This window comes from Miscanthus floridulus, chromosome 13 (genome assembly GCF_019320115.1).
Source record: "Miscanthus floridulus cultivar M001 chromosome 13, ASM1932011v1, whole genome shotgun sequence".
NCBI lineage: Eukaryota > Viridiplantae > Streptophyta > Magnoliopsida > Poales > Poaceae > Miscanthus > Miscanthus floridulus.
This window is the reverse complement of record NC_089592.1, coordinates 82582647-82654182: the sequence shown is the minus strand read 5'-3', so window position 1 is coordinate 82654182 and position 71536 is coordinate 82582647. Positions and strand designations below refer to the sequence as shown.

General features: G+C 46.6%; 5 protein-coding genes across 6 annotated transcripts in view; 2 read left to right on the top strand and 3 right to left on the bottom strand.

The window, feature by feature from the left end:
- LOC136501738 (probable mitochondrial adenine nucleotide transporter BTL1) overlaps positions 1 to 1455 on the bottom strand; it is a 5723-nt gene extending 4268 nt beyond the window's left edge. Inside the window, exon 1 of the mRNA XM_066497265.1 lies at positions 948 to 1455. Coding sequence (XP_066353362.1) covers positions 948 to 1166 — 219 coding nt within the window. The 5' untranslated portion in view covers positions 1167 to 1455. The remainder of the gene's footprint in view (positions 1 to 947) is intronic.
- A 27606-nt stretch (positions 1456 to 29061) lies between these two features.
- On the top strand, positions 29062 to 32244 carry LOC136501166 (RNA pseudouridine synthase 3, mitochondrial). Of its 2 annotated transcripts, XM_066496657.1 has the most exons (8): positions 29062 to 29514; positions 29851 to 29922; positions 30013 to 30171; positions 30496 to 30624; positions 30720 to 30836; positions 30966 to 31067; positions 31371 to 31529; positions 31720 to 32244. In XM_066496657.1, the coding sequence occupies exons 1-8, from the start codon at positions 29200 to 29202 to the stop codon at positions 32092 to 32094; spliced, it is 1428 nt and encodes a 475-aa protein (XP_066352754.1). In that variant the 5' UTR covers positions 29062 to 29199; the 3' UTR covers positions 32095 to 32244. The 2 variants fall into 2 exon arrangements, with proteins under 2 accessions (XP_066352754.1, XP_066352756.1); XM_066496659.1 differs by lacking the exons at positions 29851 to 29922; positions 30013 to 30171.
- Positions 32245 to 32406: 162 nt separating this feature from the next.
- LOC136501167 (pentatricopeptide repeat-containing protein At3g42630-like) lies at positions 32407 to 33734 on the bottom strand. Its single transcript, XM_066496660.1, has one exon. The coding sequence runs from the start codon at positions 33586 to 33588 to the stop codon at positions 32407 to 32409; it is 1182 nt and encodes a 393-aa protein (XP_066352757.1). The 5' UTR covers positions 33589 to 33734.
- Positions 33735 to 36602: 2868 nt separating this feature from the next.
- On the bottom strand, positions 36603 to 42283 carry LOC136500394 (RNA-binding protein 208). The gene is made up of 12 exons (XM_066495735.1): positions 41935 to 42283; positions 40733 to 40794; positions 39798 to 39900; positions 39338 to 39414; positions 39189 to 39250; positions 39007 to 39094; positions 38693 to 38768; positions 38138 to 38168; positions 37907 to 38029; positions 37622 to 37713; positions 37275 to 37448; positions 36603 to 37187 (listed from the first exon to the last, which is right to left on the bottom strand). Exons 1-12 carry the CDS (start codon positions 42085 to 42087, stop codon positions 36888 to 36890), a joined length of 1341 nt encoding a protein of 446 aa, XP_066351832.1. The 5' UTR covers positions 42088 to 42283; the 3' UTR covers positions 36603 to 36887.
- A 27276-nt stretch (positions 42284 to 69559) lies between these two features.
- Positions 69560 to 69940, top strand: LOC136500167 (uncharacterized). The gene has a single exon (XM_066495551.1). The coding sequence runs from the start codon at positions 69560 to 69562 to the stop codon at positions 69938 to 69940; it is 381 nt and encodes a 126-aa protein (XP_066351648.1).
- Positions 69941 to 71536: the final 1596 nt, after the last annotated feature.

Below are 71536 nucleotides of genomic sequence, written 5' to 3'. Positions count from 1 at the left end.
AATAAAAAGGAATTCCACATAGAAGGCAAAATTATGCTCAATGAGTATAGCTACAGTGCATCTATAGCTTTCAACTGGTCAGCAGTCAGCACCAGGTCTGCTTGTGAAGAAATATCTACCCAAGATAAGTACAAAAAAACATCCAGCAGGCATGGGACACCGGGCACATGGCAATGGGACCCATGCACACATCAACATTATCCTACCTTTAGAACTCCTTAACTTCATCTGTTCTATGGACAAAAAGAAAATACTGATCTGAGTTAATTATACTTTTCATCTCAATGAGTTACCAGGAACAATTTGGGATGCCCGCCTAGATCGCAGCACAGTACGAAACTTCCAAACGACCCCCAATTGTTAAACAGTCAGCTAATCAACTACTATTGGAATAGATAAGGAGGCGACTCTAACATCTATATGCATAGGAAGATCCCTGGATAAAGAATCGAAGTAAGCTAGCAACATCATGCTCGCAATATTTTAACAAATCAAATAAGTAGTTTGAAACTTCTACATCAAACATTTACAAGATCGCAGCATGAACCTTCAAGCATGAGCGACTGTTTGCCGGTTGAATCATCCGCAGAATATACATCAGGTCATATAACAATGAATAATAGAAAAAGATATCGCCTTTACAGCAAAGCCGTTTTTTTTTCAAAAAAAAAATTCAAATCGCTCACAAATCCTATCCCCATGCGAGCAATTCAGCAAACAGGCACCACACTTTGAACAAGAAAGCAAAACTCCCGCCTCTGTGCCGTCTGCCCGTGTGCCCAACCAATCCGAAAGGTGAAAGCGTTCCAATCCACATCCACATGCTCAGTGAAAACTAACTAAGCCACCATCACACTCACAACACATCCATCCATCCAGATTCCAGAGCACAACAACAAGCACGAAACCGAGACAACCGAGATCTGCAGACGAGACCAGTGACTCACCCTAGCGGCGGCTCCAACGTCGGGCAGCCTGGCGGCGAGGTCCCCGACGACCCGGGCGGCGGCGTCAAGGCCGTCGTCCTTGGGCACGGGGAGCCCCACGACGAGCAGGCCGTCCTTGTACCCGGCGGCCGCCCCGGGCACGGCGGCGCCCACGCGGACGTCCGCGAAGCCGATGCTCGCCAGCGCCAGCTTCTTGCGCCCCGCCTCCTCCACGCCCATGGCTGCTCCGGGCTCCGGCCCGGCCTCCTCGCGGGTGCGGAACGCGAATGCGCCGAACGGGAGGGGGCCCAAGCGGCAAGCGCAATAGGGGGTCGGGCACTCGGGCGGTCTCCTCCTCGTCCCCGCCGCTTCTCGCGGCTTTTGTAGGGAAGGCCGGAAGGGGAGGGAGGAGGCGGAAAGGGTGGTGGTGGTGGTGGTGGCGGCGGGCGCCGAAGAAGGGATTCTCCGATTCTGCGTAAAAGCGCTCAGATGCGACGGGCGACGGCAACGGCTTCACGCGGGGTAGCGTACTATTCGGAATGACAGTGTACGTGTCCAGGGGGAGGGTGTTGGTGTATCGATTCGGTCTCTTTTTCATTTTCTTGTGTGAATTTGAAAATGATTTTGAATTTTGCTTTCAAGGACGCGTGGAGGATTTTTTGCGCGTTCATGATCCATTGTTGTTTTGTTCGTTTTTTTTCTCGCGTGCTTTTGGTGTGCATAAATAAACGGTGGATATTTGTTTTCCTGGAATTTGGGAGTTTCCGTGCGTGTTTGGCACGCTTGTGAAAAAGAGAACGTATTGTCCTTTTTGTTTTTGGTAACTCGGATTCTCGCTCTCGGTGGCGGGTGGCGGACTGGTGCGTTTATCTCGTTGGCCAGTAGAGACGTTAGAAATAGGCGAGAAGGTGAGGGCTAGGGCACAAAACACAGGGTCACTTCACTTTCCCGAGGCGATGACCTTTTGGGCCCACCAATAATACGCTACAGGTAGGATAGGATCTAGCGCTAAATGCGCGCATGACCCAGATCATTTGTTCTTCGCTTCTTTTTTTTAACAACAACCACTTTTAATTATAATATTAAAGCACAGTATACCAGCGTGGAAAATAAATTCCCACAAACAGGTGAAAGATACTGTAGACGCGGCGGAGTCGCGCCGCCCGGGACTCGGAGTCGCACAGCTCCGCCGTCATTTCCGCCTGCTGCGACGCAGCAACAGGACCTCACCGCAGTGGGGAGCCGCCGATGTCGAGGACGCACACGGCCGCAGGTAAAGACTCAGCGGCAAGCAGCTCGGGGAAGGCCGCCGTCTCCTGGCCCACGCCGTCGCGGTGGCACTCATGGCCACCAGTAACGGGCTAGGCCCAAAGAAGGCAGTGATGGCCGCCGCCGAGCCGTTTTCGCCGAATACCGAAGTGGAGGAAGCCCGTGCGAGCCGTCGTCGTGACGAGCAACAGCGCCAACTCGGGTGGCGCTCCGAGCTCGTCGATGTCATCCTCCTTCCTTGAAGACACGCCCCGGCCTTCCCGCCGCCGTACGCCACTGCGGCGCCTATGGATTCACCACCAGAGCTCCGGAAGGAGAACCAGCGGATTTGGGAGCTCAGCAGGTACCGGCTCGGGGACGAGGCCAAGTCGGGGATGGATGAGGCCAACAGCTCTGTCGCGCTGGCGCACAGCGGTTCGGGGTCGCCATTGACGCACAGCGGGTCGAGGTCGCCGGAGTTAGTGTAGCTGCTGTGATCTGTACTACCTCCTTGGCTCGATTGGGATGTGAGCGGCACCATGCAGCCCACTGAACCGTAGAGCCGGCAAGGAAGAAGCACAGGAGATAGGGAGGGCCTTATTGTAGTGCTTACCCCGTCGTTTTGAGGGAAGCTTATTCCGGTCGCCATGGCCGCAAGAAGCTTGCCCACCCCCAAGAAGACGAAGGTGAGGAGGACAGGAGTCCTCAAAACACCCATCCGGGCGCCTTATTCCACTAAGGGAACTAGTGAAGGGCAGGGGGACCGGCCTGCCTACCCTCGTCGCCGGCGAGCTCGTCGGAGAAGAAGGGTAGGGGGCCGGAGGAAGGCTACTAAGGGCACTCGCTCACTAGGGAGACTCTCTGGGTCCGAAGCAGACGACTCGTTGGTATGCTTCAATGCTTGGGCCAACCAAGATCTGGTGTCATTTGTTCTTCACTTGTTCGGCCCCTGGCTAGTACAGATAGGATGAATTGATAGAACAAATCGGGAGGCCCATTCAAAAAGACGGGGCAAACCAGCCCAAGATTAAGTGGCCCATGACATCATTGCAACTTTCCATATGGGCTTCACTCGGCCCAGCGTCGTCTTCGTGAAACTTGCTGGCCCAGGGAGAAGCTAGCGCCCGGACGTTCGCACCGGGGCTAGCATTCAGACACCCACGCCGCACGCTTGCTTCACGTGGGGGCCCGCGCTGCTCCATGTCCACGCCCGCTCCGTCTCGATCTGTGCCCACACGGTTTTTCGCGCATGCGCCCTCCATACCCACGCGCATGCAGTCCAGCCCAACAGCTGCAACAGGCGGTTGCTGCAGATTGGGTCCACTACAACATGTGCAACACTAAATCTACTTTTGCAACATCTAGAGAAAACATCTATAACATATGTCCGAAACAGCTGTAACATTTACAACATACGTCTGAAACACGAGGGAAACACATGTTGAAAACATATGCAACATCCGGATACAACACTTGCAACATAAGTGTGAAACATATGCAACACCCAGATAAAACTTGCAACATAAGTGTGAAACATATGCAACACCAAGATAAAACACGTGCAACATCCGTCTAAAATAGCTGAAACATTTGGAATAGACGCTTGCAACAGGGATGGTGCCACATCATGGTCTTGTCCATCAGTGGCACCATGCGCAGGCGTCGTTTGCTGGTCACGGCGCTCCACTCCGTCCTATCGGACGTCGTGGTGAACTGATGTGCCTGTCAGTGTTCGTACGAGGGTTAGGCGGAACAACACCGGTATGCTCGACGTTGTTCCTGATATGAATCCCTAGGCATGGCCCATCATTGTCACATGTTACATCGGGACGTGTCGGTCTCTTTCTTGGCATCAAAGTTTTGACCCAGGCTTATACACTTAGACCTAGAGTGGTTGGCGGCAGTATGGGTCTCCGTCGGACGAGACGGAGCCCACGACCTTGGGGTCGGGAGAGGCGAAGCTCGTGGCCTTGGGGTCGGGTGAGGCGAAGCATGAACCCAAGGGTCGGGCGGGGCAGAGCGTGAACCCAAGGGTCAGGTAAAGCGGAGCTTGTGGCCTTGGGGTCGGGCGAGGTGGAGCGCGAAACCAAGGGTCGGGCGAGGCGGAGCCTGCGGCCTGGTGTAAGGTCGAGATGGCGACTAGAGGGGGGTGAATAGTCATTTCTAAAACTTAATCGCGTCTGCTAACCGAAATACGTGCGAAATTAAAACTATCGGTCTAGCCAAGACTACACCCCTCTATCTATGTTCTCTAGCACATTGCAAAGATCATAATTAACCAACAAAGGTGCCAGGCTAACTAGAGCTCACCTAACTAATTCTAGGAGCAAGGTCACATAAACCTATGCCACTAGTATTTCAAGCAATAAGGGAGCCGTTGTATATGCTAGTAAGCAAAAGCACAAAGCCAACTAAACTCACTAGCAATGCTCAATAACAAGGCAACCAATGCTAAATTAGAGAGCGCAAATACTTAGCTATACAAACTAAGTGTCAACAGAATATCGTCGGCAGTCCTCCGAGGGGTATCCCACGAAGGTAGATTGATCGGCAGAGGAGCGTGAGATCAAGAACAAGAAGGCAACAGAGACACACGAGTTAGACAGGTTCAGGCCATCAGTATGATGTAATACCCTACTCCTTTGGTCTGTTGGTTTATATTAGCTATCGTATGATATGCTGTGATTTTAGAGGGGGTCCCTGCCCACCTTATATAGTTCGGGAGGTAGGGTTACAAGTCGGTTAGATCTGAGAGATAACCGAAAAGTAATAACTGATTATAGGAATCTTAGGATCATACATATCCTAACAGATCTCGTAGTATCTTTAGGATATCTTCCCGGTGTCTTGCGAGAGGCACCGAGCAGAGTCGTGCCCCACAAGGCTTCGTCTTGTGGGCTAGGCCATCCCTAAGGGCGCAGCCCATGTGGCCTACCGTGGGTATCCGGGGTCATACACCCCATAGCTAGTCCCCAAGCATCTTGTACCCGTTGCGCAACGCCATCTTGAGCTCGTTGAGCAGGTGCGGATAACGCCGAGCAGTCAAACTCATGGTCCAACCACCGTGTTGAATTGCTGAGCAGCGTGAACCGTCGCCGAGCAGCGTAACCTGTCGCCGAGCAGCATCGACCTGGAACATGCCACTCAGCACGACGGCAGGCGGCAACGTCCCGACACCGTCATCCAGAGGTGTAAGGCAGCATGGGAGAACTTCAAGACCTTCAACAGCGATGCCATTACGACCGTCGCTACCCATGTCCTCATGGTTGTTTGGTCCCATTACCCAACCATCGACCTTCAGTCAATAGGGGGTGGGTTCGCCGAAGGACTGAGCGACGCGAGGACCCAGCAGCTAGAGGATGAGGCGGAGGATGCAGCGAAGATGCTGGCCGGCGATATAGATCTGTTTGGTGAGACGGATGGTAATGGTGGAGCTCAGTAATCTGCTCATAAATTATCATCTGTAAAATCTTGACAGTGTAATTAGAACGCGCGAAAGCGCAAGAAACAATTATTTATCGAATAAATGTTATAAGGTGCATGTATATGCAATATATGCAGTTTGCTTGTATTTCGGCGAAAAAATCTTCGCAGTTTCAATCCTGACGTGATTATGCATAGTTCAAATAACGTCCGACTAGTTGGTCTGCTACTGATCCCTATGGCCTTGGCCAGCCCATAGTCCATAATGTCGAGCACGGAGCCCGTGCACGTGTAGGAGTAACAGGCGTGACCTAGGAACCACAGCCGACCACCCATGACGCAGAGCATGAAGCCCGTGGCACGTGGAGGGAAAGATCGGTGACTGGGTCTTCTCCATAAAAAACAGCGCGGAACGTGTACTGCTCGGCAGTTGTTGTATGAACTTGGAGATAGGGTAGCATAAGCAGCGTCCGAGCAATGCATTCTATGTTGAACTCTCGGCCTTGGCTGACCCATAGTCCATAACGTCGAGCGCGAAGCCTGTAGACATGTAGGATAAACAGGTGTGACCAAGGAACCACAACCGACCACCCATAACGCAGAGCGCGGAGCCCGTAGCACGTGTAGGGAGAGATCGAAGACTGGGTCTTCTCCGAAGAGAACAGGAAAGAAAGGATGTTGCTCTCCGATCAGGAAAAGTGTTCGGCAATTTGGAGAAAACATGTTCGGTGACAACGTTTGGAGAAATCGTGTTTGGTGATTTTGGAGAAAACATGTTCGGCGATAACGTTTGGAGAAATCATGTTCGGCGATTTTGGAGAAAACATGTTCGGCGATAACGTATTGGAGTTCGTTATGAAGTAGCATGGAGCTTGGCGACCACAAGTGGATGTTAAACCACAATAGAGACAAAATGGAGACAAGTTATGGAGACCAAAACTTTACTGAATATAAAATTGGAGAGTACATATCTAGAGTGTTTCAAGGATAGAAACGTATAAGGTGTTCGATGTGCCACGAGTTGGGAACATTGACTCCTTCTAGGTCACTTAGGTGATAAGAACCTAGTCGAGTAACCTCTTTGATGACATAAGGCCCTTCCTAAGGAGAAGAGAGCTTGTGCATCCCTTTAGTTTTTTGTTTTCTACGGAGAACGAGATCACCGACAGCAAATGAACAACCTTTGATGTTTCGGTTGTAGTACCTCCACAAGCCTTCTAAATATTTAGCTGTATGGACGTAGGTGATTAGGCGTTCTTCCTCGGCCCTATCGACGTCCTTAGACCGAACAGCCTTGGCCTGCTCTTCATCATAGTTTTCACTCTAGGTGCTCGGAAAGTAACATCCGCTGGTAGTATGGCTTCTGAGCCGTAGACCAAAAAGTATGGAGTCATGCCGGTGCTATGACTAGCTTGAGTACGTAGTCCCCAGACTATAGCTAGAAGCTCCTTGAGCTATCTACCCGGGTGCTTTTCTTCTTTCTGATATAGTAGCTTCTTGAGGGCATCAAGGATCATGACGTTCGCCCATTTGACCTGGCCGTTGGCTCTTGGATGGGCAACGGAGACATATTTGATGGAGATGCAATGGTCTTCATAGAAGTCCCAGAAGTGATGGCCAGTAAACGTAGTTCCGAGATCGGTGATGATGCTGATCGATAGACAAAATCTGTGGTTGATATCTTCAAAGAGCTCAACTGCTTTCTTTGCAGTGGCCAAGACGAGCGGTTTATATTCAATCCACTTGGAGAACTTGTCGATGGCGACATATACGTACCAGAAACCACTTGGTGCTGGTTTGAAAGGCCCGATCATGTCCAGTCCCCAGCATGCGAAGGGCTAGGAAGCTGGGATGGTTTGCAGCTCTTGCGCCGGCATGTGTATTTGTTTAGCGAAGAATTGGCATCCTTCACAACATCGGACGAGGTCTTCTGCATCATTGACGGATGTGGGCCAATAAAAACTAGCTCGAAAAGCCTTGCCGACCAGTGTTCTCGAGGCCACGTGGTTGCCATAGGAACCAGAGTAAATTTCAAGAAGTAGCTTTGCTCCCTCTTCTTGGGTGATGCATTTGTGCAGTATCCCTTCCTTGGCACTTTTCCTCATCAAGTTGCCCTCCACCAGCACATAAAGCTTGCTTCGACGAACTAGGCGTTCAGTTTTAGTCTTGTCGGTGGGTAACTCGGTGCTGGTGAGGTACTTGATGAATTGCTCCCTCCAATCAGCGACCGGCGAAGGTACCGCAAGTACCAACTGCTCGGCAGGGGGAACCTCTTTGACTTCCTTATCTTCTTTGATGGATGGCGCTAGGAGATCTTGAACAAAGACCCTCGGTGGGATCGCGGTGCGAGAAGAGCCCAGCTTGGATAATTGATCGGCGAGTTGATTTTGGTCACGTACCACATGGTGATACTCGATGTCGTAGAATTTTCCATCAAGCTTCCTGATTTCGGCGTAGTATGCATCCATCTTCTCACTAGAACAGGACCAGTCCTTGTTGAGCTGGTTGATAACCAACGTAGAGTCCCCATACACCATGAGACGTTTGACGATGAGCTCGACGGCTATACGGAGACCATGGAGACACGCTTCGTATTCCGCGGCATTGTTGGAGGCCAGAAAGTGTATCCGGAGAACATAGCATAGCTTGTCTTTGGTCAGCGTAATGAACAGAATGCCCGCACTAGCACCATTGATGTTAAGGGCACCGTCGAAGTACATCACCCAGTGTTAGGGGCAAGTAGCAGCGATGGGCTCTTGGATCTCGGTCCATTCAGCGATGAAATCAGCAAACGCCTGTTACTTAATGGTAGGTCTGCTTCTGAATTTGATGGAGTAAGTACAGAGCTCAATGGCCCACTTGATGATGTGACCGTTGGCCTCCTTGTTGCGTAGAATGTCCCCCAGAGGGAACTCAGTGACCACGATGATCTTGTAATAGTCGAAATAATGTCGGAGCTTACACGACGTAATTAGGATTGCATATAACAGCTTCTGTACCTGAGGATAACGAGTTTTGGGCTCATTAAGTACCTCGCTTATGAAGTACACCGGACGTTTGAAAGCTCTAGTTTGGTTTTGGTTAATTGATGAAACCCTAAGTGCTAACCAAGTTTATCAAGATGATTATGAGATAGGTAGCACTACTCCAAGTGATGAAGCAATGATGAAGATCATGACAATGGTGATGGCATGGTGATGGTCAAATGCTTAAACTTGGAAAAGAAGAAAGAAAAAAACAAAAGGCTCAAGGCAAAGGTATAAAATGTAGGAGCCATTTTGTTTTAGTGATCAAGACACTTAGTGAGTGTGATCACATTTAGGATAAATAGCCGTACTATTAAGAGGAGTGAAACTCGTATCGAAATGCGGTTATCAAAGTGCCACTAGATGCTCTAATTCATTACATATGCATTTAGGATCTAGTGGAATACTATCACCCTTGAAAATGTTTGTGAAAATATGCTAACACATGTGCAAAAGGTGATACACTTGGTGGTTGGCATATTTGTTTAAGGGTGGTGAAGTTTGGGTGCAAGGGTAAGAAACTCCACCGGCGGAGTGTCCGCCCGTAGAGTGCGGACAGTCCGATGGTGCCACCGGCACCCTAGACAGAAAAATTGGAGGTCACTATGAGTGACCAGACGCTGATCTTGGGTGGACCGGCGCGTCCGGTCAGGTGTGGCAGAGAGGTCGCCAGTTTTGGTGTTGCACCGGACGCTGGACCTGAGATGCACCGGACGCTAGTTTCTACGTCCGGTCAAACTAACATGGCAACATAGTGACTAGGGTTTAGCACTGGACGCTGGTCTGTGTCCGGTCAAGGTGGACCGGACACGTCCGATCGAAGAAAACCAGATTTGGACCCTTACTGTAAACGACGGGACGCTGGTGGTTCAGGGTCCGGTCAGTTTTGCCAGAGCATCTAGTCAGTTAATAGCCTTTGTGATCTGGCGGCTCAAGTTTAACTCAGAATGACACGTGGCTTACATCTATGGACCAGACGTTGTGTCCTGAGTCCGATCAGTATGACCGGAGCGTCCGATCAGAGCGCGTTTTACCCAGTGAAGGGATACAATGGCTCTATTTCATGGGGGCTTCTATTTAAGCCCCATGGCCGGCTCAAGCTTACTCTCTTGCATATTTTTCATTGACATAGCAACCTTGTGAGCTTAGCCAAAGTCCTCCCACTCATCTCCATCATTGATTCATCATCTTTGTGAGATTGGGAGAGAATCCAAGTGCATTGCTTGAGTGATTGCATCTAGAGGCACTTGATATTCGTGTTGCGCTGCGGATTTCGCTTGTTACTCTTGGTGGTTGCCACCACCTAGACGGCTCGATGCAGCGGTGGAGGATCGGCATGAGTTGGTGATTGTTTGTGGCCATCTCGGGTGATTGTGAGGGGAGTTGTACCTTCCCCGGCAGAGCGCTGAAAGGTAACTCTAGTAAATTGCTCGTGTCATTGAGTTACCTCACTTGTGGGTCGATTCTTGCGGTGTCCATCATGTGGACGAGGTTTGTGAAACACCTCTTAGCCGTCGAACCACCAAGTGTTGGTCGACACAACGGGGACGTAGCGTGTTGGCAAGCATGTGAACCTCGGGAGAAAATCGATTGTCTCTTGTCTTTTGCATTCTCCCGATAATTGGCTTAATCTTCATCTTGTGATTGGTTCATCCCCTACACGTCGTTGATACAAGCTCTTTAGTGTAATTAGAATTGAGAGCTTGCTTTATTATTGTCATTCATCTAGTTGAGCTCTTTAGAGTAGCAAGGTTGAGAGCTCTTAGTGAGTAGTTATATAGCAAGTTTGTGTGCCTAAGTAATCATTGCAACTAGAATTGTTGGATAGGTGGCTTGCAACCCTTGTAGAGCTAGAGCAAGTTTGCATTACGCTATTTGTCACACTAATCAAATTGCTCTAGTTGATTTGTAGATTTTTAAATAGGCTATTCACCCCCTCTAGCCATATTAGGACCTTTCAACGTTGCACCTTGTAGGCGTGCCTGGCTTCCTCACGTTCGACGACAATAGCTGTGCTGACGACACAGGAAGTGGCGGCGATGTAGATCAATAGGGTTTCGTCTGGTCTTGGTGCTATCATGATCGGCGGCTTTGTTAAGAACACCTTGAGCTGCTCAAAAGCTGAGTCTACCTCCTTCGACCAGGAAAAGCGCTCGGAGGCCTTGAGGAGCTTAATGAAAGGTAGCCCTTTTTCACTGAGGCGTGATATGAAGCGACTTAAAGCAGCCATGCAACCTGTAAGCTTCTGTATATCCTTGACGCATGTTGGCCATTTCATATTGGTGATAGCGAAGACCTTGTCAGGGTTAGGTTCGATGCCTCAAGCACTAATGATGTAGCCCAGCAGTATACCGGATGGAACTCCAAAGATGCACTTTGAAGGGTTCAACTTCCATCGGTATTTGTTCAAGTTGGCGAAGGTTTCCTCAAGGTCGACGATAAGATTATCTACGGCCTTGGTTTTGGCGACCACATCATCAATGTAGGCTTCGATGTTGCGGCCGATTTGTTGGTCGAGGCACATCTGGATGGCCCTTTGATAAGTTGCTCCGGTGTTCTTGAGTCCGAAGGACATAGTTTTGTAGCAGTAAGCACCGAAAGGCGTAATGAACGACGTCTTGATCTGGTCTTCTTCCTTGAGGGAGATCTGATGATAGCCGGAGTAATAGTCAAGGAAGGAGAGTAGTTCATAGTCGGCGGTAGAGTCTACAACCTCGTCTATCTGAGGCAAGCCGAAGGGGTCTTTAGGGCAGTGTTTGTTAAGATTAGTATAATCAACGCACATTCTCCATTCTTTATTCTTTTTTCGAACGAGAATAGGATTTGCTAACCAATCTAGATGATACACTTCTTTTATAAACCTGACAGCTAAGAGCTATTTTATTCTACCCTAATAGCCTCCTTCTTGTCTGGCGTGAATCGATGAAGTTTCTGCTTGATCGGTTTGGCGGTCGGAGAGACATTCAAGGAGTGCTCGATCTTCTCCCGTGGTACCCCCGGCATGTCTGCAGGTTTCCAAGCAAACACATCGGCGCTGGCACATAGGAAGAAGATGAGCGCGCTTTTCTATTTGGGATCAAGGTGAGCCCTAATCTTCACGGTCTTGGAGACGTCGTCGAGGCCGAGGCTGACCTCCTTGATTTCCTTGGACTTGGCAGAGGCACGAGGAAGCTCCAACTCTAGGATCTCCATGTCATTGGCGGGCGCTGTCTTGGCTTCGGTGACCACGCTAGCCATCTGGATGGAGAGGTCGGTGGCTTCGGCGAGAGCGAGACTCTCTGTCTCGCAGGCGTAGGCAATGGAGAGGTTGGCCCGCAGAGCCAGGACTCCTACAGGCGAAGGCATCTTCATCACCAGATATGCGTAGTGTGGTACGGCCATGAACTTGGCCAGAGCTGGCCAACCAAGTATGGCGTGGTAGGCGGTGTCGAAGTCGGCGACGTAGAAGTTGATATGCTCGACGCGGTAGTTGCTTGCTGTGCCGAACTGTACTGATAGGGTAATCTCTCTAAGTGGTCTGGATTCCCTTCCAGGTACCACACCCCAGAAGGAGGAGTCCGAGGGTGTGAGATCTGTTATTGCGAGGCCCAACTCCCTTAGGGCCCCAGCGAAGAGTAGGTTCAAAGCACTGCCACCGACAACGAGGACTTTTCTAAAGAGCACCTTCTGGACGGTTGTGTCGAGGATGAGGGGGAAATGCCCTGTGTAGGGTATGTCTGCCCACTGGTTGGCCTTACTGAAGGTGATGGGGACCTCGGACCATGGGCGATAGCTTGGGTGGGCGGTGGTTTCCTCTGAAGTGACGGCGAGCACTCGTCGGGCGGTGAGCTTCCATTCTCTTCTACTCTTAGTGGAGGCAAGACCCCCAAAGATGGTGGCGACCACCTTATCATGGTCCTAGAAGGCATTGTTGTCGCCCCCAGGTGGTCGGCGACCTCCGGCTCCATCGTTGGCGTCGTCATCGAGCCTCTTGTCCTGGAACTCCTTAGCCAGGCCAATGTAGTCCTTCATCTTGTTTTTGGCGTTCTTGTGAAGAGGACACGGGCTATCGAGGATCTTTTGGTACTGTTCATCATAGTTGCGCTTGGCGCAAGGTTGACTGACGGCGGCGATGATGTGTTCTGGCCAGCGGCGGTGATTTTGGCTAGGCCTATGTCCTCCTATCCGATCACAGCCGCTGTCGCGATGGTAGCTACGGTCGTCGGGGCAGCGGTCGCTATGGCGCCGGTCGTCAGGGTGATCGTCGTAGCGGTGAGATGGGCGATGAGTGCCTACATCCTCGTTGAAGCGCACCTCAGCTTCCTCGGCATCGACATACTAGTTGGCGGTAGTTATCATTTTGCCGATACCGGTGGGTGGCTTGCGGTTGAATTTGGAGCGAAGCTCGCGATGGTGGAGTCCTCGGATAAAGGCGGTGATGACTTCAGCTTCTGTGATGTTGGGAATAGAGTTCCTCATCTCAGAGAAACATTGGATGTAGCTACGGAGGAGCTCGGATGGCTTCTGGTTGATGTGGCTGAGATCGTGCTTCATGTCGGGTCGAGTACACGTGGCCATATAGTTGCCGGTGAAGACTTTCTTCAGCTCTTCCCATGATCTGATGGAGTCCGGCGCAAGGCTGGTAAACCAGCTCATGGTAGGTGGCGTGAGCATGAAAGGGAGATAATTTGCCATGACGCTGGTGTCTCCTCCGGCGGCACGGACAGTAGTGACGTAAGCATGCAGCCACTGAGTTGGGTTCATTCTTCCTTCATAGGGCTCGACCCCGGTGATCTTAAAACAACGGGGCCACCAAAGCGTTTAGAGTGCCCTTGTGAAAGCTGGAGGCCCCTCAGGGTTGTCGACACCGTCGTCTACGGCATTGCGGTCGGGGATAGGCTCGAGGGCTAAGTCCGGGTTGCCGTACTCCTTTTTGTATTCCTAGCGGTGACGCACTTCGTCTTCATGGTGACCGAAGCGACGTTGCTCAATATGCCGTCGCGTATCCTGGAGGTTGTTGAGATGCACTCGAGCGTCCTGTTCGACCTCCTAGTCGTGTTGGTGATGGTGTTCGACGCGATGCCCCCCGACTCCCCCCTGGAGAGGTAGCGACTGGTCAGCGAAATGGCTTTGACTAGGGCAGCAATTGGATCTCAGCACAACTGATCAGTGAATCATGCTCATGGAGCATGAAGGTCTCTGATCCTCGCGAATCTCATTGACCTGACAGTGAGCCGCTTTGAGCATGGCGGCGATCTTGGCGAGCTCGGGCGTTTGAGGGAAATGAGCGAGCTCATTGGCGGCTACTGCCAAATTAGCGCTTGGAGTCTTGAAGACGTCGTGGCTGTCAACGTGGAGAAATTCTTCGTCGAGGTTGTGGTGGAGCGGGAGCAGTCTTCCTTGAGAATCAAGCCGGTTATTCTGAGCAGCCTCGGCCCTCGCAATGGCTGCCTCATTTTCTTGCCGCTGCGCGCGGTTGATGTTTTGGTTCTCCCGAGCAACATGCTCCTCCTCGGTTTCGCCGTTCCAAGGAGGGCTATCGATACTGACGTTGAAGATCGCTCCACCCCGGAAGGGTGGACGGAGAAATTGCTCAGAGAAGGTTTCGACGAGGGTCTCCATAGAGCCATGAGACTCGAAGCCCAGAGTTTCTTTCGGAATGGTCTGGAGGGGCACCCTGGGGCTCTAGCCTAAGTGTAGCATGTTGATGGCTGACAGAAGCTCGATGGCGACCTAGTCGGCGAGTAGACGGGCGTAGTCCACCTGGTCAGCGAGTTTGCCCCTTAGGGCATGTTGGTAAGCGGTGGTGGCATTAGTGAACCCGAAGGGTAGGGCCATAACCCCTATAGTTTCCCGGGTGGCCTCTGATAGATCTAGATCAGAGGGTGGTCGGCGCTGAACCAGAGTGTCCAGAGCCGATTCGACGATGGAGAGACAATCGGCGAGCTTTAGGCCGACCCGATCGATAGATTCGATCAGATCATCATTGTTGATCTGCCTCCTCTGGTAGCGAGGAAGCGGGCGGTGAGCCGTTGCTGAAGGAGACCTCAAAATCGGCTCCGAGATCAGATCTATAGTTGCAGGTGCGGGGGTGGTCGGTGCAGAACCAATTTGCCCCGGCTCGAGGAGCTCTCCGACTCCATCAGCGTTGATGACCCACAAGATGGATCCGACCGTGAAGATCTGGTCAGGCTGCGGAAGGGACGAAGAGCCTGCGGAAAAAGCCATCTTGTTCGATAAGGAAACAGCACGCACACCCCTACCTGGCGCACCAACTATTGATAGAATATTATCGGCAGTCCTCCGAGGGATATCCCATGAAGGTAGATTGATCGGCAGAGGAGCGTGAGATCAAGAACAAGAAGGCAACAGAGACACACGAGTTAGATAGGTTCAGGCCGTCAGTATAACGTAATACCCTACTTCTATGGTCTGTTGGTTTATATTAGCAATCGTATGATATGCCATAATTTTAGAGGGGGTCCCTGCCCGCCTTATATAGTCCGGGAGGTAGGGTTACAAGTCGGTTAGATCTGAGAGATAACCAGAAAGTAATAACTAATTACAGGAATCTTGGGATCATACATATCCTAATAGATCTCATAGTATCTTAAGGATATCTTTCTAGTGTCTTGCGGGAGGCGCCGAGCAGAGTCATGCCCCACAAGGCTTCATCTTGTGGGCTGGGCCACCCCTAGGGGCATAGCCCATGTGGCCTGCCGTGGGTATCCGGGGTCGTACACCCCACACTAAGCAAAATGACTAACAAGGTTACATGAACCAAATTAGCCACGTAAGGGAGCTACTTCTATGCTACATAAGCAAGAAGGTAACTAGTGAGCTACACAAGCTAACTAATTACAAGAGCAACTACGTAAGCACAATGTATATAAAAGTAATCACACGCTTGTGTAAGGGGATTGCAAACCAACGGGAAGAACAAGGTTGACACAGTGATTTTCTCCCGAGGTTCACGTGCTTGCCAACACGCTACGTCCCTATTGTGTCGACCGCTCACTTGGTGGTTTGGCAGCTAATTGGTATCACCCGCCAAGCCCACACGTAGGGCACCGCAAGAAGCTACCCTGAAAGTGAGGGTAGCTCAATAACACATTCAACTAGAGTTGCTCTTCACGGCTCCCGTGGGGTGAGCACAATACCCCTCACAAAGCTCTTGTCCGGAGCACCGCATAAGCTTCTTGCGGGCTTCGACGGAGACCACCACCAAGCCATCTAGGAGGTGGCAATCTCTAAGAGTAACAAGTACCACTGGCTTACAACTCGATCACCTAGTGCCACTCGATGCAATCTCACAATGCAATGCACTAGAATCACACTCAATCGCAATCGATTCGCACTCTTGCAAGCACAAGTGAGTTAGAGGGCATCCAAGCACTCCTACATAAGCCACATAGGTGTGAGGGTGCTCTACAACCAGCCCAAGGCCAGCCACACACTCCTTTTATAGCCCCAAGGGCTAAAATAGCCGTTACCCCTTCACTAGGCAAAACGTGCACTGACTGTACGCGTAGGTCATAACGACCGGATGCACAGGTTGCAGAGTCCGGTCACTTACAGAGAGGTTCCAGAGACATTTTTCAGCGACCGGACGCGTCCGGTCATCACTGACCGGACTCTCCTAGCTCCGGTCGCTTCTAGACATGCTAAAAACATTGACCGGACGCTGTGATCGGACTCGTAGGTGCTGACCAGACGCATAGGTCGCCGAGTCCGGTCGTAGACCTTTCAGCGCTAAAACGGCTATAACTCTTAGCTCCGAACTCCGATTTTGATAATCTTGGACATTTTGGTAAGCTTACTCAGAGGGCTACACATCCTACATGCATACTTGATCCAAATCATAATGGATCAAAATAGTATTCCAATCCAAGGACCATCCTATAGTTCAGAGTACACCAAAAAACCTTTTTCTCTTCTCTAAGTTGATTCACAACAACTCTAACTTCTTCTCCTTTGCAAATGTGCTAACACCACCAAGTGTGCACCACTATGTATATGTGTGTTAGCTTTTCACAAACATTTTCTAAAGGATTAGTCACTCAACTTGCCACGCCACTCGATCCTAGCGACGATGCAAAGTTAGATCACTCGAGTGGCACTAGATGACCGATATGCAAACAAGTTTGCCCCTCTTGATAGTACAGCCATCTATCCTAAACCCGGTCATCAACTTCTCTACACACCTATGACTGGTGAAATGAAATGCCCTAGGTTATACCTTTGCCTTGCGCATTCCATTCCATCTTCTCCAATATCGATGCAACACATGCACCTGCATGATCAACAATGATATGATCCACTTCATATCATTACGTGATCATATTGGTTCATCAATCTTGACTTCACTTGCTTTTTACCGTTGCCTTCGTCCATCGGCGCCAAGTCTTGCTCAAGCTTCACCACCATGCGGTCTATCACTCCAAAGCCTCCGACTTGCCCTTCGCGCTTGCAAATGGTCCATCAAGCCTAGTCTTGTCTTGATCTTCTCCACCTTGATCACATGACTCAATGTCATGTCTCATGTTCAATGAGCTCCTTCATCATCACATGTGTGAGCTTTGCAACATCACCGAGCCATTTTCACCTCCATGGCATATGTTGCTCACACATATGTACATGTGGACTAATCACCTGTGTATCTCATATAAACACAATTAGTCCACCTAGGTTGTCACTCAATTACCAAAACCATACAAGGACCTTTCAATCTCCCTCTTTTTGGTAATTGATGACAACTCTACAAAGATATAGAAATTAAGTTCTTTTGGATTCATGTTGCTTGCCCAAGCAATTTTACCATGTGAAAATGATTTTGGACAAGTACCACACATCTGAGATGGTAGTATTAGCTCTCCCTACATATGTGCTAGAGTGTTTGATTTGAAGTTCACACATATGCATAGAATCGAAATGTGGGAGAGTAATTACTACCAAATGATGCTAAGGTGTATAGGGTAAACCTTTGAAGCGTGATACCAATCGGAGTTGCACCTTTAAGTTCATCATTAGCACCATGGTTTGTTAGATATCACTTAGAAATAAAATCACTATATACCTTGTGAGATCAACATTAAAAGCACGGTACTAGCTTTACTTGAAAAGCATACCAAGTATCTAGCTATCATCCTATGCATGCTAGTTTTTATTTCATCAATCAAATTCTACAACTAGCATACACCACACAAGCATGCATATCGAATTTAAAAGCTTATGCAATACAAGCAAGCACATGAATATGCACATATCAAATGCAATCAATCAAAGTTCATGAGCTTGCTCCCCCTACTTATGTGCTTCTCTTGTCCAAGAATTTTGATACATCTCTTTTCTTCAATGTTGCTCCCTCTTTGTCCATGTCCATGTCCAACCTCTACTTCTTTGTTTCAATCTCTCCCAAAGCTTTCATATCTTATCTCTCCCCCTTGTACAATCTCAATCTTAAAGCTTTCATATCTTTGTACAACATCTCCCCCTTTGTCATCAATTTTCATAAAAGGTGTGCTTCTCATTGATGCAAAGGTATACATTTGGGGTAGATGGTTAAGGCTTGAATCTTGCATTTTTTATGGACATCACTTGATTGTTGGAATGACACCACTTGTAGATACCACTTGTAACTTGTGCCACTTGTATTTTGTGTAGGGCTTCTTGAGATACCACACATAGGATCTTTGATCTTGATATCAATTAGTGGGACACCTCCCCCTATGTGATAGTATGGGTCATCCATTTGATACACTTGAGCTCTTGTAGGTGAGTGATGCATTCTTCATTTGATGATCACTTAAAGTTGAGGATCACTTGTGGAACCATCGTCTTGTATGATTGATATCATCTGTAGATGTGATACCACTTGAAAGAATCTTCTAGTATGGAACCATTTGTTGGATTTGTCAATTTTGACCATTTCTTGAACATTTGCTATCTTCATGAATACCTCTTATAGGATATCACTTGTGAGTTGATCTAAACATCACTTATGAATTTTTGATGAAATACTTAAGTCTAGATACCACTTGAAACAAACAATCTAGATATCCATTTGCATTGTTGTCTTGTGCTTGTACTCTTGTTACTTATCATGAGCTTCTAAGTTGACTTGAACTAAATTGATTTGTCTAAGCTTTCAATCCGGTTTGAACCAATGACAAGCTTCTTCACACCTCTTGCAAGGGATATCTTACCAATGTTGTACTTGTCACTTGTTGGCAATCTAAATTAAATCAAGTACTTGGGATTACTTAGCTCATGAACAAATTCATATACTAACCACTAGATCAATTAATCATTCAAGCAATAGTGGTAGGCTTATAAATTTAAAACTTTCATTTGTTATGCATGATCCTATAAAGTATGTACTATATGCATTAATCGCATACTAGTAAGGGATGAAATGATCATGCACATTATAATGATACCTTTGCTATATTGGAGTAGAAGATAGTCACATAGATTCCAATACATTCCTCCAATAGCAATGTGAAATCCAATTATAAGCTTGGTGAAGACCAATAGATGCCATTTTAAATTCCATTCTTCACCCATATGAAATAAATATCACTTATGATCAAGTGCACTTTCTTGTTGTGGTTGGCTTGCTTCATCTTTTGATCAATGCTTGCATGAGAGCATCAACGTGAAGATACCACTTGAAATATCATGATTAGCTCTCTTTTTGGATGTTGCTTGCTTTTCTTGATCAAACCTTTTGATTGCTTCAACTAAGCATCTCAAATGTCCCTCGGATCACCACTTTCATGTTAGCCTTTCAAGTACTATACTTAGTTTACCTACACATAGGCGGTAAGCCCCTACACTAGGGAGAAGTGATCTCTTTTCAAGAACCATTCTTGAAACTCACTTGAAATATCTTGATTGATTGATCCAAGTGAAGGACTTGACTTGATGAGTAACCTTGATTCCTTCTTTAAATCATTTTATTTCTACCAAATGATTTTCAATAATATTTAGAACTTAAACTTTATCTTCATCTTGACTTTGATCTTCATCTTCTAATTTGAGTACTAAATGTGTGTAAAGTACACTTCACAATCAAATGTCCTTGTACTCTTTGCTTGTCATGCTTAAATATCATATTAATACCAAACTTAGGTGCCTCAATTACTTATAAACATGTTTCCAACTTGAGGACCTTTCAATCAAAGTGACTCTAGATCAATCCAACATTTGTCACTTTTCTGACAGATTTTGTACTCTTCAAAGAAAAATACATATCTCCCAAAGTATAAATCCAAAAGCCACGAAATTTTGTGGAGATGTGCTTAACTAAGTTATCTAGTAGCTGTAAAAAATTGAGTTTCATTTGACTTCTAGATTGCTACCAGATTTTAATTCTTTCACCACTACTACATGCTGAAAACTTCTGCACTATAGCTGACAAAATTCACTCCAAAACTGAAGCATCTCTTATCCAATTCTCATGAAATTTATACAACATCTTATACCATAAGTCTAGAGCATGTATGCCAATTTTTATGTCAATCCAATAAGTTTTGATCACTCAAATATGGCTAAGATCACAGCTTACTCAGATTTTCAATATAGGACATATTTCAATCACTTGAGCTATACTTCATCAAATATGAATCAAACTTGAAACTAACTTATTTGAATACTTTCACAAGATATAAATCCATTCAATCCACTTACTAAATGTCATATTATGAATTTATCCAACACAAATCAATCCAAACTTGATTACTAATCAATTCATCCATTCAATCATCTTATAGCAAACAACATTGCATATTTATCAAATTCAATCAACTCATATGCACCCAAATAAAATGATCAACAAGAGATATATCTTGGTTAGCTCATGATCATCTAACTAGCAAGCTTCAACTCAAATATTTGCAAGCCATCTAATATATCCAATGGATCATCAACAACTTGAATATGACACTTGTATGTTGTAGCACTTTTTGGACTTCACTCATTCTTGGCTTGGCATTGGGATAGAATTGCATTAAGCTTCAATGCTTAATTCAACATATGGTGATTAATATGAAAACAATTGAATCAAGCCTCTAATGCCATGGTACCTACACACATTCATCCACTTTTTGATGGTACCCAAATAATTTTGGATCCTCTCAAGTTAGGAGCAACATACTTAGGCAATGCCTTAGTATGAATAGCGGAATGTTTTACAATAGCAACCATAGAGGTACCATTACCATTCTTCCTAAGCATAGAATAATCATCAATTGAAATAGGCTTAGGAGTGTTACCTAGGGGACATGAATGTGCTATGTGTCCCCTTTCCCGACATGAGTAGCACTTTCTCTTTGCTTGAGCCTTTTCTTCCTTACTCATGTTGTGCTTCTCTTTGCCTTGCCTCTTATAGATTGCTTGAGCCTTCTTCTCAAGCTTGGTAGGACACTTAGATGCAAAGTGTCCTATACTTCCACACTTGAAGCACTTGATGTGAGCATAATCTTTCTTCTCATCTTCATTCTTGCTCATCATCTTGGCATCTTGAGTTTGCATTGGATGTCTTGCCTTTCCACCCCTTTTTGTTTTCTTCTTCTTTATCATCAAATTACCACCATCTTCATGGTTGATCTTGATTTGCTCTTGGGGTGTCTTCTCTTGCTCAACTTGTGGTTTTGGTTGAGGCTCTTCTAGTTGCTTCACTAATTGCTTGGTTGGGCATATTGAGGTAAGATGACCCCAAGTGCGGCACTTGAAGCACTTCACATGCTTGAGCCTCTCTTCTTCTTTTTACCTTCTTGAGCTTCTCAATGTTAGGGCAACTATTTGCAAGGTGTCCTGCTTCATGACACTGGTAGCACATGGTATGAGAGAGCTTTCTTTGTTGTAGCTTCTTCATCTTTCTTTCTCTCTTTCTTTCACCCTTAATCATCTTCTTCTTGAATCCAAGGCCACACTTGTCACCATAGTTTCTTTGAGTCTTCAACATGAGCTCAAAGGTGATTTTTGAGTTGTAGCATCTCTCTAACTTGCTGCTCAAATTCTTTACTTCATTTTTGAGCTCATTGTTCTCCTTCAAAAGATTAGTCTCACAAGACATAGAAGTAGAACAAGCATCTATATGTGAAGAACATGGCATATTTAATAAATCATCACAAGAGGTGGATACATGCTTCTTGCCTACATCACAAGGGTTAGCAACATTTTGCAATTTATCATTTGATCCATGTGATGAGCTCTCATTATTTTTAAGTTTCTTTGTAAACACTTTAATGAGATAAGCATGTTGTTCTAATAATTCATCATGAGATGCAAGTAGTGTCTCATGATTCAATTTTAGCTCATCATGTGAAGATTTAAAAGCATCAAGTAATTTCTTATGTTCTTCACAAGAGTTCTTTAGAAATGAGTTTTCATTTTCTAATTTTATTGTTTTAGCTTTCTCATTTTCTAAAGACATGGTCATGTTAGCAAGTTTACTACTAGCTCATCATATGAATCAACAAGATCAACCACATTATCATTTGATACCTTGATGTCACCTTGTGACATGAAGCAATGTGGTGATGGAGAAGAGCTTGTAGTAGCATCACAATCATGGCCCAAGCATGAACCATCATCATCAAGATCACCACCAAGTGTGCTTGAGGTAGAATCTTCATGTGCAACACTTGTGGCGTCATCATCAACCTTATCAAGTGATCTTGTGGTGGACGATCATCATCATCACTTGACCATGAGGTGGAGCAATCTTTCACAATCACCAAATTGTGATCATGCTCGACACACTCATGCGCCTCCTTCTTGGGTTCATCCTCATTCTTGAATTTGCCATCATCCCATGTAGAGGAATCACCGAAGGTGCGCTTGATGGACTCCCATATCTCACGAGCGATTCCCGTGATGTTTACTTGTTTTATCAAATCAAAACTTAAAGCATCCATTAGAAAATAATAAGCATGTGCATCAAGTTTATAGAAAACTCTTTGAGCTTTGGTGAGATTTCTATGATCCAAAACATGGGTGAGACCACTAGTGACAACCCACCAAAATTTAGGTCCCTTTGCATGAAAATGATCAAGCATGTGATTTTTCCAAAGTGCAAAGTTTATGCCATAAAAAATGTGTGTCTCACAAACATCTATCCCATTAGACGCCATCCTCTCAGGTCGGTGAAGACCACAAATGAGAGACCTTGCTCCAATACCACGTGTAAGGTCGAGATGGTGACTAGAGAGGGGTGAATAGTCATTTCTAAAACTTAATCGCATCGGCTAACCGAAACACATGCGGAATTAAAACTATCGGTCTAGCCAAGACTATACTCCTCTATCTATGTTATCTAGCACCTTGCAAAGATCCTAATTAAGCAACAAAGGTGCTGGGCTAACTAGAGCTCAACTAACCAATTCTAGGAGCAAGGTCACACAAACCTATGCCACTAGTATTTCAAGCAATGGGGGAGCTCCTACACATGATAGTAAGCAAAAGCACAAAGCTAACTAAGCTCACTAGCAATGCTCAATACCAAGGCAACCAATACTAAATTAGAGAGCATAAATACTTAGCTACATAAACTAAGCAAAATGACTAACAAGGTTACACAAACCAAATTAGCCACGCAAGGGAGCTACTTCTATGCTACATAAGCAAGAAGGTAACTAGTGAGCTACACAAGCTAACTAATTACAAGAGCAACTACACAAGCACAATGTATATAAAAGTAATCACAAGCTTGTGTAAGGGGATTGCAAACCAACGGGAAGAACAAGGTTGACACGATGATTTTCTCTCAAGGTTCACGTGCTTGCCAACACGCTATGTCCCTGTTGTGTATATCGCTCACTTGGTGGTTCGGCAGCTAATTTGCATCACCCGCCAAGCCCACACATAGGGCACCGCAAGAAGCTACCCCGAAAGTGAGGGTAGCTCAATGACACGCTCAACTAGAGTTGCTCTTCGTGGCTCCCGTGGGGCGAGCACAATGCCCCTCACAAAGCTCTTCTCCGGAGCACTGCATAAGCTTCTTACGGGCTTCGACGGAGACCACCACTAAGCCATCTAGGAGGTGGCAACCTCCAAGAGTAACAAGCACCAATGGCTTGCAACTCGATCACCTAGTGCCACTCGATGCAATCTCACAATGCAACGCACTAGAATCACACTCACTCGTAATCGATTCGCACTCTTGTAAGCACAAGTGAGTTAGAGGGCATCCAAGCACTCCTACACAAGCCACATTGGCGTGAGGGTGCTCTACAACCAGCCCAAGGCCAGCCACACACTCCTTTTATAGCCCCAAGGGCTAAAATAGACGTTACCCCTTCACTGGGCAAAACGCACACTGACCGGACATGCAGGTCATAACGACCGGACGCGCAAGTCGTAGAGTCCGGTCACTTACAGAGAGGTTCCAAAGACATTTTTTAGCGACCGGACGTGTCCGGTCATCACTGACCGGACTCTCCCAGTGTCCGGTCGCTTCTGGACATGCTAAAAACACTAACCGGCCGCTCAACTTCTTGTCCTTTACATTTTCCAAAGGTTTAGTCACTCAACTTGCCACGCCACTCGATCCTAGCGATGATGCAAAGTTAGATCACTCGAGTGGCACTAGATGACCGATATGTAAATAAGTTTGCCCCTCTTGATAGTACGGCCATCTATCCTAAACCCGGTCATCAACTTCTCTACACACCTATGACCGGTTAAATGAAATGCCCTAGGTTATACCTTTGCCTTGCATATTCCATTTCATCTTCTCCAATGTCGATGCAACACATGCACCAACATGATCAACAATAATATGATCCACTTCATATCATCACGTGATCATATTGGTTCATCGATCTTGACTTCACTTGCTTTTCACCATTGCCTTCGTCCATCGGTGCCAAGTCTTGCTCAAGCTTCACTACCACGCGGTCCATCGCTCCAAAGCCTCCGACTTGCCCTTCACGCTTGCAACCGGTCCATCAAGCCAAGTCTTGTCTTGATCTTCTCCACCTTGATCATGTGACTCAATGTCATGTCTCATGTTCAATGAGCTCCTTCATCATCACATGTGTGAGCTTTGCAACATCTCTGAGCCATTTCCACCTCCATGGCATATGTTGCTCACACATATATATATGTGGACTAATCACCTGTGTATCTCATATAAACACAATTAGTCTACCTAGGTTGTCACTCAATTACCAAAACCATACATGGACCTTTCACCTGAGGGTCGGGCGAGGCAGAGCTTGTGCCCTTGGGGTTGGGCGAGGCGGAGCCTATGGCCTCGGGGTTGAGCGAGGCAGAGCCCTCCCCTAGAGGTCAGGGCGAGGTGGAGTCCACCCCTAGAGGTCGAGCGAGGCAGAGCTTGCATGCCTAGGGGTCGGTTGGAGCTGTAGTCGCGCTCTTGACTTCTCGAATGAATCAATATTAATGATCATTAGCTCCTCCTCTTTGGGTACTCTAGTATTGGTCCCCGACAGTAGCCCATGAGTCTGCGGAGGAGTAGAATACTCTTTCGAAGGCTTTTTTGAATGGGAGGACTCTGATGGCCTTGGCCTTCTTTTATCGCCCACAACATGTCCTAGGGACAGCGATTCCCTTTCATCGTGATCAGACCCCTCGAGGGTATAGCTGTGAGGTTTGGTGGGTTGGAAAAGGTCTTCCCCTGATTTTGACCCCTACGGGGGTCTGTCGTTCTGCGACCGTGCGTTTGGTCTCCTTGCGAGTCCAACTTTCCTCGAGCCCTCGCGTGTAGCGGGGCACCAGTCGAGGGTCGGCTCATCTTTGTGATTTTCACCCCGTCCACAGTTTTCGTAACCGGAGGGGTTGAGCCGTGCCATGATTTTCCTCTATGGACGAGCCACGGTGTTGAGCGAGCTGTTAGCTGGCTAGTTCGAGTGGGGCCCCGGCATCCCGTTCGGGGGGATCTGACTCGGGTCAGCCGGTGACCGACTCCATGTTCTCAGCGGTCAATCCATATAGTTCTCGGGTCCGTTCGACCGGTCCCGAGGGCTATCTGCTTTTCTTCGAGGAAAAACCGTGGATCTTATCCGACCAAGACTCGAACGTGGGCCGGGATGCCCACGACGCTCGTGCGCCCAGGCGTTGGCCGCTAGCGGGCCCATCCCGTTCCACCCCTCGCTCTTAGGGTACCCGGAGCAGTTATCGAACCCATTGATGGACCAACCTTCGAACTCCTGGGCCTAGACGGGTCGTAGGAGTGTTTTTAGCTTCGTATCCCTTTTACCTGTGACGGGTCGTGGTCCGTTCAGAAAGGTGAAACGTCCGGCGAGTTTTCCGAGAGAACGGACACATACTACGTGCTTAAATACATGGTATCCTAGAAAATTTAGATTATTAGATAAAACAAATGACGCATGTAACTCTCCCTCAACTCTAGAGAGATCTCGTGTTTATCATATTTTAAACCTGGTGGTACACTCTAATGACAGTTATGCATGAGATTGGTGTTTTAGGGATTTAACTCACCTAAAATATCTTATAATTGGAGACAACTTTTGAATACTTCAATGCCTTATATTTCACAATGGAGGGAGTACAACTGAAATTGAGTATATTTAGATAAAAGTTTTTGTAGAAGAACATTTTCCATACTGAGGTGAAACATTTTGTTTTTGTCACGTGGGACAATGTTATTATTTAGATTTAGAGATAGATATTCCACGTCCACAAGAAAAAAGTGTTCGAGTTGAAGAGAATAACTTTCAGATTATGAACAGAAAATTGTTCTGGTGGACTGTTCTAGATTCACAAGAAAAATGCTCTAGCTTTGAAACAAAAATGGTTCAGGTTCAAAAGGAAAAAATGTTATAGCTCATCAAAAAATGTTAAGTAAGCAAAGCTCCGGCTTTACCAGACAAATATTCAGAAAAACAAACAAAAAATAGAAAAAGGAAAGGGAAAAGTTCACGCAATGGAGAAAGATTAATGAAAAGAAAAAAAAACTAATAACCCATTTAAACACCACACTACTTTTTTTTTAAACTAGGAACACCACACTACTTGGATAAACATACACTCCCTCCGTCCACGAGAGAATGCAATTCTCGCTTTTCGATGAGTCAAACATTCTAAACTTTGACTAAATTTATATAAAAAAGTACAAACATTCATGACACATAAAATATATTTTCATAATAAATTTATTTAGAGACATAAATACTAATATTATTTACTATAAACTTGGTCAAAGTTGAACTAGTTTGACCAGCACGGATCCTGTAATTGCATTCTTTTATGGACGGATAGAGTACAATATATGGGCCGTACTAATAAACACACAAGATAATTGAAACACATGGTACAATTTTGAAGATGGAATGGAACAAATGATTTTTAGCGAAAGGGAACTATACTAATAAGCACCCTGATCTAGCAGTCAGGTAGGTTACATTTTCCAAGACAGCCAGAAATATCATATGTGACTGGAATGCATCACGTGACATTTTGTGGAGCAATTTTCTTTTACACATGTTTTCTTCTGTTTGGCTCGGCTGCGGGCGCCACCTGCGAACTGTGATCAACGACATGGGGTGCGCTGGCACGGATCGTGACGAGGACAGTGAACAAGCTGTTGTCGAGGTAACAAAAAAAATGCTTAAATAAATGACACAAACAACAGAAGTCAGACAAATCATTCACTATGGCAAATGTCCATGACTGATAGATGAATAGAACATGCATTTTAGGACAAACAATCCAGAATGACCTTTGATTGAAACAATCAAAGCAAAAGCAGGAGAGACTAGCAAGTAGCAACACAAACGAAAGCACATGTTGCAGATATCAAAGCAGTTCGCTTCGTAGGTTGAAGGTTTCACTATGACAAATTTCCATTGATCGATCGAGTAAAACCATTTTCATGTTCAGATATACAAAGCATCAGCACATGTTGCAGATTTTGACTCCAGTATCAAGGAAACCTGCTCATGGGCTCTACGATTTGGAGATCTGGGTTCTAACAAGACGAGACACCCAAAAGAAAAGATTGATTTCAAAGCTTCCAACATTTTAGCAACACATGCATACTAATGAACCACCAGACTCCCTGATCGATCAAACAATCCTTCAATTTTCTTCAAAAAAAAAACAATCCTTCAATTGATTAAGGAAAAAAATCAATAAAGACAAATGAAACAGACCAGAATACCGGGATTACAAGTGAGACTATATGGTAACTAATTTTGTGACCTCTGAAACAGCAGAGGCAGCAAGCTCTCTAGGCGAGTATCTGGCTTCAATCCAGCCGTTGCTTCCATGAACAGGTCGCGAGCAAGGATCGTTGGTGCCCTCGCCAAATTCCAATAGACCCTGGAGTCCCTCTCCTTCAAAAATAGACACGCCGCAAGCAGGAACGATGAGTCAAAACCATTACGCACAGCCCTAGCCACCAGTCCACCATATCGTCATCCACAATGGAAGCCATGGCCGAGAGGCCGCTCGGCCGAGCGGCTCCAATACCCTGAACAAGACTTGTCACCCAAGGAGCAAGCGACAGTTGTTTCGAGCACTGATCACAGAGAAAGAAGATAGAGAGATGGAAAGCTACTAAATTTGTAGAGTCATCATAGAATTAAAGAGTTTTTTCTCTTAATAATACCCAAATTTATACCTTTACAAAATGATTTAGCTCTAATCTTTGAAGGATCATCTCAGTTGGTATCAAGTTCCTGAACAACCTCCTATTTTTTTAAGGCAAATCCCCTTCCTCCACCGGCCATCTCGGTTGGTCCTTTCCTCCACCCGTCGGTCGTCTTGGTGTTGATGTTGGATCCCTGAACCACCTCCCCACTCCTCCACCCGTCGGTTGTCTCGGTGTTGATGTTGGATCCCTGAACCACCTCCCAAGTCCTCGCCGTCTTCCTCCTCCTCGTCCTCGTAGAAATCTGAACGACGGACGTACATTAATTCTTTCTCCTACGTACTTTACTTCTTTCTCCTGTTTGACTTCATCCTCTTCGACGTCCGTGGAATCACCGCTTGTGGAAGAATCACTGGATGTAGAAGTAGAATCATCGCTTGTGGAAGAATCACTGACTGTAGAAGTAGAATCACCGCTTGTGGAATCGCCCGGCAGCTGCTCATTCACGTTTCCTGCCAGAGCCCCTTCGCCGTCACCGCCGGCGCCAGCCACCACAGCATCAGCGTGCTTCTCGCCGGGCGCCGGCTCTCCCTCCCTCCTTTTGGAGGTGCGCCCCTGCGACGGAACCTCCACACCCCCGGTGGCCGCATCCACTTCGGCCTTCCTTTTGGTGCAGCACGCCTTCATCGGGCCCTCAGCGACCGACGCCTCCTCCGACGATGACAACCCCTGCGAACCAAACCCACTGGCCATCGCAAGATCTGAGCGCCGGCCACTGGCCTCTCCGTGCGTGTGACTCTTCGCTTGATTCCAATTGGAAGCTGGATCGATGGAGATTGTGGATGAGAGGAGGCTGCGGTGCTCTCTTTCCAGGTTATAAAGGTGGCACCGCACACAACCCTAGCGTGGACATGCTCCGGTCGGACTCGGCCCGCGAGTCGAAACGGAGAAAAGGGTGAAGTTCTTGAAAAAACGGCGGCCCGCGGGTCGACCTAAAACAATACGGATCACTAGTGGGATGCTGTGCCGCCGTCCGGGGCCGTGGCGGTGGCCGGCGGCCCTGCGGCGGCTGTCCCGGCTGGCGCCGCCGGCTCCTGCGGCTGCCGACCCGGCGGTGGTCCGCGTGGACGCCAGCAACGTCGCGCGGTTGGGGGCGCCCAAGCCCGGGCCGAGGCCGCGGCAGCTGCTCTCTCTGCCGCCGTTCCCCGCAGGGCCGGACCCTCTCCCGGGAAGGAAGGCGGCGCCGCATCGCGTGACGGCGGTGAGCTGGGTGAAGCACTATTTCGCCGACGTGCCGCAGGAGGCTGTGCAGGCGCACTTCAACAGGAGAATGGTATCTCCCTTCCCTTTTTGGACTGGGCGACTGGCATTCCTGACCGTTGCAGCTTTGATTCAGTGTGATCACATTTTTCTTTCGATTAGTATTGATTCAGAATTCTTCGACTACTAATGTTACCATAAATTTCAGTTACTTGCATCAGAACTTGCCTTTCTTTTTTGATAAGAGCAACAGAGCTTCTTTGATATGCCTTTGCCAGAGTGGTTGTATCTTCATAGGATCAGTTGAACACATATAACTTTCCTGAGTTAATGTCATAGCAGCCTGCACAACCTGTAGCTGTAGTCATCTTTGGTTCAGCATCTAAGATGAAAACGATTTGCTATTCAGGTTTTTTCTGAGTGCTCTGACCACGAGGTTTCAGCTGACAGCATTCGAACTCAGAAGCATCATCTGAAAAAGGTGGCAGTGAAGTGTTTGCTCTATAGTAACTCTTTTTGTATGTTGTTGTGCTTTGTGAATAAAGTAAATATGGCCCTCAGTTTGTTGCAGATTAAACATAATGATGCTATGGAGCCTGGAATGAGAATTCACCTCCCTGTTTCAGTGGCTGAGGGTGAGGTAAAGAAGCGTTATGAGACCATTCCGACTGCCACCCTTCATCCTAATAAAGATGAGATTGAGTACCTGAGGAGGCTTGTCATCCACAGGGTAATTTTGTTTGTAGGTTGTATTGCTAATTTTTCATGGACATATATAGGCTACACGACTCCTGCATTAATAGAGAAAATGTTGTTTTCTGTGGATAATTGGCCTCTGTATGTCAGTATTCCCCAAATTGGACATATAGTAAATAAATGAATACATCAATCTGTCTGCATATGTGTTAATAACTAGAAAAGACTACTCATGATTTGTTAAGCTTGTATGTTGATAAAGGTGTAAGCTTGTCATCATTTTAGTGTTTCAGATTTTACTGCTTTCGTTTTACATGATTCAGGTTCAACGCAATAAGCTAAAGCTTTTCAATCACAGGACTCTGCTATATTGGTGCTTAACAAGCCCCCCAAAGTGCCTATGAAAGGACATTTGCCAGTACATAACAGCATGGATGTGCTTGCAGCAGCAGCACTGTCATATGGAAACGAAGAGAGTCCAAAATTGGTGAGCTCACGAGTTGTTTCTGTTTGACTTTTGGTCACTGTGTATAATCTTAGGTTTTCTGAAGATCTCTTTTCCCTGTGTGCTTGTGAGCTCAGGTCCATCGACTGGACAGAGAAAGCAGCGGTTTGATTTTGATGGGCAGAACAAAAGAAAGCTTTACTCGGCTGCACTGGCTTTTCACTAGTGTAAATTTAGCTAAAACATCTTCTCAGGTAATCATCAATTCCTCGATTACTAAGCCTTTGACTTAACATGCCATGTTCTGTCTAAATTATTGTGATGAATTTACCTTTTCTGATTGCTGCATACTAACTAATATCTTGTATTATTGGCATATTCAGACATGGAATAAAGCCCGTGAAGCATACATGCAGAAGTATTGGGCACTAGTCATTGGTACTCCTAAAGAAAGGGAAGGTGTTATAGCTGCTCCTATTTCAAAGGTATTTTTATTTGTTAGCTATTACTTGCAACATGAAGGGCGGGCCTGGTGCAAGCGGTAGAGTCTTACCGCCTGTGACCGGAAGGTCCCGGGTTCGAGTCGCGGTCTCCTCGCATTGCACATGCGAGGGTAAGGCTTGCCACTGACACCCTTCCCCAGACCCCGCACAGAGCGGGAGCTCTCTGCACTGGGTACGCCCTTTTTTAGCTATTACTTGCAACATAAAACAATAAATGATCCCATGTAGGTTAACTTCTTATGTTCCAATCTTTTCACTTAAATCAAACTGGATTTTCTGATTCAGGTACTTCTCGATGAAGGGAAAGCTGAGAGGATCATTCTGGCACATCCTTCTGGCATAGATGGTGCACAAGAGGCAGTAACAGAGTATCGGGTGATGGGGCCAACCATTAATGGGTGCTCATGGATCGAGCTACGCCCATTGACTGGGCGGAAGCACCAGGTATCCTCATAATGTTTGGATTTTGTTTGTTCTATATTTCTGCAAAATGTATGGAGATGATCCACACTTTAGTATATCCTATCAATTATCATGCCTTTCATTTGTTCTTAGAAACATGGAAAATAGATTCATATATCTTGCTTAGGAATGGACATTTTCAACTGTAAGCATCAACCTGTTCTGTTTGCAGCTCCGAGTCCACTGTGCTGAAGCCCTCGGCACTCCCATTGTTGGGGATTACAAATACGGTTGGTTTGTGCACCAAACGTGGAAGCAAAATCCCCAGCCTGACTTTGAACCGTTTACTGGAGAGCCATACAAGCTGAGACGCCCAGAAGGCTTGGAGATTCAGAAGGGCAGTGTTCTCTCAAAAGTCCCTTTGCTACACCTGCATTGCCGGGAGATGGTCATCCCCAACATTGCAAAGTTCCTGAGCAGCACTGGAGAATGGCACGAAAACGGCGCCCCATGGACCAAGGAGAAGCCCAACCTCCTAAGATTCGTCGCACCAATGCCTCCACACATGAAAATTAGTTGGAATATTATGTCTTCGTACCTTGTGTAATCTCTGTATTTTTGCCTCCATGCTTCTCTTCTCTAGTTTCTCATCTTAACCCCAAGTTCCATAGAGATATACTGCTGCTTAGGTAGTTAAGTTGTTTGTTGAAGATTCTGAGATTGTTGCCACCATTTCTGAATCAATGTACAAACTATTGATGCAAGTATAAATCATTTTCCGAGAGTATATAAATTAGTCTTGGTATGTCCGTTGCAAACTCCTAGATATATGAAGTTGCTGGCAAGCACATTTTAATCACTGAAATTTACAATCTAGCACTACACTACTGCTAATACTGTTACTGAACTGTTTAGCATATCAGTAGTTCCAGAAAACTTGGCTTCTCCTATGCTGCTTCCTGAGGTAGACGCCGAGCAGCTTGTAGTACGTCCACCGCCTCTTCCCGGCGGTGGCCTCCAGCAACACCTCGGAGCTGGCGTGGAAGCCGCCCTTGCCGAACGCCTCGGACACGATGGCATCCGTGGCCACGACGGGCTCAGCGTTGCCGTCAAGCCGGTCGAACGCGAACGTGAGGTTCCGGGCGAGGCGGCGCTCGAGGTAGGCATCGACGAAGCAGCCGTGCGTGACGAGGTCCGGCGCGACGCCGTCGCGGCGCATGTGGTTGGCGCTGAGGTGGAGGTCCCAGAACATGCACATCTTGGAGAACGCCGCGGCGCGGATGTTGAAGGTGGTGAGGTCCGGCTGGAACCCGGCGGCCACCATCTCCAGGAACGCGCGCTGCAGGGACTTCATCTTGAAGTTGGCCGCGAAGGAGAGGAGGTACAGGTTCCAGAGCAGGTTGCCGGCGTCGCGCCGGCGGAGGCCGGCGTCGGCCACGAACGTGCCGAGCCTGTAGTACTTCTGCTGGGAGATGTAAGCGGACGCCACGGCGCGGATGGCGCCACGGGTGATGAGCAGCCCGGTCTTCTTGTGCCTGCGGTAGGCGGCCTCCATCTGCGGGATGGTTCCGGCGGCCGCGTAGGCCCGGACGAAGGCGTCCCCGGTCGCGGCGTCGACGCGGAGGCCAAGGCGGCCCATTTCTAGCACGGCGTCCTCCATGCGCACGAGCTCGCCCGCGGCGCCGAGGCAGGAGACGGCGAGCGGGTAGAGCAAGCGCGCCGCGCCGCGGTCCCGCGCGCAGAGCTCGCGCACGGCGAGGAGGATCTCGTCGAAGCGGCCTCGGCGCGCGTACGCCGGCAGGAGGCGCGGCGCCGCGGCGGGGAGGCACGGCGCGGCGGAGCTGTGCAGGAGCTGCGCCCAGAGGGACCGGGCCTCCGCGAAGTCCCCGGCCTCGGCGCGCGCGACCATGAGGGCCGCCACGTCCATGGCGTCCGGAGTGGTGGCTCTTAGACGGGGCGCGGCAGCGGGACGCCGAGGCGGAGTCTGCGCGCGCGTCGAAACCTGGCGAGCGGAGGACGGAGAAAGACGATGAGTGAATGGGAGGGAAGGAGAGGGTGCAGGAGGAAGCGGCCGCCATGGTGGAAGCAGCAGCGAGCACATCTCATCGTCTCCACGGCCTCCACGGCCCAGTCCTCTGGTGAAGCTGTCAAACCTTGCTGTCCACTTATGTTGAGAACTCGATCTTTAGCAGATACTCAGAATGATGCGATGAGGATAAAGAAGATCATAGACGTTTTGACTTTTGAGAGATGTAATAAACAATAATCCCATATATAATCCCAGTTAAACAGTAAATGTTCGTAGGCATATCTGCAGTCCAGAAAATAGGATTGCAACTACTGAACCTTCGGTCACAGGCATATCTCAAGTCCGAATTTCAGTGTGAAACATCCAGTGATGATTGACGTCTGACGGAAAACTGGCAGCTCTATGTTCCCGAGAGGCTCTCATGGCATCTCTGATTGCAAAACAATTCCAGTCCAGCATCCTGTATTGACTCAATATGGCCTCGCTGCTCTGAAATTGGGCCGTCCGCCCAGCCGTTCAGCTGCCCAGACCAGCCGTTAGGTTGGCCTAGAGAAATCAGCTCGCGCCCTCCTCACTCTCCCCCTCTCGCATTCGCTCGTGCCGTTAGGGTTACGCCGCTCCCACGCTCCCGCCGCCGACGCGGTGAGTTCTTCGCCCGCCCGCCCATTCCCGCCTCGCCGCCCGTCCGCCCGCTGTCCTTCTCCTGTCCCCCTCCCCCCCTCCCCCCTACCGGAGACGGAAGCCGCCATCCACCTGGCCCGTGTCACCGGATTCGGTGTGGCCTTGCCCTACCAGATCCGTCGCGTCGCCCGCCCGTCCGCTGTTCTTTTCCCGTCACCCCCTCCCCCCTGCCGAAGACGGAAGCCGCCATCCACCTGGCCCGTGTCGCCGGATTCGGTGCGGCCTTGCCTTACCACATCCGCCGCGTCGTCCTCGCCTTGTTGCTGGACAGATCCACCCCCTTCGTCGGCTACGGCCTCACCTCCGACCACTCCGGTAAGTACCCGACTTGCTTCAACGTTCTGCTGACTCCTCTATTTGGTGTCGTTCCCAGATCTGACTTGGAGTCGCTGCATGTACATTAGATCCGTCGTTTCATATCCCATTTTTTGCTACAAACTTGTAGATTTGCTTCGTTAGGGTTGAAGTTCCTGCTTCCAAGTGTGGATGCCTATGTAGAGCCACATTGTTAGGGTCACCTAGTCCTTGCACATCCGCTGCATTGAGGGTTAGTATAAACGCTATTACTTTTTACTGTTTTCCTTTACACTTTCCTCCCGTAGTTTCTCATGTAGTCTACTGTTGTATGCGTTGTATGCCTGTAAATCTGCCAGTTCAGCTTATGGCTTATGAATAATGCATCAATGAATGATTCACGATGGTCTTCCTCGGGTTGCTTCAAATTATTTATTGTTCATCACATTACTAACTTTTAGGGTCATGCGGTGCTGCTTGTGATGTAACTCTAGTTGGTTCATTGCGTTCATGAAATGCATTTTAATTTCAGTCATTAGTCTACTTCTTTTATCCTGGCTACACTCTGTTGTCAGGCCAGTTCGCACACAGTTTGTGCTCCTAATGTAGACAATGAGACAAGATTACTTTTGTTCGCATAAAGCTCTGACAGATTCATATGTTTGTCATGTAGGTTTGCTGTTTCCAAGTCTATATACTGGCACCGTCGTCAACAGCTTCGTGCTCCCCGCCGGAATCCCCCCGGTACAACTTGCGTTCCAAGCGCGTGAAGCGAGAAATCAAGACAAGTACACAATTCTGTCCATTAAATCTTGTTTGAGTTATTTCGTTGATTCCTTTAGTTTTTTTTTTGGTACCGTTACTACGTCCAGCCACAAACGACAATAGCCCTTCCACATTCCAGCAGATGCCTCCAAAGCGTGCAACTTAGACCGAGGATGAAACCAAGCTGTTGCTAGACCTCTGTCTTCAAGAGAAGGAAAAGTGTAACTTCACTCAGCAGGGTCTCACCACGGCTGGCTGGAGCAACGTTTACACTAACTTCCTCAAATTTGATAAGAAACAGTGCAACAACAAGCTAGGATACCTTGAAAAGGCCTACTAGACATGGAAAGATGGGCTGACAGCCACTGGGCTTGGGAGAAACCCACGTACGGGCTCCATTGAAGCTGAGAGTGAGTACTGGGAAACTCAAGAAGGTTCCCAACCCATGAACTCGGTACGTTATCTTATTAACAGTTCCGATTACATCGGCTATACTGTTTAACATTATGTCCTATTTTTTTGTTTATTTTTTGTAGGATGATAGTCAGGTAGAGGTACAACGTGGTAGGCAACCTCGTTTCCTAGACCAACTGGAGGCGCTGTTTGGGGACCGCAACCGGAGCACGGGCTGCTTCGTGTCTGCTGGTGGTATTCGGGAGTCAACGCCCCCTGCTGCTTTCCGTCAGCTAGACTTAGGCGGCCCTTCCAGCAACCATCCTGGTTCGAAGAGGGACACCAGGGACCATGTTGTCAACAGCCCAGAGAAGAAGAAGAATTGCAATGTGGGGGAGTACATTGCCCGATTGTCTGACAACATTGCTGCAAGGAGCGCATCAAGGGATAGGGAGCGGACCCGTGAACAGGTGGAGGTGGACGAAGTTATGCAACTTTTACGAGAAGATGGTGTGCTAGCCACTTCAGACATGTTCTTCTTGGCAACGGATTTGTTCAATAACTCAGTGCCCAGACGGGTGTTCAAGAACCTGCTGACAATCGAAGAACGTATGGCTTGGCAGACATATCAAATGAACAAGAACAACAAGTGGTTCAGCAGCTGGGATGTTGAATTTGGTGTGAAACAACGGTGGCATTTCAGTGTCGGCATTTATCCTTTGGTGGCATTTCAGTGTCGGCATTTATCCTTTAGATTCGTTGTTGTCCTTTAGTTTTTTTTTGCGGTACCGTTACTTTCGAGCATAAGCGAACATAGGCATGCAACCATAAACAGTAAACTACACATGACAGACACATGAACCAGAACACCAGTAAACCATAACAGCAAACTACGGATGACATAAATAAACAGTAAACCTTTCAATGTCCAATCGGACCAGAACACCAGATCATGAACCATCCCAGCGACCAAAGCCGATCCCCAGGGGAGCATTATATTAATCAATCACATAGAATACATTTATACATCTCTTACTCTGTTAAAGTGACTACTCAACAGAATTAGACAAGGAAAATGGTCAATGGTACAATAAGAAGATAGTGGCACAATCCCGCGGCGAGAAGAGAACAAGAACTCTCACACAAATAGTACATGAACCACAAAATAAAAAACAGGGCGAGGATGGCCAGGCTTGCACAAAACAAGCTGAACACTACAAACGCCTTCCTCTTCAACTCTAGTTGTAGTACATAAGCTGCTGTGCTGATGACTGGTTCGGGTAGCCATCGTAGAGGGCCTGGGAACCAGCAGCAGCAAGAAGACCTGCAGAAACCTGACCCGCGAGGCCATGCTGGCCAGCAATCTGCCCGGCTGCAGCCTGGCTTAAGGCAAGCTGCCTCTGATAAGCAAGAAGTTCTGCTGCCGTGAAACCTTGCGGGACACCTGGCATTGCTACAGCAGGCTGGTATGGAGCAACTGGAGGGGGTAGGGGCTTGGAAGTTGTCCCAGGTGGAGTTGGTTTGTTACCCCATGAGCACTACAAGAGAACACGGCAGTTAAAACCATTAGAACAATTACATAAAGGATCATGTAAGCAGGAGGCATTTAATGCTTTGGATCTTACCTTAATTGGTTTCCCACGGACTACCAATCCATTGCCCATCTGAATAGCTAATGCTGCTTCCCCATGGGTGCTATATCTCACAAATCCAAACCCTTTATCCTGTTGAACACGGATTTCCTCGATTGCCCCGACCCCCAAGTTATAGAAGTGGCGGTGAAGCTCGTCACGGTTAACCTGGCGGTTAAGTGAAAGATTTAGGTGCTACAGTTCTATGGTCTCTAGAGAGCTAGAAAAAAGTAATGAGAAACATTCACTCTAATCTCAGTAGGCACTAGCAACAGTGGAAAAGTCTGGAAACTAGAACAAGTTGGGACGATGAAAGTGGTTATGCAGCAATTTATTTGCACCTCATGTCCAAGGTTGCCAACATATACAGTAGTACAATCAGGATTGTTCTCTGGGTTCTCTTTACTTCCAGCATCCTGGCTTGCATCCATTGCTGCAGAATATAATCAAGCAAATGGCAAAATCAGCAGTGAGGAAGATCCTTATTGGCTCAAATTTTTATCACTAATTATGTGGCATGATCTTCATCTCATGCCAATAATTCAATATAAACATGGTAAGGTTGACAACCTTAAAAAGAAAACACTGTTGTTTTTCTGGTCAGGAAATCATTAAAAAACACCAACCTGAACTGCTGGAACTACCATTTGTTAGTACAACTGCGTTATGATTGTCAGTTTCTGGTTTCTCTTCTGAATTGTTCTTTGTTGCCCAGTTGCACCTTATTTGTCTGCTTCCAAGCCATTTTCCTACAAATTAGTTTCCAAAATTCAGAAGTTGCAGCAACATAATATCAGTAGACTACAGTCATGAAAAAAAGTAGTGAATATTGTCATAGGAACTGACAGCATGCTTACCAGTCATTTCAGTAATAGCAGTTTCAGCTTCCTGCACCAGCAAAGAGAATAGTACAAGTAAGCAAGTGTAACACTGATGGAAATGCCAGTTCATACTCAAACTTCATGTGCATGGTATATGAAGTATAAACTAACACATTACGGTTTGAATTTTAACTATGGATGACAAAAGGAGCCAGATAAAAATTTTAATCAGATGCACAACCAATGAAGTCTCACAAGAACATTTTAGAATTTAGACAGTAATGAGAAAATAGCATTATAAAATTATTTCACACAAAAATGGGGTCCAAATATATCAAGAAAAATAGAGATTTGAAGCATGAGAAATTAACATCACATTTTGTCTTAAACTAGCAGTAATCTGCAAACAATTCGCTAATTTAGACTATAATATTGCCTTTAACAGAATTCAGGCACTGAGAAATTCATCAGTACCAAACATTTAAATACAAAAACAATAGGAAAAGAAATGAACTGTGGTATCAAGGCACACGAATGAAAATGGTGACAGTTCTGCAAAATTCAAGGAAGCAAAGTCTGAGTTGTCCGTGCCTGTTGATTACGGAAGGAGACAAAACCATAACCCCTGGAGCGTCCAGTTTTGTTGTCCCACATGACTCGAGCATCACTGCACATAAACGGTACAAATAAAAATCTAAAAGGCTACAGATAAGCAAAAAATGGTAGAAGCTAAGAGAGAAGCCATAGTGTCCAAACTCTATCGTTCTAAATTGAATAACACAAGAAATAGATAGATTGGAGATAGCATATTGTGAAATTTGAATAACAAGTCAGCATTTGAAAGCATAGGCTGTAGGTCAAGTTCGTCAGAGATGCCATCATTATACAAAGAACTAAGGACTTACGAACAAGAAGGATATGCTGAGAAACAGGCATAAAGAGTTGCATCATTCACTTCAGAACTTAAATCACCAACAAAAATATGGAAATGCCCTGGAAATAATTCAATGGGCACTGTTAACCAAACAAGGATTATAATATGAGAAGAAAGAGACAACAGGAATATTTTTTTTAAAGAATATCTCACCTGACGTATCCTCCCTCTGCGTACTTGCATATGCCCAGTTCACCTTGATTGCTTGTCCATATCTGTGTAAGGATTGCAACAATAAAGAACACCAGAATTTAAATCTCTGAAATTTGTGTTGTTCAAAGTAGTATAACAGCAGAACTTACATGTGACGCCCATGAAGGGTCATGATGGCTAGAGCAGCAGATCTTCGATCATAGTAGTCCACAAACCCAAAGGAAGACTACAGAAAGAGTTAATGCTCATCAGATAAATGCAATTGACTCAAAACAGTATATACACTGTGAAATTATCAGCCTGAGAAAAAGATCATAAGACTTCTAGGCTGTAGCATAAAGCATACTGGAAAAATTTACCATCACGTATTCAAGTTACAGCTATATATATATATATATAAAGCACTAGTGGTACTCGGGGTATCTATGTGCTAACACACCAAGAAAAAAAATGTTGGGATATTGTTTTCCTCTAGCGGTTCATAAAACCATGGGTTCAACACATAAGCACATGTGCCTTCATAAAAGTTGGAGGGCTATTTCAATACAATAATTTCTGATGCAATATCACTTGTACTCCAAATCTTAAACATTGACTGCAGAAGTTCACCTTCTCTTTCCGTATGAGCTTGCATCTTTCCACAAGGCCAGCACTCTGGAAAACTTCAATCAAAAGGCTCTCCGTGACGTTAGGGTTCACATTTCCAACATACCTATTCAGCAAATCATCATGACTTAAAATCATACTTTGGAAAAAGAAGATAACTACATAAAACTTCAAGGTAGGTACCATAAGACTGTATTTAGATTATGCAACTACAAAAGGGTACCACAGAAGCAAAAAGGCAAGTTTTATAGGATGACGATTAGACCTGCTATGTTGTATGGTGCAGAATGTTGGCCTACGAAAAGACGACATGTTCAACAGATAAGTGTCACGGAAATGCGTATGTTGCGTTGGATTTGTGGTCATACAAGAAGGGATCGAGTTCGGAACGATGATATACGTGATAGATTAGGGGTAGCACCAATAGAAGAAAAGCTTGTCCAACACCGGTTGAGATGGTTTGGACATGTCCAACGGAGACCTCCAGAGGCACCGGTGCGTAGTGGAATCCTAAGCCAGGATAGTAACGTGAAGAGAGGCAGAGGAAGACCAAAGTTGACTTGGTTAGAGGCAATAAAAGGAGACTTGAAAGGATAGAATATACCCAAAGACTTAGCCTTAGATAGGAGTGCTTGGAAAACAGCTATTCATATGCCTGAACCTTGATTGCTTCTGCTAGGTTTTAACTCTAGCCTACCCCAACTTGTTTGGGACTTAAAGGCTTTGTTGTTGTTGTTGTAATTAGCTACAGATTTTAGCACCAGCATAAATGTGAAACTGTGCATCACCTAAATTTGGTTTTCGTTACCTTTTAAAACTCAAGTTTTTTTATTTTTTAAAAGAACAACATAGTTGCACAGATGAAAAGGGAAAAAGGAAAAGTAAGCTATCAATCACATATGAAAGTGAAAACAGAGAAGAACACCAAAAGCACTCACACACTGCGACAAGTGGAAGGATCAAACCCAGGTGGAAGGTTGCCATTGGAAATAGGTTCCATCTGCAAAATATAAAATATAGAAGAAAATAAAAAAGAAGATACTTATTGCGAAACAAGCTAATGACAAGCAAATCAAAACAAAGTACAATTGTGCACTACACTTATTGTGAAACACGCTAATGACAAGCAAATCAAAACAAAGTACAATTGTGTACTAAAATGTAAAGAGAATATAAACCCAGTTCTTCTAGCCATATTGTATCCCATTGGCCATAGAATCTGTGATTGCATACAATTACTACCAAACATCTCTTCCCAACTAGAACAATGTTGCTTTGCATATGCAGCAATGACTTTGTTTTCATTCCTTAGTTTAAGGAACAAAAGTCAGAGTACAACTAACTATCAAGAATAATATAATGCAATTATAACACACTTTATAAAGCTGGGGATAATAAAGTACAGGATGTATAGACTGCATTATTCCAATAAAATAAAAATACCAATAAATGCACTAAAACCACACCCAAAACAATGGTATGCGGGGCAACCTAAGCAGAATGCTCGAACTCAATGCACACAACATTCTAGATTCACGAACAGATCAGGTCATCAGTTGTGTTACCACCCAATCCACAGCCGATACAAATAATAGATGGGAAAATAGGCTGTAGACCGTAGTGGTACGGGGCAAGCAAAGACAAGAAAGGGGGCACAAAAGAAAAAACAACATCCCTTTAGCTAAAAGCATGAAGAGAGTGAGAACCCAATCCTTCCTATCCATTAGTAGTAACCGTCTTCCGAGCAATCACATCCAAACGCCTTCCTTTATTAACAAACTTTCTTCCAAGTCGCAACAACGATAGAGGCAGTAGCACAAGCATCTCGTACGCGACCAGAAACGTATCACAAACAACAATAACACGCAATCAGCAGACAAACTTGTGCAGCAACAGCGCTTGCTCTAATTCCACTAAAAAATGAGCTAGAAGAAACCCAATCTATCAAGCTGTAACTTGTGCTGCCGCTAGCCCGCCCGCCACCAAAAAAAATGTCCAGTAACCCAGCGAGGCAGCCTAAAAAAAAATGCTCAAAGCAAGAAAACAATCTCCCACGCTCACAAGCAGATCGGCGCGCATTACTGCCGCCCGATGCGCACGCGGACCAGCAGATCGAGAGGCGAGGATCCGGGGGCACGACCTGGGTCATGGCCGCCGCTGCCGCGGCGGCGAGGACGCCGGACTGGTACTGCTGCTGCTGCTGCAGCGCCTGCTGCATCACGAGCGCCTGCTGCTGCTGCTGCTGCTGCTGCCGGAGCCTCTGCTGCTGGTGGCTGCCCCCGGCGCCGTTCATCTCCTCCTCCGGCGAGGCGAGGACCAGATCGGAACCCCGGGGCGGACCGAGCCCGAGCACGGATCGATCCACGGATCGGCGGACTGGGGAGAGCAGATCGATGGATTCGGGGGCGAATTCCTCGTCGGGGATCGAGCAGGGGGAACGCAGGAAGAGGAGGTGATTTTTTTTTCCTCCTCTGTTTTTTTCTCCCCGTCGTCGCGCTCCTCTATCGAGATTAGAGAGCGGAGGGGCAGGACGGGGATTTTGCAACCCGTGACTAGGTGACGTGGAGCTTTCCGTCTGCCCGCTGAGGCTCACTGCCATGTGGGCCCGGGCCCATTCCTACCTGCAAGCTGCTCGCTCAGGCTCGGGGCCGCCTCGAGTTTGGATAAGGATTTTGCTAACCGTGTGCCTGCGTGTTTTGAGACTCTTAGATCAAACTTTTTAAAATTCATCCGTTTCCATTGCGAACACCATGTTTTTTTTTTGTTCAAAGGAGCAATGTGTGCATAAGTAGATCTACAAAATCTTTTTAAAAGATCTAAAATATTTTTTTATGACCGCACTTGTGAACAAGTGAAGATTGACGGTTTTTGGCATGGAATGGTTTTGATTCCCTCCTAAGTTTTGGTTCAACATGTGTTTTTCGCGAGAATGATACACTACGGCGTCTGGATGGACGGCCGACCCATCCGTGCCGCTCACTTGCGTTGCACGCGGGCCTAAACCTGTGTCGGCCGTCTGCGTCGCGCACCACGCACCCTCGCCCCACCTCTGCTCGCTGCTCACGCCCCACTCCGCCTTGCTCCCTCCATCCCGTCACACGCGCTGCCTGCCCCGCTGACTGTGACAGAACCGTTCGAAATAACATATTTTTGGAGGCGTTCGTCTTCCGCTAGACATTAAGCACCTCGAAAGTGAGTTATATCGGACAGTTCCATCGAGCACACCCCAAGAGAAAACTCGACACAATCCACGTTTTACATCCATAATCCAATAATAAGTACGAGCTTACAATATTTAGTCAATTTCATAAAACAAAAGTTCTTATAAATCATTTATTACAATACCAGAGTTCAGAGTGTGATAATTAAACAGCGAAATAAAAATATAACATCTAGCGGAAACGATACAAGAATTCGTCTGTGCCCACCAGAAGAATTTTCCACACAAGAGCTACTCCTCAAGCTGCACCTACAACATGGATAAAATAAACCCTGAGTACACAATGTACTCGCAAAGACTTACTTGACTAGTGGGAATAGTTTCCCGACTCTCAATGATATGATAGGCAATATGTGTTTGTTGTTTTCTTTTTGTTTGCGGAAAGCCTTACTAATAGTTCATCCTTACAATCAAGTTTTATTAGCAGTCATGATTACTTCATTAGCTAACCATTCTAGATAAACACCTATTCTATTTTTAAGCAACGGTTAAGCAATCAGAACCACTTCACCATCTTTCATCTTTCAGTTCTTACTACGGTGCTAGACCATAGCTAAGTCATACCATCTCACAGAAACGGCGATTCGTGAACCAATGTATCCCAGCTGGGTACCCCGTTTATACCCTAGGCACAAACAAGACCAACCCGTTCCACTCCTGTTACGGGGTCTAGGTCCCCGTCCAAACTTGGACTCCAAGCCCCCACACTTGAGACCCGGTCTCAACATGGTGCTTAGACCTCCACCTTTTCCCGCCTTCGATCAGTCGGTCCGGAAAGAGCCGGAACCCACGACAAAGAGCGTAACGAGCCTTCCCGCTCCCATAAGCAAGTATATGCTCAGGATAAAAAGTCTGTAACCTGACTACCATCCACAGCAATGGATGGTCCTTAATCGACACAAACAGGGAAAATAGTGTAACCAAGCTAAGCTCCGTTAGCCACGGGACACAACTCGTTACACCCACCAATATCCATACCATATCCCTATCCGGTCTCTATTTTCTTTTCATCATTTTATTATGAGAGTAATAATAATCCCCTATTGTGAGCAACGACAGGTTACTCACGCTACCAATGACCTAAGCATAGCATCTACTCGAACCTGCACTAGTAAGACTCTTAGACAGGTATATCTATGCATGTGGTTTCCATAAAATTCCTATAACGTAAATGCACATAACATATATAAACAGTGATTATAAAAAATAAGAGGTTATGCACCGAGGTTTGCCCTTTGTCATGGCCGAGGCGCGGCCTTAACGGCACGCCGGTGAAAAGGAGCCAAATTGGCGCTTGGCGGGGGCGTTATCATGGTTGTGCGGGGTCGGGCGACGAGAAGATGGGAGGGCGAAGGTGCCGACGAATGGAATTGAGTAGAGGTGACCGCTCTATGGCTCGCACATGGGCGTGGCTCGATGTCGGCAGAGAGAAAAGAAACAGAGAGAGGGCGGTGGGGTACGGTCGATGGCTCAGTGTGTGCGCGCCTTGACTGGATGTGGTTGGCACGACCGTGGAGACCCACGTACAAGCGCTAGCAGACAAGCGCGTGCGTTCGCGACCGGCATGGCCCGTGCGCCGTAGTGCCATCAATGGCATGGCGACACCAAGCACGGCCACATGTGCACGGAATCTAACCAGGCCAGAGGCGTAGGGCAAGGATGATGCGACAACAACGGCAGCCAACCGAGCCAGAGGCGTAGGGCAAGGATGACGCGACGGCAGCGGCAGCGACTGTGTCGCGACGCACGATGGGCTGGCAGTGCGGCAGCGCACGATGAAAGGTTCTTGTGTGGTTTTGGTAATTGAGTGACAACCTAGGTGAACTAATTGTGTTTATGTGAGATACACAGGTGATTAGTTCACAGATACATGTGTGTGAGCAACATATGCCATGAAGGTGACAATGGCTTAGAGATGTTGCAAAGCTCACACATGTGATGATGAAGGGGCTCATTGCACATGAGACATGACATTGAGTCATGTGATCAAGGTGGAGAAAATCAAGACGAGACTTGGCTTGATGGACCGGTTGCAAGCGTGAAGGGCAAGTCGGAGGCTTTGGAGTGATGGACCGCGTGGCGGTGAAGCTTGAGCAAGACTTGGCGCCGATGGACAATGGCAACGGTGAAGAGCAAGTGAAGTCAAGATTGATGAACCAATATGATCACGTGATGATATGAAGTGGATCATATCATTGTTGATCGTGTTGGTGCATGTGTTGCATTGATGTTGGAGGAGATGGAATGGAATGCGCAAGGCAAAGGTATAACCTAGGGCATTTCATTTCACCGGTCATAGGTGTGTAGAGAAGTATATGACCGGGTTTAGGATAGATGGCTGTACTATCAAGAGGGGCAAACTTGTTTGCATATCGGTCATCTAGTGCCACTCGAGTGATCTAACTTTGCATTGTCGCTAGAATCGAGTGGCGTGGCAAGTTGAGTGGCTAACATCCTTTGGGAAATGATTGTGAAAAGCTAACACACATACACATGGTGGTGTACACTTGGTGGTGTTGGCACATTTACAAAGGAGGTCTCGGCGGGATTCGGCGCTTTCGGGAAAATGGAATGCCTATTTTCTATTGCGCCGGATGCAAACTCTTGGTGGTTGGCACATTTGAGCAAGGGTGAAGAAGTTAGAGTTGAAATGGAGTTGGTCGAAATGTTGCTGGGGTCGGTCTACTGACCGGACGCTGGGTCACTCAGCGACCGGACGCTGAAAGGCTGCGTCCGGTCGAGCTGTCAGACGGCACAGTGGCTAGGGTATTGCATCGGACGCTGGTCTGTGTCCGGTCAAGGTGGACCGGACGCGTCCAGTCGAAGAAATACGCCTCGGGGAGCTTATTGGAAATGACCGGACGCTGGGGCTTCAGCGTCCGGTCAGTTTTACCGCTGCGTCCGGTTAGGTCAAGTGACCGTTGGGATCGGGACGCGTGGCCGTCTGCGGGTGACCGGACGCTGAGGTCCAGCGTCCGATCAACACGACCGGAGCGTCCGGTCGACTTGACAGTTGCCTAGTGAAGGGGTAACGGCTAGTTTAGCCCTTGGGGCTATAAATAGAAGTGGCCTTCGGCCATGGCTGGTGCTGAGCACCTAAGGGGACTTAGTGTCCATGCTTGTGAGTGCTTGGGAGCCCTCCATCACACATATACTTGATAGTGATCATTCGATTGTGTGAGTGAGCGATTCTAGTGCGATTGCATCGTGAGGTTGCATCGAGTGGCACTAGGTGATCGAGTTGCAAGACGGTGGTGCTTGTTACTCTTAGAGGTTGCCACCTCCTAGATGGCTTGGTGGTGGTCTCCGTCGAAGCCCGCAAGAAGCTTGTGCGGTGCTCCAGAGAAGTGCTTGTGAGGGGCATTGTGCTCGCCCCGCGGGAGCCGTGAAGAGCAACTCTAGTAAAGCGTGTCATTGAGCTACCCTCACTCAAGGGGTAGGTTCTTGCGGCGCCCGATGTGCGAGCTTAGCGGGTGATGCTAATTAGCCACCGAACCACCAAGTGAGCGGTCGACACAACGGGGACTAGCGTGTTGGCAAACACGTGAACCTCGGGAGAAAAATCATCGTGTCAACCTTGTTCTTCCCGTTGGTTTGCATCCCCATTACACAAGCTTGCAATTACTTTTATACATATTAAGCTTGTGTAGTTGCTCTTGTAATTAGATAGCTTGTGTAGCTTGCTAATTACCTTCTTGCTTGTGTAGCATAGAAGTAGCTCCCTTGCGTGGCTAATTTGGTTTTAGTAACCTTGTTAGTTACATTGCTTAGTTTGTGTAGCTAAGTATTTGCGCTCTCTAATTAGGCATTGGTTGCCTTGTTATTGAGTATTGCTAGTGAGCTTAGTTAGCTTTGTGCTCTTGCTTACTAGCATGTGTAGGAGCTCCCTTGTTGCTTAAAGCACTAGTGGCATAGGTTTTGTGTAACCTTGCTCCTAGAATTGTTTAGGAGAGCTCTAGCTAGCCTGGCACCTTCATTGCATAATTAGTGTCTTTGTAAGGTGCTAGTGAACATATATAGAGGGGTGTAGTCTTGGCTAGACCGATAGTTTTAATTCCGCACTTGTTTCGGTTAGCCAACGTGATTAAGTTTCAAAAAGGACTATTCACCCCCCCTCTAGTCGCCATCTCGACCCTTTCACACGGGATAGGGCCAGCGCCGCACGGCCGCGCGAGTAGCAGCGGCGGCCCCACACCACAGCGCCCCCGACGGACCGGACGACCGACAAGGCTAGCCAAGGACGGACAACGCGTGAGCGCACTCAAGACGCACCGACATGACTAAAAGGACCTAGGATGCCGCCTAGAGGGGGGTGAATAGGCATTTCTGAAAATTAACACCTTTAAATGCGAAAACGATTAGTAGAGGGAGTTTCTAAAATAGAAACTCCAAATAAGAGTAATACCACCTCTCACAAGTTAGCCACAGAGTATGTAAAAGATACTAAATAAATCTAGGAGCCACAATCCTGCAACATAACGATTAGTGCATGGATTAAATAATTTCAGCGCTGAACTCTAATACCGGACGTGTCCGGTAGGTATACCGGACGTGTCCGGTGTACACATGTTCTACAGAATAGCCTGGCACAGTGATCAATACCGAACGTGTCTGGTATACATGGTTGCAGTGGAACAGCCTTAAACTTGCTCCTTTCGATTTCTAACTTCAAACCAAATTGCAGGTACCTACTAGAGATAACAAGATTTACAGATAACCTGCACAAGAGCTAGAGCAACACAAATATCAAATAAAATGTGAATTGAGACACGATATTTGTTTTACCGAAGTTCGGACTCGTTTGAGTCCTACTCTCCGTTGAGGGGGCTATGGGCGACCCAACGAAGGTTCGCCCTAGAGGGTACCATGAAGGTCACTCTAGCCGGAGTCTTTTCCAACTCTTTTTCCTCCTTCCACTAGTTGATTTCGAGGTGGCAGAATCAACCATTACAAACTTTTCGAGGCACACCATAATCTCTTGGGTGCTCTCCGGTGACGCCTAGCTATCTAGGACCGAAGAGTCCAAGAGTAACAAATGCAAATCACAAAATAGACAATATGCACAAGTGCTCAAGTGGTTGCTTTCTCTCTTTTTCAAATTCTCTCTTAACCCACAAATGGATTTTACGATTTGGATCACACACTCACTAAGAGAGGGTTTGGGAGAGTTGGCAAAGCTCAAAAACATACTAGAGGATCAGTAGAATCCTTAGCCTCCAAAGGTGTAGGCTTGGGGGTATTTATAGCCCCCTTGGAAAAACTAGCCGTTTTATAGCCTTTGCCATACCGGACACGTCCGGTATGACTTACACTACACCAACAGTAACTGAGTTACAGTAACGTTGTGAGGCGTCAGAACTCCCAGTGAATGCCAGAACTCTCGACTGTCGGAACTCCCGACTCACGTCGGTACTCTCGACCCTCAGCATATTTGAAAACTATGGTAACTGAGTTAAAGTATGTGAGGTGTCGGAACTCCCGATGCATGCCAAAACTCCCGACCATCGGAACTCCCAACTCACGTCGGAACTCCCGACCCTCAAGGTATTTGAAAGCTAGTCGTTGGCATCTGGCCGTCCTGAATACCGGACACGTCCGGTATGACCAGGACAGTGAACTCTCCAAGTCAGTTAAGCGTGAGACATCGGAACTCCCGACCATTGCCGAAACTCCTGACTCACGTCGGAACTCCCGACGAACCAACCCGAGAACAATAACTTTTCCATTACTGGGCAAATACCGGACACGTCCGGTATTGCCAGACCAGCAAAAAATAGGTTAGCTCTTTTGTCTCTCAAACACTCAAAACTCACATGGGTTGGCATGAGCACTTATGAATAATTATCTATCAACATGATGCATCCCTCTTAATAGTACGACATACCTATTAAACTCAAGATCAAATGAAAAACAAATTTATACCGCTTGAGTTGATCTCTTTCGAATTGATGCCGTCTCTTTCAATCTTCATCAGGTACGGTTGCCAACATATTGATATTGATCTTTACACTTGAGGATAGCCATCTTGAGCACGTGACTTGATTCCATTCATCAAATATGAATAATCCCAAATGTATCAAGTCACTTCCATCAAATACTCTAATAGTGATTTGATCCTCCATATTAACATGACCATCATAGCTTGGTTAGTACCTCAACTAAATGCAAGTACTTCCTTCTTCACCCTAGCTAGGTTCTTCGGCCGCCAAGCCACCGGTTGCCCTTCACCCTTGCTTAGTACCTCAAAGCCTTTCCTTGCTATCTTCACCATCTCATGCCATCAAGTCACATCTTGTGTTGAATCATCCATTCATTTGTATTGTTATCTTTTTCATTTCAATTTAGCAAGCATCAAATATGAGACTATTCTATATGCAATCCCTCATGTCTCATTAATTAATTCTTACGAGCTCGCTTTCACATAGTACATGGAAATCCCACAATAAATAAGACTATGCATAAATTCCATTTGTATTGTTGTCATGTGCTTGAATTAGATTGTTTATACAACAACATATTATTTTGACTTTCATTAAGTACCTATGAGATGACCTATTACCTGTTCACACTTAGCAAATGGGTTAGACCTTTAATCACGTTGTCATTCAATCATCCAAAACCCACTAAAGGGCTAGATACACTTTCAATCTCCCCCTTTTTGGTGATTGATGACAACTTGATTAAAGCATACAAATGAATATAAACATTTAAGCTTTTGGGTTCAATGATTTATGAGAGACTCCCTCTTAATATGTGCTTATGATTAGAATTCACAAAATGACCTCAAATATCAATTGCACATGCTAAAATAAATAGGAGACTACCCCTAAATCATTGCATCTATAGGGTGCATGTGTGTGTGACAAAGAAAAAACATGATGCATATGACAAGATATATCACACAAAAATAAATATAAAGGCATCACATCAAATATTTTCATTCTAGCATACATAGTCCTTATGAAAATAAATACAACACATGTATGTCACACATAGCACTCATTACACATTTTCTCAAGTTCACAAGCCACTAATATATAAATAAAGATCATGTCTCAAGAGATACATAGATAAAACATAAGAAAAAAATCTCATCTCTCACATGATATAATCTATCTCAAACTCAAGATACTTAAGATACATCAATGAAGCTCAAAACCTACTATAGCTGTAGTACACATCTCTAGGTACAAAGATAAGTAAAAACAAACAAATATTTTGAAGCTTTGATCAGTCACTATCCCCCTTTGTCATCTATCACAACAAAGGTCCAACAATGACATACTAAGGACAAAAGGACTATAAGCTATCTCTAAAAGTTGCGATCACTCATCACCATCTTCATCTCCACCAACATCTTCATCATCTGAGCGTGGAGCATTGACTGGACGAGAACCACCCGCACTAGATGGGTCATAGCCACCAGACCCGTAGTAGCCGAAACCACCTATGAGGTCACTCCACCAGTCTGAAGCATACTCGTCTGTAGCACTAGGACGTGCCTGAGAGTGAGTAGGCACACGAGCCTATAGAGGTAAAGTGTTAGGGTGCTCTGGTGCCTGCTGCTGCTGCTGTCGCTGGAGAAACTCAGCATACTCTAGGTCATACCTGGCCAACTACTGCTCCTCAGTCTCAGGCTCACTGGCTACCTCATCTGATAGTGGAGACCTAGGAGGATCAAGCTCAAGTCTAGCAGCAATCTGCTTCAGATTCTAAGTGTCTTTCCTCCTAGCCTCCCTCTCCTTCTGCTGATAGGTCTGGATGTCTCTGCACATCCCAAATATAGCACTAAACATCTTACGAATAGGAGAAGGAGGACTGTGGCGACGTGAAGAAGAACATGAAGGAGCATGTGGTAGAGGGGAAGCTCCTGCTGCTGCTACACCACTTGTAGGTGCATTTGCCTCTGGTGCTGCTCCTGCTCCTCCTGGTCCTGCTAGAGGTACCCCAATCTTAGGCAAGTCTACAACAATCTTCAGGGCCTTATGTACCTTGTCATACTCAAAGGTATGACATGTGACCTGCTCAGTCATGTGCATAATGTAGGGAGCAAAACCACAGCCCTTGAGAGGCCTCTCTCCGACACTCCTGATCTTGCACCAAATGAAGTCAAAGACACTGAAGGGACTTGCACCTAGAGCCATCCTGTGGAGCAAGTTCCTGGAGTAATCTACAATGTTGCCCTTGTCTCCACCGTTGTAGTCAATGGTCTTCCTGAACATCCTACCCAGGTATCTATAGGTAGGGTGAAGACCTAGAACCTTCTCCATTGCTCCTCTCTCACCTCCTAGTGGATACATGTAAGCGACCTACTCTAGAGGCAACACCTACTCTGTGTGGATCCTGTATCTCTGAAGATCATCATCTGAGAAGCCAAGTAGAGCTACGAAAGCATCATAATCAACACTGTACCACTGGCCCTCAAGCATCCAGTGCATATGCCTCTCATCCTCCTCAACATACAGAGTGACATAGAATTAAGCAATCACATCTGTGTTCTAGTCATGCTGGAACTCCATGATCTCATATACCCTTGTATGCTCACAAATAGCAATAGCATGATCAATGGAGGACTTCTGTAAATCTCTGATGTACTGCCAGTCAATCCACTGAGACATGGCAATCACTGGGTTCCTAGTGAGGATCACACTGGTGTAGAAGTCCATATGAAAGGCTGTCTGAAATCGATGATCAAATTGAATCCTAGGCAAGCCCATTGGATCAATTCTCCCCTCATCTCTGGCTCTTCTGGTCATGCCTTTCCCTTGATAGTCAACTCTAAAAACATAAGAGGGTACACTAGGTGGATGTGTCTCAAGTAAGCCATAGTGTATACCCTGACCTGGCTGGTGCTGAACTAGAGGTACACCTGCTCTTCCTCAATCTCTTGCTCATCATCTGAGCTACCACCATCTAAACCTCTGCCAGTGCTCTTTCTCTTTCTAGTACTGGGCTCCACTCTATACTCCTCTGTATCTATGTTAGAGGAAGAACTATTGTCTCCCTCTCTGTACTATGGAGCACCCCTAGTAGCTCTAGAGAGTCCCTTGCTGATGCCCTGCTCCTACTGACTGTATCTGGGATGTATGTTGTAACAGAACCGACTAATTATATGAAATTAAGTAAGAAAATCATCCACCAGAGCAGACGGTTTAGCAAACTTAAGCCCGTATAACCCGGTAGTCCGTGAAATCACGAAGGATTTCAAACCAACTTCCATTCCAGCCAAGATCGTAATAAGTTTAGCGGTCACCATCACATATTACATAAAAAGTTTGCATCTCAGATACATCAGAGTTTAAACATAGTTATTACAAAACGAGTTCAAATAAAAGTAGCAGAAGCCATTTGTTCAAACCACACACACTCACACGGAGTTCAAATACAGTGCCAGCTAATGATCATCTCCAACAAAAGCATCAGACGAGACGTAAGGAATGACCATGCCCATGGTCCTAAGCATCACCCATCACAGGATAAAGGCAGTTGATACAGTAGCCGTAATACATCTGCCCATCTGCAACAAGTGGGAATAAAACCCTGTTTACGAGAAGGTACTCAGCTAGACTTACCCGACATAACCGAAAATAAGTGACACCAAGGATTATGAAGGGCTTTATAGTAGGGTAGCTGACTCATTTACAAAGAGAGCATTTTTAGCATTTCAAAAACCTTTCTAAAGACATTATTGCCAAGTTAATTAATTATAACCTGTCGACTAGATTTGCACCTATACTAGAGCAAACATGTGATTAAGCCAATAATGATAACCAATGATCATTAACCACTTCCATATTGTCATATGCATTATAGCTGTCCAAGTGTTCCATTAACATTACTATGATGAAGTAACTCAAGTCAAGTGCTCACTATCCAGGAGCGATGGCGATTCGAATCGATTCCTAACCAGCTGGTGATTTATTCCTTACACAAATCTCACTCACCCGCTAAAGTGAGATATTGATCACCGAGTCAACTATCTAGGAATCTCGAGTTTGCCAGGAACCACATGTACCCGGGGGCCGACCGACTGCACTTTGGTCTTATCATCTCACCCCCGTGTCCTACCACACCTGCTCCAGCACAGTGCGCTGCGGGCAATCTACTCGGCCCGAATAATCTCCCAGCTTCGCGGTCGGAAGGTACTTTATCCGGCCAGCTAAATGTAAGGCATGCGTTCAACATGACTCGAGGCCCAACAACGGTCGGTCCTTAATCGACATAGACGGAAAGCACTATAGTCCAAAACTCTGTAAGTCTCCGTCCGGTCTCAACTTCATTTAACACTTAGCTATACCATGACTTCATAGTCATCCAAGCAGATCCAGGTAACCACCTATAGCTCGCAGGTGACAGGAAATCACCCGACTTCTACCGGTCTAAGCCAGCTAAGCATTGACTCGACTGCGGATACCAGGGTAACAAGGATATAGTATAACAAAGGTAGACAAGGTATAATGCAGCAACGGTTGCAAACAACTCCTGAACGTAATGCATCAATTAAAGTAAAGCATTTAATTGCAAACTAGGAGAAAATGCTCCGGGGCTTGCCTCTCTTGAAGGAGCTCGGGCGGTGATCGGGGCACTCCGGAAGTTCCTCAACGTCCTCCTCGTCGGCTTCGGGCACTTCCTGCAGCTGCACTTCGAGCTGCTCCTCGGGCTCCTCGGGTATGATGACTGGGTTCTCGGTTTGCGATCCTGTATGATGCAATATGCATAAGTGCTTATGCAATCGGTGCATCGGATGAGATGAATACAATAGATATGCTTGAATGCAAGGTAGTTAACATCATCCAAGAACATATACTACAAGCACATGTCATCTACTGCATTCTCTTCTACTACTAATATGCTAAGTCAACACATCTTATTAAATGCTTCAAAGATACACCAAAGCTTTACTAATTCCTTAATCACACATAAAGCAACACTTGATTAAACCCTAATTAATAATAGGTTTGAATAGTAACATCTATTTTTATTGCTTAGAAAAATCTTAGAAAATTACCACAGCACAGTACTACCCTAAGTAGTCTAACATCAGATTTTCATGGTATTTGAATGAGTGGATTAGCCTACACAAAAATAACAAGCTATGGCATGATTATGAACATGAAAATACTTTGTACTGTGAAAAGTGTCAAACAACAGAGTTAGTATTTTTCCTATGTTCTACACAGTAATTAATCACTGCACAAAAATTATCACATGCATGTTTTATACAAATTTTGCTCTCTAGCAAAAATAACAAAAAAATCAGCTATTAAAGGTACTTGAACTACACCTCAAAATTTTTCTACAGCACATGCATGACACATATTTTTCCTAGGAAGTACATTACATAAGAAGATTAACAAACTTGGAAATCATATTTTTCTGAAGCTTATAGGTTTTTCTACACATTTTCAAGTTATCGGCAATATCCATGATTAAATAAAGTTCTACAGAAAAGTATCTCAAAAATGACATGCAATAATTTTCCCAAGTAGATCTGGTGATAAGGAACCTAGCAAAATTTATTTCAACAGATTTGGAGCAAATTTGAGTATCCAAACATTTTCCAAATTATTTCTCTTTTCAAATAATAAAGAAAACTAAAAACGAAAACCTCCTATTGCTATTGGGCCGGCCTGTGGGAACCAGCTGGCCCACGGCCACACTCGGCCTGCTCAAACCGAGCGAAGGGGAGTGCGGCGGCCTGGCAGGGGCTTTGGCCCATGGCCACTTGGCCCAGCTCGGCCGAAGCAAAGGGGACACGCCCCGCCGGCGCACCGGGCGACACGGCGGCGCGGCATGCTCGCATGCGGGCACCTCCCGGCCACCGCAAGGCATGGGGGCGTGCACAAGATGCGCAAGGGCAAGGCGGGCACGGTGCGCATGGAAGGAGGGAGATAGGAAGGTAGAGCCGACTGTCCGCACGGGCACGAGCTCCGGCGAGCTCGGCCACGGCGGTGCGGAGACAAAAAACCGACCACAACCGCCTCTCACCTCGACGACTATAGCCGAACATAGGCGCAAAAGATGGAGCTTGACGAGGCGGAGCTGTGGACTAGAAGTAGGCGGTGGAGGTGCGGTGGAGCTCGCGCGAGGCGGCGGTGGAGGGGGTGCTCTGCTCAGCGGCGCTGTGCTCTACCGCGGCGAGAGAAGGGGCAAGCACGAGAGAGCGGGAGAGCAGGCGGGAGTGAGTGGAGAGGAGCGCAGCGTGGTCGGCAGAAGAAGGCGCGTGCATGGAGCGGAGTCAGGCCGGCTGCGACGCGCGGTGGGCGTCGCCGGCGCATGGCCGCCACGCGGCGGGCGTGTTCTGCCGCGGTCGGAACGGCGAGTGGGAACGGGCGCGGCGCAGCGCTGGGCAGGCCAGACGCGCGCGGGGCTAGGCTGGGCCGAGGCGAGGTGGGCTAGCGCGGGCGTGGGGGTTCGCTGGGCCGGCTTCGACCGTGGGCCGAGAAATGAGGCGGCGGCCCATGAAAGGAGAAAAGTCTTTTTCAAATTATATTTTCAAGAAATTTTCAAATACTAGCTTTCAAATATCATTTTGAGCAAGAAAATGACATCTTTTGAAAATGTACCAAAAATGAAAGTTGCTTAGAATTTAATCCTCTACATCTTTTCTTTTATGACCAAAGTCCAATTCTATCTAGATTTTGAATTATAAAATTAAAGTCAATTTTAACTCAAAACCCTAATTTTGGAGAATTATTTTTAAAGCAGAATTTGGCAATAATTGCAATACAAACTTTGCTCCAAAAATTGCGCTAAATAATTCTAGATGATTTACAATCATAACCAAACAAGTTCTACTAACCTAGCAAGCATGATTAGGGCAAAAACAACCCTAACAAGTGTATGCAACATTTACGTTTCACAAGCATGTTTCGTATGTTTCGAAGCAGGGTTTCAATTATTATTTACATGATTAGGTATGTATGATTAGGATGCTTGATGATGCATAATATGCATGATCTGCGGTGCCTAAATGCTGGCATAACACCGGGGTGTTACATATGTCCTGCCTTGTCTTCTTATATTTCTCTAGTGCTGGATCATGCCTATGCTTGGACCTAGGCTCCTGTCTTCCACTCATGGCTGTTGTCCTATATCCAAAGATTTGCAAGGAATTTTAGATACATGCCCAAGCGATAGCTTATTTTAGTTGAAATATAGAAATAAGAATAATTATCCTATGCTTTGCAATCACCTCAACCAAACTAGGTCACAAGGTTCACAAAACATAATAGACAATTAAACTTAGTTCTAAGAATCAACCACTGAGAAGATTGAAACAAGGGAGCAAAACCTACTCTGTTGTTGCACGGTATGAGCGAACAGCAACCCTAATCGGGGTCCTTCACTCAATCTTCAACCAATCCAATCCAAACTCTGGGCATTGCTTCTAGATAGGTAATATAGCTTCTCTACCAAAGGGATTTCAAAATCATGCCCTAACCGCTTAGATCGGATGAGGTCTGGAATTAGGGTACCTTGAGAGAGTGATGAAGATACGATTGGAAATCCAAGTCCTAGAGCCTTCGATCTTGATGCAAATCTCCTCCGATCTAATCTCCCTCTCTTCTTTTTCTCGGTGGAATCACTCGATCACCAACTCGGTGGAACAGCGGTGGCGGCATCGGCTTAGAGGAGAGAAAAGAGAGATAGAGGACCAGGGCCAAAGGGGTACGGGCCTTTTATTGCCCTGCGCATACCGGACACGCCCGGTATTTGTGGGCTGGCTATTTTTGTTCCAAAAATTCATTCTCTTGATTCCAATCCCCTTCTCTATCATTACTCAGTCAAAAAGGTATACAATCTTGATCCAAGCTGAAAATCATCAATATTCTTATCCAATGCCATTAATTGATTTTCTCTTTTCCAAATATATGGCATAAACATGATTTTACTTACTTGAGAGAGATATAGTGATACATAGTAGAGTGTGGACTTAAGAAAGCCATGTCATGTATAATTAGCCAATCAAACAATCAAGGAGAGCTATAATTATCACATGACAAAGCTAGGTCACAAAGACCAAGATTCAAATACTTTTTCAAATTCACACTACCTACACATGCTAGTTATGGGTTTTGAAAAACATCTCTCCTATGTCACACAAATGCACATTCTAACATATAAAGGGCCTTAGATGAACTTACAATGCATGTATGTAAATACATACCTTTGCCTTGAGCCCACAAGAATACCACTAAGAAGATACATAGCATGATAATCTTTATGTTGACCTTAATTGCCAAATAATCATGCTAGATACGAAATCAAATTTTCATCCAAAGGACTACAAAGAATGCTAGATAAATTTGTTAGTCCACAAGGTGCAAAATAGAAACTGAGCTCTCCCTAAATAAAGTGCTTTAAGTAATTTGAATGACTTTCAACTAGCACTTTATTCTATTAAGAATTTGGGAGTCAATTTTCTATTTTGAACCACAACCAAATAATTTGCCATATTTAAATTTGAGTTCAAGAGATGCTTACAACCCATTAAGATTGGGTAAATTACAAGCTTCTGAGTAAATTAAGGATATATGAAAATATATAGATCAAAGACTCAGTTGTAATCCAATTAGTCTTCTAGTTCCTGCAATACCGGACACGTCCGGTAGGTATACCGGACACGTCCGGAATACGCAGAACAGAAACACTTTCTTTCTGTCCCTAGCCATACCGGACATGTCCGATAGTAATACCGGACACGTCCAATAGGTGCAGGACAGAAACAAATAACCCACTGCTTGTGATTCTTTGTTTTAGCTATAATACTTATTTTATGCCCTACATCTCAACAAATAAATTGCTCTACTAGAGAGCCATTAAAAGCATCATATGACAAAATAAAATACTTTTCAATTGAATCTAATTAGCCACTTTTAATATATCACAAATATGCCTATTTGTGAACTATTGAACACAAAACGAACAAAGTGGCTATCCTATAAGGTTTAGGTACTTGTTACCAATGGTGAGGATGAAATAGATGATATATTCATTAAATTATCTTTGAGTCAACCATATAAGAGATTATGATAAGAATTGGTGGATAGATTGAGTGAATATTATCAATTTGCTTGCTCAACCACCCCGAAGCCTTCATCTCATCATCAAGTACCTACATTATTAACCTAAGCACACTTTGGTACCCAACTCTTATTGGGTCCTTTTGGGTTAGTCAACAAGTGCTTAGGCACCCAAATGGCTTTAGCACTAGTTTGTGATGAGCACATCACTTTGCTAGTGCTAACTACATTTGTGGTCTTCCTAAGCATATCATTATAAACAAATATGTTCGGCTTAGGAGTGTTACCATTTGGGCATTTATAGCTTAAATGCCCATTTCTTCTACAAACATAGCATATACGACCTTTGTTTGCTCTATGCTTGCTTTGCTTGTATGGACATCTATCAACCTTGTGTCCCATCTCATTGCATCCATAGCATCTTCTTGTTGCAACTTGGGCTTCCTTTCTTGTCTCTTTGTACATTGGATATTTCTTGGTAGGATGCCTCAATTTCTTGCTCATGTGACAAGCGCTTTGTCCATGACTTTTCTTTTGGTTAGCCAACTTATTTGAGGCCTTTTGTTCGCCCGCTTCACACTTGTCGGCCCAACTCTTGTGTGGACACATAACCCACTCATGTCCATATAATCCACAACCATAGCATAACCTTTTTCCATGTTTCTTGCTCTTGGTTGTGTTGACCTTGCTTGAGATGTGATTCTTTTGTTGGGCTTTGGAGGAAGCAAGGTTTGAACCCTTCTCAAGCTTCTTCACCATGCTATCACAGTTATCTTGAGAAGGTTGTGCTTTCTCCTTACCCTTCAACCGAATCACATCTTTCTTTAATCTTCCCACCTCTTCTTTGAGCTCTATGTTTTCTATGAGATTTAGCTCAATCAAAGATTGGCTTGCTTGAGGAGCACACTCATTAGTACAAAAAATATTTAATTGAGATGGTGTACTAGTGAGTGAATGTGTGAGAGGTTGAGAAAATTTGACCGATGTGATCACAACCTCATGAGCTACCTCAAGCATGATGCTTGATTCTACTACTTCCTCATGAGAGCACTTTAGATGAATATAGTTTGCTTGCAGCACATTATACTTGCTTGATAGTCCATCTAGCCTTGCCTTGAGCTCAAAGTTTTCCTTTTCTAGTTGTGAAACACTAGAAGAGGAGTTAGTAACTAAAGCATGCTCAATTGATAATTTTTCATACCTTTCACTTAGAGCCTTTAGTTCTTTCATCTTGGAGATGAGAAACAATTCTTGCTTTTGAAGTGATTGCTCTTGCTTCTCAATCTCTTCTTCAAGCTCATCATTCTTTTCAACTATCTTCATGATGATGAACTTGTCTTTGTGGTTGAGATGATCAAGGTTATAGTTGTCTTCAACTTCAACATCACTCTCATCTTGATTATCTACTTGTGCTTTCTCCTTTTCTTGATCTTTCTTGTTACTCATCTTCTTGCTTTTCTTGGCCATGAGACACAAGTGATGAGTATCATGAGATACTAAGGTTGACTCATCACTTGGTCGCCACTGGGCTTGAGCCTCGTCATCACAGACTGCCTGCTGTCCTGCTGCCACGGCCATACCGAACACGTCTAGTATGTGCAGGCAGACAACATATCATGCGCTGCTTGCACTTCTTGCTCCGGCTCAGCGCTCTTGAGGTCTTGTGAGGCTTCTTCGCTGTATGAAGACACAATGGACATACTTTCCATTGACTCGATCTCAAGTGCATCATCACATTTGGATTTTCTATATAAATCAAAAAGTCTAGTCCAAATGAGATGAGCACTCTCTGGAGGCAGTTGTCAATTCAAGATTGCCTTATCTTGAACCTCTACACTCAATGTATTCAACATGACATTAATAGCTTGAGCATTGAGTTGCACGCATATCTCTTCCTCTTTTGATAAATTTTTGTAGTTGCTCCAATCAACTATAGGAAGAGGTATGCTTGCATCCACGATATGCTCAACAAGAGGACTAATATCCCTAAAAGCATTGAGTACATGAATTGACCAAGGTAGAAAGTTTGAACCATCATTTTGGACAAGCACTGGCACCAACTCGATAGGCGTTGACATCCTTTCCTCATAGCGGTGAAGTTTTAGGTGAGAACCTTGCTCTAATACCAATTAAAAGGACCTAGGATGCCACCTAGAGGGGGGATGAATAGGCGTTTCTAAAAATTAACACCTTTAAATGCGGAAACGATTAGTAAAGGGAGTTTCCAAAATAAAAACTCCAAATAAGAGTAATACCACTCCTCACAAGTTAGCCACAGAGTATGTAAAAGATACTAAATAAATCTAGGAGCCACAATCCTGCAACACAACGATTAGTGCATGGATCAAATAATTTTAGCACTGAGCTCTAATACCGGACATGTCCAGTAGGTATACCGAACATGTCTGGTGTACACGTGTTCTACAGAACAGCCTGGCACAGTGATCAATACTGGACGTGTCCAATAGCTATACCGGGCGTGTTCGGTATACATGGTTGCAGTGGAATAGCCCTAAACTTGCTCCTTTTGATTTCTAACTTCAAACCAAATTGCAGGTACCTACTAGAGATGACAAGATTTACAGATAACCTTCACAAGAGCTAGAGCAACAAAATATTAAATGAAATGCAAATTGAGACACAATATTTGTTTTACCAAAGTTCGGACTCGTTTGAGTCCTACTCTCCATTGAGGGGGCTATGGGTGACCTAGCGAAGGTCATCCCTAGAGGGTACCACGAAGGTCACTGTAGCTGGAGTCTTTTCCAACTCATTTTCCTCCTTCCACTAGTTGATTCCGAGGCGGTGAAATCGACCGTTACAAATTTTCCGAGGCACACCACAATCTCTCGGGTGCTCTCCATCGACGCCTAGCCGTTTAGGACTGAAGAGTCCAAGAGTAACAAGTGCAAATCATGAAATAGACAATATGCACAAGTGCTCAAGTGGTTGCTTTCTCTCTTTTTCAAATTCTCTCTTAACCCACAAATGGATTTTGTGATTTGGATCACACACTCACTAAGAGAGGGTTTGGAAGAGTTGGCAAAGCTCAAAAACGTGCTAGAGGATCAGCGGAATCAGCAGCCTCCAAAGGTGGAGGCTTGGGGGTATTTATAGCCCCCTTGGAAAAACTAGCCATTGCTATAGCATACTGAACACGTCCGATATGACTTACACTACGCCAACGGTAACTGAGTTACAGTAACGTTGTGAGGTGTCGGAACTCCCGACTGCCAAAACTCTCGACTCATGTCGGAACTCCCAACCCTCAGCATATTTGAAAACTATGGTAACTGAGTTAAAGTATGTGAGGTGTTAGAACTCCCGACGCATGCCGGAACTCCTGACCATCAGAACTCCTGACTCACGTCAGAACTTTCGTCTTCAATGCATTTGAAAACTAGCCGTTGGTCTCTGGCCGTCCATACCGGACACGTCTGGTATGACCAGGATAGTAAACTCTCCAAGTCAGTTAAGCGTGAGACATCAAAACTCCCGACCATTGCCGGAACTCTCGACCATCGGAACTCCCGATCGTCGGAACTCCTGATTCACGTCGGAACTCCTGATGAACCAACCCGAGAACAACTTTTCCATTGCTGGGCAAATACCAGACACGTCCGGTATCAATACCGGACACGTTTGGTATTGCCAGACCAGCAAAAAATAGGTTAGCTCTTTTGTCTCTCAAACACTCAAAACTCACATGGGTTGGCATGAGCACTTATGAATAATTATCTGTCAACATGATGCATCCTTCTTAATAGTACGACATACCTATTAAACTCAAGATTAAATAAAAAATGAATTTATACCGCTTAAGTTGATCTCTTTCAAATTGATGCCATCTCTTTGAATCTTCATCAAGTAAGGTTGCCAAAATATTGATATTGATCTTTACACTTGAGCATAGCCATCTTGAGCACGTGACTTGATTTCATTCATCAAATATGAATAATTCCAAATGTTTTAAGTCACTTTCATCAAACACTCTAATAGTGATTTGATCCTCCACATTAACATGACCATCATAGCTTGATTAGTACCTCAACTAAATGCAAGTACTTCCTCCTTCACCCTAGCTAGGTTCTTCGGCCGCCAAGCCATCGCTTGTCCTTCACCCTTGCTTAGTACCTCGAAGCCTTTCCTTGCTATCTTCACCATCTCAAGCCATCAAATCACATCTTGTGTTGAATCATCTATTCATTTGTATTGTTATCTTTTTTATTTCAATTTATCAAGCATCAAATATGAAGCCATTCCATATGCAATCCCTCATGTCTTATTAATTAATTCTTACGAGCTTGCTTTCATATAGTACATAGAAATCCCACAATAAAGAAGCCTATGCATGAATTCCATTTGCATTGTTGTCTTGTGTTTGAACTAGATTATTTATACAACAACACATCATTTTGGCTTTCATTAAGTACCTATGAGATAATCTATTACATGTCCACACTTAGCAAATGGGTTAGACCTTTAATCACATTGTCGTTCAATCATCCAAAACCCACTAAAGGGTTAGATGCACTTTCAGCGACGACGTCGTGCCCTGAGGCGTGATGACCGCGCCTACTCGGGGAAACTGGCCGAGGCCGTGCTGTGCACGGTTAAAGCTCCCACCATGACTAAACCACTGCTACAAAACCTAAACGGTCTTAGCTACACTCAAGATGGTATATGAGACTATCAAATTGAGCTATAACACTACACCACCCCTTAACCCAATCTCTCAAAATAATTTGCTAAACATAGCAATGTCTAGCTATTGACAAACTTGGAAATTTTTCTAAGTTTTTTAGCTGAACTTGATTTCAATTTACAATTTCTAGGCTAGTAGGAATATTAGTTAGTAATATCATTTTTCAACAGCAAGTATTTCACTGTCATCTATAAAGTTCATATTTCAAACTTTATTTAAGTGTCACATGTGTGTTCTATAGTGTTTTTGTTCAATAAAAATTGATTTACAACCCTACTTGTTAACTGTATGAGTTATGGAGTAACTTTTTGTTTAACACTTTTATTAATCGTTTTAATTGCAATGCTTCATCTATGCACTCCATCACATGCACTACCACATAAATATGATGCTCATAACGTGTCTTAGTAAATGATTTAGGGTGTAACACCAAGGGTGTTACACTGATCTAAGGCCGGTGCTAGTGGTGCTGATGACGGTGGTGCTCTGGCGCCGCCGCTGGTGCTAGTGCTAGTGTCGCTTGCGTGCCACCGTTTGCCACCAGCTCCCGCCCCGACACCTGGAATCGACTGGCTCCAGCCTCCCCTATGTTACAAATGCATGTCTGAAGTGTTTTAGATGTTTAAGATGTTTCATATGGATGTTGCACTGTTAATTTCAGAAGTTGCACATGTTGTAATGGTTATACACATACGTTGCACGGGTTTGTTCAAAATGTTTCATATGTTTGAGACGCATGTTGCAAGTGTTTTACTTGGATATCGCATATGTTGCAACGGCTATTTTGCAATTTTATGTTTCATATGTTTTAGATGTATGCTACATTTGTTTCATCTGAGTGTTGCAAAAGTCGAACTGAATGTAGAGTTGTTGACCGATGAAGAGAGAGCTAGCACGGGAGCTATGGCGGCATCGATGTGGGGAGGAGGTGTAGGCCGCACAATGCTAGTGTGGAAGAAGCGGAGGAGTCATCTGAGCGGCATGGATGAGGTAGGGTGAAGCAATGTGGAAGAGACGGGAGAGGCGTCGGTGTAGAAGTGTCGAGGACCTAATACCAGGGTACCCAATGAGGTGGAGCTAATAACCATCGAACGTTAACGCTTTTAGTCAGACAAGAACACTACTACACTTCTTGCCCGAATGATGGAAGATTGGTTCCACCTCGCCCGACCCCCGAGGGCTAGACTCCGCCTCGCCCGACGACTAAGGGCTGGCTCTGCCTCGCTCGACGTCTGAGGGCTGGCTCTTCCTCGCTCGAGGGCTAAGGGCTGGCTCCACCTTGCCCGATGACTGAGGGATGGCTCTGCCTTGCTCGATGACTAAGGGCTGGCTCTGCCTCGCCTGATGTCTGAGGGCTAGCTTCGCTTCGCCCAACGACTGTGCCCTGCTCCTTCATGATGACGAGCATGAGGTAAGACAGGACATTCAAGTCAACCATAGTACCGAGGACCATACCCTGCACGCCTACAGAAAAGTACTGTCAGGATACGATGGGATGAGCACATTAAGCCCTTCCAGGCATGGCAGAGCTCGAACAGTGTTGTAGGCACCGACTTTGGTCTTACAGTGTTCTGGGCGCCGCCATAAGCCCTAGGGCACGGATCCTAACATGAGCATACGACAACCACTACAATCCAAGAGGGAACTCACATCATCAATAGTAACAGGCGTATAGTCACTTCCCTATCTACTCCTCACAGAGTCATGGCTCGACACCCTAACACACCACACCATCCACTGGGGGAGGATGGGACATGACCACTTGCTGAAACAAAGCCAAAGCCTAGCCCTATCAGGATCAGTGAAACATGCTATCCCTAGCGTGGTCTGCCATGTCAGTAGGGCAGGCTCAAGGGAAAAGGTCCTTCTCTACCTTTGTTTTTTTGCTCTTTCTTCCATCTATAACCCCTGCTCCCCCTTGGTCTATAAAAGGGAGGGTAGGACACCCCACTAAGTTGATAGATCGATTCCACACACAAGACACAACCAATCAGCAACTGAGCTCTTGGCATCCTTTTGACCTTTCTATCAGAGACTTAGGACCTATCCCTCTCTCAACCATTTGTACCCCCTACTATGAACCTTTTTCGGTATTAATAACATGAGCAGCAGGAAACTGGACGTAGGGACATTCTGCTCGAACTAGTATAAACCTTATGTCCTTTAGTACACCATCCGAGACTAACACGCAACAAATATAAATTTACTAGTTGGTGTTTGTTCGAAACACCGACAGCTGGCGTGCCAGGTAGGGGCCTTTGCGCGTTCCAAATCAGGCCTCGAATGGCTAGCCATGCAATCAGCTGGGTCCCAGGTGTACATGTGTGTTTTAGTGACCTGGACTTCATCATCATGGTGGGAGGAGAGTTGGCGTTGGCCCACGCCGCCATCCAATCTCTCTCCTCCATCGGCTTCAACTATGGGAGGCTTGAGCGCCAGCCCGGCATCTCCCTTAGACCCCAACCATCTAGGGAGGACCCACGCTACCTCACCCTCTCTCTGGAACACTCTGCATAGAGCGCCTCGACAACGCTTCCATTCAGTCTCCACAACACCATGGCAATCATTAGCCACCTTGTGGTGTAGCGCACGATCCCGTCCCCCGTGAACAACGAGTTCATGGGGATGATCAAAAGTGTCATGGAATCCTTCCATGGCCTCCTCATGGAGGGGTCAGGGTCAGACTCAGGCTCTAACTCTAGCAGAGGGAGCCATCACCCCTCTCGGGAATGTTTCATGGTGGGTACCCCCGAGGGACACGTCGAAAGCATCTCCGCGGAGGAGGCTACCCCGGCAGGCAACCTTGGCGGCAAAACTGAAGGGGAGACATCGGCCCCACCTCACATGGGGGTGGAGCAGCTGAGAGCCCGAAAGCAAGAGATCGATGAAGCTGGACTCCAGCTTGTGCGGGAATACACAGAGGTCGATCGGGAGATCGAACGCCGTGGAGACGGCGGGCGCGCACGCGCCGTGGCCCGTGACGTAAACTAAAGGATCATCACCGACAATAAAACCCATCCTCACTTCGCTCGGGCAAGCCAGAACATTACCACCACAACAGCCTTGCTCCATGGCCTTCTAGAGGCCACAATGCCCGAGGATTGTTGGGCCCACAGCGAAATTTGCACGCTGCTCGAGTGTGCAGCAGCGCAGCAGGCGGAAAGCTCATTGTCTTGGTGACATGAGCTCGACCCCAGCCAGCGTATGCCCTCGGTACATCCTACCAGGGATGCATTAGTCCACCAGGCACCACAAGGCGGTAGGCAACATGCTGTGATCCTGATACATCAACGTCTCGGCCGTAACCACGACGCACGAAGCACCCTTGACGCCCGCAGACGCACCTACAGTGACCCGAGAGAAGGAGCCCACCATGGCTATCATCCTCATCGTTGCAGATGCTATGATAGTGATGAGGACTAGAGCCCAAGCCCCAGCTTGCTAGGCCCTTAGGCCATCGGCCAGCACATCCTCAACGCTGCTTTCCCACCAAGGTACCAACCACCTACCAATATCCCTAAGTACTCTAGGGAGACAAACCCCGAACTTTGGCTCGAAGACTACTGGCTTGCCTGTCAAGCCAGTGGTGCAGATAATGATGACTTCATTATCCGCAACCTTTCACTATTCTTGGCTGATTCGACACGAGCGTGGTTGGAACACCTACCGTCCAACGTAATCTAGAGTTGGGTGGATCTGAAGGAGATCTTTGTGGGAAACTTCTAGGGCACATACAAGTGCCCTGAGAACCCATGGGACCTCAAGATCTGCCATCAGAAGGCCAGTGAGACCCTCCGTGGATACATCCGGTGCTTCTCCCGATAGTGCAATGAGCTCCATAACGTCGCCGATGTCGATGTGATAGGAGCCTTCCTGTCTGAGACGGCCTGTGAGTCCTTGGTTCATAAGCTGAGACGCAAGGGCCCATGAACCACTAAGGAACTCCTAGACATCACCACTAGCCATGCCTCAGGAGAAGAGGCGGTTAGAGCGATCTTCGATCGCCTCGAAGGCAAGGCAAGGTTGGACGAGGGTGCCGGTGAAGGCACCTCCAATCGTTCTGCCAAAAGAAAGAATAAGAAGCAATGGTGTGAGGACTCACTCGTGGCCACTGCTGACCACAAGGGTGGTCGGAAGCCTGCGGAGGGCACTCCGAACCACTTCGAAAAATTACTCAAGGGGCCATGCCCGAACCACGCCTTTCCTATTAAGCACCTACTCAAGGACTGTAGCCTCATACGGTGGTTCTTGTCTGAAGGCTCCAACAAAGGGGAGCAGGGGAGGGACCCTGCCCCCACTATGGACGATACCAAGGAGAAGGACGATGGCTTTCCAATGCCGGATGGCTACCTTATGATCTTTAGAGGATCAGTGGCCTACGACTCCAAACGCTGTCAGAAGATTGCACGCCACGAAGTCTACACGGCCCAATCGGCCACACCTCCCATCCTCCGGCGGTCGAAGTCTGCCATAACCTTTGATTGGACTGACCATCCGGATACCATCCCGCACCTAGGAAGATATCCGCTTGTGGTCGACCTAATCATTGGCCCAAAGCGACTCACCAAGGTACTGATGGACGGAGGCAGCGACCTCAACATCATGTAAGCCAAGACGCTCGATGAGATGGGCGTCGACTGGATGCGCCTCCGCCCAACCTGAGCACCTTTCCATGGCATCATGCCCGGAAAGCAGGCCATGCCACTTGGGCAGATTGATCTACCAGTTACCTTCGGGGATCAGTTCAATTATAGGACTGAGACCCTCACCTTCGAGGTGGTTGGGTTCCCCAGAACCTTCCACGCCATCCTAGGACGTCCATGCTATGCAAAGTTCATGGCCGTCCCCAACTACACATACCTCACGCTTAAGTTGCCAGGCCCCCATGGGGTCATCACCATCGGCACCTCCTTCCAGCGCACCTATGAGTGCGAGGTCGAGTGCTACGACCACGCCACAGCAATCATCGCCTCTAGGGAGCTTGCCGACCTCAAGGAGGAGGTAGCAGAAGAGGCGCTCGACGCCAAGAAATTGACCGAGTCATTCAAGTCGGCCGAGGGCTCTAAAAAAGTCCTCGTAGATCCTAGCAGCTCCGAGGGTAAAATGGTATGCATTGGTACCACGCTTTCCTCTGAATAGGAAAGCGCGCTCGTCAACTTCATGACAACAAAGACATCTTTGCGTGGAAACCCTCGGATATGCTAGGCATTCCGAGGGAGGTCGCTGAGCATACCTTGAAGATCCACCTAGGCTCTAGGCCGGTGAAGCAATGCCTGCATCACTTTGATGAGGAGAAACACAGGGACATCGGTGAGGAGTTAGCCAAACTTTCGGCAGCTAGATTCATCAAGGAAGTACACCACCTAGAGTGGTTAGCTAATGACGTTCTTGTACAAAAGAAGAGCGGGAAATGGAGGATGTGTGTGGACTATACAAGACTCAACAAAGCATGCCCAAAGGATCCATTTCCTTTGCCACGCATAGACCAAATAGTCTTCTCTACCTCAGGGTGCGAAACCCTCTACTTCCTTGATGCGTACTTTGGCTACCATCAAATCATGATGAAAGAGTCTGACTAGCTCGCGACATCTTTGGATCGTTCTGCTATGTCTCGATGCCATTTGGTCTGAAGAATGCTGGGGCTACGTACCAGCGTTATATGCTCAAATGCTTTGGGGACCTCATCGGGTGGACCGTTGAGGCCTACGTTGACGATATCGTGGTTAAATCCAAACGGGCTGACCACCTTGTTGCCGATCTTGAGCAAACCTTAGCCAAACTCCGAGCGAATGGCATCAAACTCAATCCTGAGAAATGTGTTTTTAGGGTCCCAAGGGCCTTGCTGCTCAGCTTTATCATCTCTGAGCGTGGCATCGAAGCCAACCCAGATAAGATCTCAGCCATCACAATGATGGGCCCGATTCAGAACATAAAGGGGGTTCAACAAATCATAGGGTGCCTTGCCACCCTCAGCCGATTCATCTCGCACCTCGGTGAACGAGGTCTCCCCCTTTATCGACTCTTGAAGAAAGCCGACCACTTTGAGTGGACATCCGAGGCCTAGAAGGCACTTGACATGATCAAACTGCTTCTGATAAGGCCCCTAATCTCGGTTCCTCTGACCGATGGAGAATCCCTCCTGCTATACATAGCAGCCACCACGCAAGTGGTCAGCGCCGCCCCAGTAGTGGAGCAGGAGGAAGAAGGGCATGCCCTCAAGGTCCGATGCCCTGTGTACTTCATCAACAAGGAACTATCCAACTCTAAGACCCGCTACTCCCAAATCCTAAAGCTCCTATATGCTATCCTCATCACCAAGAGGAAGCTACGCCACTACTTCAAGTCACACCCCGTGACGGTCATGACGTCATTCCCCCTCGGCGAGGTCATCTAGAGCCAGGACAACACAGGAAGAACCGCAAAGTGGGCACCCGAGTTGATGGATCAAGGCATCATGTATGCCTCTTGAACGGCGATCAAGTCCTAGGTATTGGTTGACTTCATCGCGGAATGGACCGAGGTCCAAACACCACCAGCGGTCATTGATCAAGAGTACTGGACGATGTACTTCGACGGATCCCTGATGAAGAAGGGCGCCGGCGCGGGGTTGGTCTTCATATCACCCCTCGGGGTTCGCATGAGGTACATGGTTCATCTCCATTTCCCCTCATCCAATAATGTGGCTGAGTATGAAGCACTCATCAATGGCCTACACATCGCCATCGAGTTGGGCATCCGATGCCTCGACATACGGGGTGACTCCTAGCTGGTCGTCAACCAAGTCATGAAGGAGTCGAGCTATCACAACGCCAAGATGGCTCCGTACTGCCAAGAAGTCCACTGGCTAGAGGACAAGTTCGACGACCTCGAACTCAAGCACATCCCAAGGCGCCTCAACGAGGCGGCCGACGCGCTTGGAAAAGCAGCGTCCGGTCTAGAGCCGGTGCCAATGGGTGTCTTCACCAGTGACCAACATAAACCCTCGGTGCGCTACGAAGGCTCAGGATGGGCCGACGATGGCCCGTCTGATCCCGCCCCAGGAGCTAACCAACTGACGGCTCAGTTTGGCCCCGAGGTCATAGAGCTTGAAGAGGATCCAACGATAGAGCCCGACCCTCTGGTCGACTGGAGAACGATCTACCTCAACTACCTCCTCCATGACACGCTGCCAACAGATAAGATGGAAGCTCAATAGCTCGCACGTCGTGCCAAATCCTTCGTTCTTGTAGAAGGCAAACTCTACAAATAAAGCCACATAGGGATCCTGCAGCTCTGCATCCCCATCGAACAGGGGAAGCTTTTGCTGAGCGATATCCACTGTGGGGTCTGCAGTCACCACGCCGTGCCTAGAACCTTGGTTGGGAACACGTTCCGATAGGGCTTCTACTATCCCACTGCAGTAGCCAACGCCAAGCAGATCGTACGTATCTGTGAAGGGTGCCAGTACTACGCTCAGCAAACTCACCTCCCGGTCCAAGCACTCTAGATGATTCCTATCATGTGGCCCTTCATGGTCTGGGGGCTCAATCTGGTTGGGCCTCTCAAGAAGGCGCCCGGGGCCTACACCCACTTACTTGTCACCATAGATAAGTTCACAAAATGGATCGAAGCTTGGCCGATCTCTGTGATCAAGTTCGAGCAAGCTGTGCTATTCTTCCTCGACATCATCCATTGGAGTACCAAACTCCATCATCATGGACAATGGCACATAGTTCATCGGCAAGAAATTCCTTCGATTCTACGATGAACAACACATCCAAGTCGATTGGGCCGCCGTCGCGCACCTCCAAACGAACGGGCAGGTCAAGCACGCAAATAGCATGCTTCTACAGGGCCTCAAGCCTAGGATCTTCAACTAGTTGAACAAGTTTGGCGCATGTTGGGTCACCGAGCTCCCTGCGGTGCTCTAGAGCCTAAGGACAACTCCCAGCCGAGCCACCGGCTACATGCCTTTCTTCATGGTCTATAGTTTCGAGGCCGTCCTCCCAACCGACCTCAACTATGGGGTGCCAAGGATCAGAACATACGATGAACAGGGAGCCGAGGCATCCCATGAAGATGCCATGGACCAGCTAGACGAAGCTCGCAATGTTGCCCTCCTCCGCTCAGCTAAGTACCAGCAGGTGCTGCGTCGGTACCACAGCCGATGAGTGCGGGACTGAGCCTTCAACATCAGGGACTTGGTTCTCTGCCTCGTGCAGAGCAACAAGGACAGTCACAAGCTCTCGCCGCCCTAGGAGGGGCCATACATCATCACAGAAGTACTCCGACCAGGCGCCTACAAGTTGAAAACCATCGACGGTGAGGTCTTCACCAACGCCTAGAACATTGAGCAGCTACGTCGTTTTTACCCTTAAATAAATGCATACTTTCTTTTATTAGTCTTTGTCATAAAAAATCCTTGATCTTTTCATGACATCTGGCCCCTGCAAAGTGCGAGGGGTCAGACCTCACTCGGGGGCTGGTATGAGCATGTTTACCTTGCAAAAACATCCTCTGTGTTATCTTGCAAGCATTCTCTGTGTTTTTCCTCTCTTCTCACGGTAAGTCCTAAGGGCTAGGATTTTGGGGACAAAATCTAAGTATAACTGGTAGGACTACGGGAAACCCATGCCCCAGCGGCTACGGTCTCTTTGCTCACCAGCGTGATCAGAATTGACTCACCCACACTCTGAGTCTTTTGCGACCGTAACTATGGGAAGGGTCAGAAGGCATTAAACCTCTTTTGCCAAAAAGAGGGAGAAGAGCTGAAAAGCTGTTTGCCATAACGAAATTTGAGAACATGTTCATT

Excerpts from the sequence above, each read along its gene's own strand:
- LOC136500167 (XM_066495551.1), top strand. The coding sequence starts at position 69,560 with ATGGCTCCGTACTGCCAAGAAGTCCACTGGCTAGAGGACAAGTTCGAC.
- LOC136501166 (XM_066496657.1), top strand. The coding sequence starts at position 29,200 with ATGCTGTGCCGCCGTCCGGGGCCGTGGCGGTGGCCGGCGGCCCTGCGG. Across the intron at positions 29,515-29,850 it reads CGCACTTCAACAGGAGAATG|GTTTTTTCTGAGTGCTCTGA; the intron begins GTATCTCCCTTC and ends TTTGCTATTCAG. Across the intron at positions 30,625-30,719 it reads ACGAAGAGAGTCCAAAATTG|GTCCATCGACTGGACAGAGA; the intron begins GTGAGCTCACGA and ends TTGTGAGCTCAG.
- LOC136501167 (XM_066496660.1), bottom strand. The coding sequence starts at position 33,588 with ATGTGCTCGCTGCTGCTTCCACCATGGCGGCCGCTTCCTCCTGCACCC.
- LOC136500394 (XM_066495735.1), bottom strand. The coding sequence starts at position 42,087 with ATGAACGGCGCCGGGGGCAGCCACCAGCAGCAGAGGCTCCGGCAGCAG. Across the intron at positions 39,415-39,797 it reads AGCTCATACGGAAAGAGAAG|TCTTCCTTTGGGTTTGTGGA; the intron begins GTGAACTTCTGC and ends CTCTTTCTGTAG. Across the intron at positions 38,769-39,006 it reads TCAGCATATCCTTCTTGTTC|TGATGCTCGAGTCATGTGGG; the intron begins GTAAGTCCTTAG and ends GTTTATGTGCAG.